Source organism: Anolis carolinensis, chromosome 4 (assembly GCF_035594765.1).
Source record: "Anolis carolinensis isolate JA03-04 chromosome 4, rAnoCar3.1.pri, whole genome shotgun sequence".
Classification (NCBI taxonomy): Eukaryota; Metazoa; Chordata; class Lepidosauria; order Squamata; family Dactyloidae; genus Anolis; species Anolis carolinensis.
Genome location: NC_085844.1, coordinates 216907115 through 216979203, shown reverse-complemented (window position 1 = coordinate 216979203; position 72089 = coordinate 216907115). Strand labels below are relative to the sequence as shown.

The following is a 72089-nucleotide window of genomic DNA, read 5'->3' as shown; positions in this document are numbered from 1 at the left end:
TATGTAAGATCCAGAGAATGCTTCCAGTGCAGGAAAGAAAATTGCCAACTTCTTCCTTTTCTGCGCTGTTGTCTTTGTTGGTGAGGATGTAGTTTTTCTCTAACCTGGGGGCTCTGCAAAAAATAGCCAGATCATTTTTACGTTCCTCCATGGAACACATCTTATGAGTGGAGTTACATTCATGGCTATATGGATCTAAGCCACAGTACTTGCCACTGATATTATGTTATTCCTCAGTCTTCTCAGTTCGTTCCTGAAACTTTCAAAATCAAATTAACAGTGATACAAACATGGATAATGATTACAGTGATTCTATATCAATCCCGGTGAATTATGCTGTGCTGTGATAGTTCAGAGAACTGAATGTAATTTGCAGTGGAAAGCAATGACATTACTGGTAGAGCACCAGCATATTTGTAAGAAGCACCAGACCCTTTCATGAGCAATGGTGCCAGAAGAGTCTTCATTTGAAAGGTACAAGGGGTATCCTTATAGGCTTTTTGCTTGCAGTTCTCAAGACTGCACATGTAGCCTGTTTGAAAATGAAATGGTCATGGTGCCATCATTCAGTGGACTGGAACAACAACTGGAATGAGAGAGAACCAGTTTTGCTTCCTGTGATTTGTTGTTGGGGTTTTCTCCAATTTCCACCTGTTTTCCTCCTCCACTGGAGACAAGTGTTTATATATTCACTCACTCACTTTTCTCTGCCCCTGTCCATCAATTTTCTTGGACGATGGGGGGAAACTAGACTTAGCTGAATTTATTTTGCAAGTGCCCTGCAATATCAATTTGTCATGCCATCTGTCTGAGCCAAATCTCTTGGAGCTTTCCAAGATGTCTAAAGCAGTGCTCAGCAAAGTAGAGAACAAGCCAGGCATAGTAGCGGTAGTTAAAAAGGAAGTTATTTTCTTAGAAGCTAAATGTGTCTCTTTGTATCTAGAGATATATCAAAATGGTTGATAAAAGCTCAACCGTGATAAAAAAAAAATGGCCCAGTAGGTACAATCAGGCTGATTTAATGGAAATATTTTGATTTAGTCTTGTACTGAGAGCCCAGAAGACTAACACTAGCTATTTATGTATAGGTCCAGAATACACAGTGGTTCACAATGGTGTTTGTGTTTCCCTGGTAACCAGCCACTAAGCTTCTGAAATAATAGCCACACCTATCATCAGCTATCAGTTGGTGAAGGTGTTTTATGATACACATTAAGTATTTTGGTGCTGTGTGATGTAATAATCAACACAGGGGTGGAAAAGTAGACAGTGATGGGGAGACTGTGATATTTTTTGATACACATATTATTTTAAAATATATCTATGAGGCATGGGTTGTTGGCCAATGGTTGGGTCCTACATGCTTTTATTGTTACCAAAGGACTTGGACTATTGTTTGTTGTTTTTAAAAATATGATCAGCTTGTATTATCATATGCTCTTAAAACTCACACTCATATTGTATATAGTCTTCTCCTTTCCCCTCTTTTCCTCCTCTATCTTTGTGATCACACATTAAAAAGTCAAATGAAAGAAAAAGTGTGGGAAATGTCACCCTGGCGTGTTGTGCACAAGTTGTGGCAGAAAAATACTACAGTGTACTTTTTCGTCATTAAACTCAGTGGTATTCAAGGTTGGTGCATGCTTTCCAGTTCATTGGAAGACTGTTCCTTTGACCTATGTCTGCTGTCTTTCCCAGGTGCCTTTGGTGAGAGTCATTATAAGAAGAGTGTATGTTTTTTCTCTCTCTAAGGCACTCTGAGGGGCACATGGACAACAAAAAATGTAAAACAAAGTTGGGATGTCTTCTTATTTTTTTTAAAATGTGAAATAATACAGTTTTCCTCCTCTCACCTTATAGCAACCTGTCTAAACTGTGACTTGTACCATCTTCCTTTCTTTGGCCATAGAAAGGCTGTGTCTTGATTCTGGAGTGCTCCAAATCCACCCAAAAAGTTTAAGTGGCCTCACACAGCCGCTATTCCTAGTCTGCAAAATCACTATTACCTGCATCAGGGATTGAAAGCTGTAAGATGCTGGAAGACTATAGCACCCTAGAAGACCACATACCACAATAATTGTTCCCATCACCGTGTAGGAGGTATGGAAGACAGATGTGGAAGATGTTGAAACCTTACCTGGATCACTTTCTAAAGCATCGAGTTACGGTAGGCCTTTTTTAGTCTTTCAGTATAGAGAGCAGTCTTATGGACATTGGTTGGTGTTAGAAAAATAGCAATTTCATATTTGAAGTATCTATCTAGAAGTATCTATCTGGATCCAGTCATTTTTCTTGCTTTTTGTTTGTTTGTCAGAAAGATTGCTTGACTTCACAGATTTCCTTTTCTTGAACTCTCCCTTTGTTTCTTAGATACCTTTTCCAAAAATGTTTTGGTCTGGTACAATAGCTGTTTCGGTACTGCTGTTTGCTTGGTTCCTCTAGAATCATCTTATTCCCATTTAGTATTCCTGGAAGTCCCTTGTTATCCAACAGCCATATCTCTAGCCTTTTGACTACAGTGAGTGTGTTTTTAATGTGTTTTTATTCATCTCAGTGTCAAATTCTGAAATAATCATTCATGGTCTTTCCCATTTCTTGTGTGAAAATGTGTGCTTCTTTTTATTCTCTTTGTTTGGCCAAGACTTTGCTTTCTGGGGTAGGTCCTCATTTCTCTAATATTTTCCTTGACATTGCTCATTGATCAAGCTGGTGACATTCAACACCTGGAGATACCTTTACTGACCTTTGCTGTACATATTGGATGAGCTTCTATTACTCTGGTTTTGAATAACCTCCAGGCAGTCTTGAGAGATTTGATCCTCTTGACTTTCCCTTTCAGCATGCTTTTTAACATTCCCTTCAGTTTTGGAAAGGGTTTTCTTTGAAAGTCAAAAGCAAATTGGTTAGACTTTCTTATAAACCTGTGGGTTTTTTCTTTGTAAGAGTTATTCAAGAAGCCTAAATAGAAAATGAAGAAAAACTGAAATGGTGCAACCTCCAGCTTTTGCAAAAAAGAATAAAATAAAATCCCATCCTACTGGTAAGAGACTAAAGGCAAATTTTATATGCATGTAAGGGAGGAATCTGGGATGGAAAAAGCATTCCCTAGTTGTACAAACTTTATAAGAGCTGACACAAATGTGTATCTGAGTTAGAGAGATGTCAGTCTGGCTTTAAATATTGTCACAGCTGCTATATCCTGGGCTGGACAGGCTGAGGTTTTCTTCCAGATGAATGGGCTGGCATGCACATCTTGATGAGTTAACTGTTGGTAGGGTCCTTGTCAGCAGAAAAAAATCCAATGAAAATGTCATCAAGGAAGCTTGTGGCAAGTTATCCGATCTGACAGGGAACAAGAAAACCATCTTCACAGCAGGATTGTGTTCGGATATGGGCAACACAAAGAATATGGCTGGCAAAACATAAAAACCACACACTTCCATTGTAGTATTGTTGTTCTTGTCAACATTTATTTACTTTATTCACTTTATTTTTATCCCGCCTTTTTCCAAATGTGGGGACTCAAGGCAGGAAAAAACATAATTATTACCACCACCACAAAGGCATTACCCATCCATAAATCAGTTCATTTTGTTTTCACCTACATTCACATTTTGAAATTTCAAATTGTTTATTTCCTGGATAGGAATGTGAGAGCAAATCTGGGTGAATCCTTATCAAAATAAACTGAGCTGAAATGTTTAGCATCCCTAACTGGTCACTGAAATGGAAGGACAGGGGGAGAGTATAACAGCTGCAAGCAGCAGAGCTGGGAAAAGTATTTGCCAGAAAGACTGGACAACTGAAATCTGTCAGTCATGTTTGCAAACAATGGGCTGGATTGACACATGAGTCCTTAGAAACCATAATCATAACTATGCATATGCTGTACTTTAAAAAGAAAGATGTTAAATTATGCAAATGAATCAAGTTTATTTGCATAATTTATTCTACTATTGCTGTTATTCACAAGAAGCCAAGTCCTTGTTTTTGGGACACCTATCCATCATTTATCTTTGTATCCATTCTAAAACACATTTCAAGAACGTGAGACCTAGGAAAATGCTTTCAAACACGCACACAAAAAACAAGGAGTCTTAGAAAGCTGAATTTGCCCATACATTTTTCTGTTTTTCTGATCTTTTTCAGAATAACAACATACATATAAATCTATGTTTGTAATTAAAGCTGTCAGCACTGAAAAATACCTCTTAAAATATTTCCCAACCAGAACTGCATTATATTGTCATTGTTATTTTTTTAACATTTATTTTCTTTCATTCTCTTCCTATATTAGTTCATGGGCACCTGTGTTTAGCTAATAAATACTAATGGTATCCATCCTCAAGAGAAATAAAAGAAATGAAGAGAGGGAACAAGGGACTGTGGAAGCTAGGAAGATAATATAAATACTTATGCGGAGGAACTTTTTACTTCAAAGTGCTGCAAGTATAGCTTATTTTAGAACATATTCCCTCAAGGGTTTTTGGACTTTCTACTCTGGCAATCAGCTGAAGAAGTGGATGCCAAATGTGAATTAAACACTTTATCTGCACTTTGTTGAGATTGCCTTAAGTAAAATTCCCCACACTACCCCACCAGTTTTCTCAGGCTGCTCAATGTTTGATAGAACAAGAAAACCAAATCAAACCAAACAGAAGTTTTGAATCAAACATGAAAATGTGGTTGTCTAACATTTGTTACTATAGCAATAGTAATCCAGTGAATATTGAAAAAACTCAGTATATGAGCACATTTCAGTATATGAACATAGGAAACAGAAAGGAAGAGTGCTGCCTCATCCAATTATGGTTGTGCATCTTAACTTTCTTTAGGAAAAAAAACCCCTTTGATTACAAATTAACTATGGCAGTACATGAAAACAGGAAGAATGAACAAGAATGGAAATAATAATAATAATAATAATAATAATAATAATAATAATAATAACAATAATAAATCTGCCTAGAAGATCTGGTGGCAGAGGACTCTTGCAAGTAAAACAAGCAGTCAAAGAAGAAGAACATGCCCTGGCAGAATATTTAAAGCAAAGTGAAGAACCTGCTTTGATTGAAGTCAAAAATCTGAAAATCTGAAACTCCTCAAAGCACAGCATACAAAAAAATCAGTACAAGAAAACCGCACTACAAACTAGAGCTGACAGCATTGCATGGAAAGTTCCTTGACAAAATTGAAGGGAAAGCTGATAAGGAGAAAACCTGGCTATGGCTCACCAATGGGACACTGAAGGAGGAGACAGAAGGCCACACGCGTGTTGCTAGCAGTTGGTTCTGCACATATGTTCCCAATCTCTTTTACCCTAGTCTAATCCATTGTGTTCTCCCCATCCTCGTCACTCCCAGACCCATAATCCCCAGAGAAACCCATAAACGATTAATTATCTGTGGGAGCAGCAAATATATCCCGGATGTTGCCATACCAGGTGACAGTCGAATTGATGAAAAACAACAGGAAAAATAAAATAGGGGGAATTCTGTATTACTTTCCTAGATTTTGCTATTTTGCAAGAATCATATAACTTGTCAACATTGCAGAAGTGACTGTGACCAGGCTCTTTTGCAGTACAGTATTGATCTCAGGCCCATCTATATTGCCATATAATGCAGTTTGAAAATGCATTATTTGGTCAGTGTACTCATATAATGCAATTTAACTGCATCAGACTGTATTATATGGAACCTAGTGCCTTGAAATGGAATTTGTATGCAGATCCAAGGTGGGTACACGAATGCAAATATTTTTGGTTTAGGTTTTGAGCAGTGGGTCACTTTTAGGATTTTGCCTAGAAATATATTTTCATATTGTGACCTAGATGAATTTGTATAATGAATCATTATTATAGATGATATACTACTACCTTATTCCCAGTTAAAATATGTATCTTGGTCTCTTTCTCCCTAAGAGGTAAAGTAGTCTATCACAAAGGTAGATGTAGTGTTGGAACACTGTATTTTAAGGCTAGAAACATTCTACCATCTCAGCCTTAGACTTCATAAGACTTCATGATATTATATGCTAGCACTTTTACTCTTCACTGCTTTTGCCTGCAAATATTTTTGTACTTTCCTTTTGCTCCAGCGGGGAGTTTTATTTTTTTCTGATTCACTGAAAATGCAATCAGCATCTTAGAAATGAAATCTCTTGGCACTGCCAATGGTTCATTTTCTTTGCATCCAAACATAGACTATATAGAAAGATGCTCCTCAGCGCTTGCAGTTGGTAATTTCTTCCAAGGAAATTGTAGTGGCTGAGTAAATGGAATGAAGAAAATGAGTGGAGAGGGCCTTACATTCCAAGTTTTTATAAGCATTCCCAATAACATCATATGCCTGTTTCCCACTAAGGCTGTGGACCATTTGATCTATTTGATAGTATAGTGTTTTTTTCTGAAACTTGATTTCCTTTTAAAACACCAGTATAACGAAAGCATACCTTCCCTTCCTGGTTTATAAGTTGTCCCCTACTTGGTGCTGCTGCATTCAAATTTCTCTTGTCCAAAAAAGCGTTTACAAGAAGGGCTGCTCTGCATGAAGAATAGGATATATCTGTGATGAACATTCAGTGGCAGCCAGATGCTTTCTAATGTAGTATTGCAGGCATGTCGCACCACATACTGCTGGTAATACATTTTCTGTACCCTACACAAAAGGAATGCAGACAGATACTTTCATTTGGCAGTGAATGGCCAAAACCCCCATGAATAGAAATTCACCATTATGATATTGCAACATTTGGGTTTTCTTCCCTTTATTCTTTCACAGACTGTGATAAATTCAAAGGATTGAATATCTCGAGCACTAAAAAAGAAGTACATAAAGCCAGCTTGGCTGAAAGCATAAAATATACTTCTCTTACCTTCTGCAAATCTGTGCATTGCATTGTATATTCAGTTCAAAAGGTGCACATGTTGGTCTATAGTAGGCTATGGAGGAAAGGCAATAAACCATGAGAAACTGCCTCATTTCTCTTTCAATACATCCAATGTGAGCAGGTTTTCTTTGAGCCAATGCATGCAGCACAGTTCTCCTGTGGCTGTACCATTTCAGAATGCAGGATGGAGGTTGCGTGTTCAAATGTTCTACAGCTAACACACAGTCACCCACAGTTCCCTGGGCCCAGAAGCCTTACATGGGAAAGAGAAAATAGGCTACAACCTTTCCTCAATGTACTGTATATGTTTTTCTGCTAGTGCTGGGAGAAAGAGAATGAGTTGATATAGGGAATATTTTAGTTATGTAGTCTCCCACTTGCACAATGTGGTATAATCACAGAAGCATACCATGCAAGAATAAACAATCAAAGCAATCCCAACAGATGGCTATCCAACCTAAATCATCTTCTAGAACCCCCAGAGGATCTTGTGTGGTTCTGAAGGATATCTTAATCACTGTCCACTTGGAATCAGAGAGTTGGAAGAGATCTCGTGGGCCATCCAATCCAACCCCCTGCCAAGAAGCAGGAAAATTGCATTCAAAGCATCCCCGACAGATGGCCATCCAGTCTCTGCTTAAAAGTCTCCAAAGAAGGAGCCTCCGCCACACTCTTCTTCCTCATGTTCAGGTGTAATTTCTTTTCCTGTAATTTGAAGCCATTGTTCTGCACCCTAGTCTCCAGTACAGCAGAAAACAAGCTTTCTCTCTCCTCCCTATGACTTCTCCTCACATATTTTAACATGGCCATCATGTCGCCTCTCAGTCTTCTCTTCTGTAGGCTAAACATGCCCAGCTCTTTAAGCCACTCCTCATAGGGCTTGTTCTCCAGACTCTCTCTTTGCCCATAACGATGGTAGTTGCTGCTCATCTATGTTTGACTCTTTGCCAGCCACTAAATGGACATAGGACTCCATAGGGAAAAAAGCAGATTTTCAAGAATTTGGGTTGCTTTTGAGGGAAATAGAGAATTCTGACCTCTGTAATAATAATAGAAAAGACAGACATAGGCATACATTGAACTCAATGTGCATGCCAATTACACATGTCACAAACAGGTTGTTAGAGTTGCAGAAGCTGGTCTTGCCTTGGCATAACATATTAGAATTTAAGATCTTTGGAAGCCTTGCAACAGATGCAGGGAGGAATGAGGGGAAACAAGTAGTTAGGGCCCCTGTCCACCATTTCTTATTACCTATTTCTTAATGTTCTCCATGAATTCACTTTTTTCTGTTGGTGAGCCACTGATATTCCTCTGTCTTTTCTAGTTTAATATGGGCTGCTTCCAAATAAGCATGATCAGGGTTGCAGTATTAATTGCTTGCAATGCAAATCTGTTATTTTTTAAACAAATTAGTGTTGCTTATTAATCCATAGAAAAGACCGTACAAAGCTCTCAGTCTTGAAACAGTTAAATGTTGCTCATAATTGCTAAAGGAACTGTAAATTAGCCTTCCATGGGCCATCTTGACAGTTTCCTTGCATTATATTTCCTTTATCCCTTTCACTGATTACCAGTCTGATTAGCCAAGATAATGTCAGCTTGGATACACAATAACAGGTCTTGGGTATGCAAGCCATATAGACTCCCGTTTGCTCTCAGCTTCTTTTTTTACTGAGAATTTGAACCCCCAATTCTGCTTAGATTACTTCAACAGTAAAGGTTCTATGTGGTGGGTTTTGAGGGGAATTGGCCTGGACATTTGGAAGTAGTAGGCACTGGTATTTTTAGTTTACCTGCAATAAATGAGCACTTCAAACCCCACCGATGATGGACCATGACCAAACTTCACACACAGAGCCCCCATAACCAACAGAACATATTGGACATGTTTGAGGGAAAGGGAGTTATAGTTCACCTGCATCCAGAGAAACAGTGGCTGTCCCAGGCCACAGGTTTATTTATGATTTAAAACAATAAAACAAATTAATTGTGCCTATCACAACACAAGGTTAGTTCACCACAATCCATGGTAATATTTTTCCCTACCAAGAAATTGGAAAAAATAGCCTGGTTCACATTTTGATATTTTGTTTTTTAATACACACACACACACACACACACTTGGAGTGGAAAGCTCACTTTAGAGTCAGTGTGTCATGACTGTGTTGTAGATATAAGAAATATACTCTAGCAAGGTGATTTACTATAACATATAGATTTTCCCAATCAATACACTATAGACCAAATACTGAAGTGGATGCGATGTGCTGTTAGAAATCCACACTTTTATTAGTTATTATTATTATTATTATTATTATTATTATTATTATTATTTTGTTTATTTATATTCCGCTCTTTCTCTCCATGAGGAGATTCAAAGCAGCCAGCACCTTTATTTGTTTTGTGAAAGTTATAAAGAGTACATTTGGCTTCATGTACATATTTAAAAATATCCACAATGAAAACCCACCACCTCCACAATTCCAATCTGTGAGCAAAGGCTATTGTTGGTATTTTGTCAATGATATCCTATATTGATTGGTAATCATTGACCATGCAACTGTTAGGCAGGAAAAAATGAAAACATTTTTGGTATATCTGAGCAAAGGAAACACAGGATAAACATGGAGTTTCCAAACGTAGAAAGCTTTTGAAATGGAGTTCTGACATCTGTCTATCCCTGCTCTTTGCTAGTCCTTTCTGTTTCATTATACAGGCAGTCCCCAAGTTGTGAACAAGATAGGTTCTTAAGTTGAATTTGTTTGTAAGTCAGAACAGGTACATTTTAAGTATAACTCCAGCTTTGGATAGCATAAGGAAGGGTTAACACCCCTATAGTGTTTGTTTTGCTGTTTGTGCCCCTGTTCAGAAGATTTCACCTCACTTTCTGTTTCTGAGATAATTGGTAGTGTTGTGCTTTTGTATGGAATTGCTGTTCTTTTTATGTAGTTTCATTCATGTCATCTTGTTTTTGTATTTGGTTACCGCTAACGAAAATGGGTCGCCAAATGGATTGCCAAATTTTCATCTGGCTAAACATGAAAATCTTCATACCATTGATGGCAATGGGAGGGCTTCTGAGGCTCATCCCCCCCCCCTCAGTTTTTGGGCTAGAGGGGTGAAAATCACCACACACAGAGGGCATTTTGATCCCTTTTTGTCCACCAACTTTTAAAACGTTTGGATCTTCTCCAGAGTACTATTGTTATTATTATTTTATTATGACACAGCAAACAAGATAGATATGCTGGATTTCATATCACAAAATCTCAAGTCGAACACTTCCCAAGTGTCTAGGACTGTGTGATGTATTTTCGGATGATGCGCGCAGATCCCATAGGGTGGCCTTTTGCAGCTGGTTATTATTATTATTATTATTATTATTATTATTATTATTATTATTATTATTAACACCCATTTATACACACGTCAGATGTAATGCGGAGGCTTTCCTCTCCCAGGCTCAGTGTTAGATTCCCAGAGTAGCTAGCTAGCGTTCTCTCTCTCTCTCTCTCTCTCTCTCTCTCTCTCTCCCTCTCTCTCTCTCTCTATATATATTATTATATTAACACCCATTTCCACACACATAGATATAATGCAGAGGCTTTCCTCTCCCAGGCTCAGCATTAGATTCCCAGAGTAACTAGCTAGCATTTGCAGATACCCATGATGCTCAGGAATTTTTCAAAGCCACAAAGATCATCTACAGACCAAGAACCCATGGCATACACCCTCTACACTCATCAGATGGAACCAAACTTCTGAAGGACAAAAGATAAATTGCACTACGTTGGAAAGAGCACTACCAGAACCTTCTGAATCACAACTCCATTGTGGCTGAAGAGGCCCTCTTACAAATCCCACAACAACAAACCAGGGATAAGCTTGCAGCACTGCCTAGTTTGGAAGAAGTCAGCAATGCCATCAGCCAACAAAAAAATAACAAATCCAGCGGACCTGATGGGCTTAAAGCCAGCCTTAAAATCTGTGGCATAGACACTGAGAACTGGGAAGCCCTGGCCCTTGAGCGCACCAACTGGTGGTCAGCTGTGACCAGCAGTGCTGCAGAGTTCAAAGAGGCATAAACGGAGGGCTTAAGGGAGAAAAGTGCCAAAAAGAAGGCGTGTCAAGCCAACCCTGACTGGAGCCACCTTCCACCTGGAAACCAATGTCCTCACTGCGGGAGAACATGCTGATCAAGAATAGGTCTCTTCAACCACCTATAGACACATATCCAAGACACCAGAATGGGAGGACCATCATCCTCAGCCTAAGGAAGGAGCTAGCATTCTACACACACACACACACATCATCCATTGGTACACATCAGCTATAATAGGAAAGCAGCCCTTTCTCAGTACCTGCTCATTGTTACATGGCAGAAACGAAAGAAAAACGAAAGCAAGCACAATGACTGTGCGGCTTTCATTTTCATGTCACCTCTCATTTCCTACAAAAATGTCATCATTCGTTTTGTGTAGCCCAAAGGAAACAAAGGAAAACTTTTCACGCACAACCCCAATAATTGGATTTTGAAAAAAATGGCTCGTTGTGGAAATAAGGATTGGTGAGAAAGCTTCGGTTGAGACACCTTTTCCCATGATAACTCTTTCAGGAATGAATTTTCCTTCCTAAGGATAGATTTCTCTCACCCTCATTCTGAACTGTGAATAATTTGTAAGTCAGATTTTTGTAACTTGGGGACTGCCTGTAAGTGTATTATTATTATTATTATTATTATTATTATTATTATTATTATTATTATTATTATTATTTACTTCATTTCTATCTCGCTCTTCTTATCCCGCAGGGATTTAGGCAAAAATTCAATGCCTCATTATACAAACCAAATAAAACATAACATAAAATCAATAGAAACAATCAACATATAATTACAATTTAAAATCATTAACATTAAGATATTAAAACATAAAAACAGCACCTAGATACACCCTACTAGCCCCCCCCCCCAAAAAAGAAACAATAGACTCATTAAAGAGTAATGTACTACTCCATGTGCCAACAACCATCCATCATGTTCCCAGTAAGTCACCAGGAAAATATCAGTTTATATAAAAACTTTCTGAACAACAAACTTACCAAGATGCCTAACCAAGAAGGAAAATGGAAAGACCATCTGTACCAGAAGGAAATTCTCTGTCAACATTGTGCCAAGGCAATAATTGAATTCTAACACTTGTACAGTAAAGATAAGTGCTTATTATATTTAGACTAAGATTCCCCAAGGTGTTAGTTATCTTGGGTACTGGGACCTTCTACAAGACACCTGTGAATCTTGTGTGGAAAAATGCCACTGTTCTCACTCAGTTTATCTCCACACATTGATTATGAGATTCAAAAAAGGAAAACTACTTTAGAGAGATGCTGGTCTTAACAACAGGTGTAGACATTTGTGTAGCCCTTTGTGTGAGCCTCTGATCACCTCAGTCCTTCCTCCTTCCTATAACCTTGGAAGCAATCTGCTAAAAGCCCCTAAAAACAATTATTTCTTGCATGCTGTAATGGTTTTTCTGAATTTGTCCCTGAAATTCAGCAAAGCAATTTGATGTGCACTTTCTTCTCTGTTTTAACTGAATTTTCATTAGGGCATTGCAACCATAAAGAGCCTACCCCCGGAATATGTGACAATGACTGGAATATCACCCTCAGTTACAGGACTCAGATGAAATATAAATCATTTTGGGGGCTTGGAGTGGGCTAATGGGTGATAATTATTTGCAGGAGGGTGTTGGTAAGAGACAAACATTATGTGGAATTTTAAAGGGGCTTTGAGGGGCTCAAAACAGGTCTCTGGAGCTCCACACAACCAATGGGCTACACTTAATACTCATATATGAAGCAAGGCACAGAAACTTAACTGGCAGGATAGCCTTGCACATGAGTTATACAGTTTGTTTAGTAATGCACGCTTCATTGAAAGTCTACCAGTCATGGGCCATGCTCTGTATTATTCAAAACTATTTCATAGCTTTCAAATGCTGTGGCTGTTCAAGCCAGATCCCAAGAAAAGGGAAACCAAAATTACCTTATGTACCAGGAGGCAAGGTGAGATCAGTGTGAAAGGTTGACTGGTGACAGAAAGGAAAGTTTTGGAAATGCCCAGAAAAGGACGAAGTATGGAATTTGAAGATTTTGGCAAAGACCTTTCTGAAATGTTTATGTGTGAAAAGAAACAACCTTAAGATGAACTCTCTAAAGTTGTGCTTTTGCTATGGGAGACCAGAGCACCATTAGGATTCACTGCCCATGTGAGTATCTGCTTGCTTCTCATCTATTCATTCTTAATATTTCTAAAGAAACAAATGTTGCAAAAGCCCATAAAACCACTAGCACTATATAGCTGTTTCATGAGAGCATTCCACTATTTGTGGAAATGCTTATGGAAGTAAAAGGTAAAAAGCACTTTGAAGACTTACAATTGGATTCCCGATTTTTCAGAGTTCCCCTAAAGTCTAGTCTAAGCAGGAAATGCAAATCTTGTGGGCCATATGTGTCAAGAGTCAGACGCCAGTTACAAAACAGAGTTTATTCCGAAGATAAGCCAAAAAATAACATAAACACAGGAAATATCCTTGAAACACTTCACTTATCAGTGTTTCGAGAGTAGATTGGACAATAGTAACTCAAAAACGAGCCACGCTAATTTCCCATGCTGGCATTCAATAAAAAACTAAATAACGCTTCAATTCAGCTTTGGAAAACAAATAGAGTTAATTGCTGGAAAATAAACAAACTAGAAAAGCAGTAAAACTGCTTCCACGGTGCAGCTAAGCCGAGAGCCTCAAAGGGATGATGAATAGCCGTCGTCAGAAGAATCCAAGGTCAGGTCAGGAGGCAGCAGAAATTCCGAAAGACAAACCAGTAGTCAGAAGCCGGGAGAAGTAGTCAGTCAGAGGGCGAAGACAGAAGCCAGGTCAAATACCAATTCAGAGTCCGAAGAGGGTGCAGTCATCCAAACCAGGTCCACGAAAAGGCACAAAGATGGTATCAGCAGATCCGAATCACAGTCCAAGTCCAGTCTTCACGAAAGCACAGAGATCCCAATGGCGCCTCAGCAACACCTTGCCACACGCAAAGTGCAGTGGCCAAACATTCCCATTTTATTCCCCTTCCTCCTGGGTGACCAAACACTCACACCCAAACACCAGGTGTCCCAAATCTACTCAGAGTCTGAACTCCACACAGCTAGAGCTCGTGGATCTGGAGTACCTAGCAATTCGTCGGAGTCCCAATCATCCTGCCCACACTTAGCCCCATGAACACTTAAAGAACCATCCTCCCTTCTCCAAGCATCCCAATTGGGATCAGCTCCTGCAGAAACCCCAGGTTCAGAAGTATCCATAGACCCCAAATCCCCAGACATCTCCGGTGGCTGTGCCCATTCAGTGCCCGCTTCCCCAGCCACCACCTGTTCCTCAGCATCCATCTCCCCATCTGAATCTTCCTCAGAAGATCCCCCATATAGCTCTCTAAGTCGCTTCCTGCGCAACTCCTCCAGTGAACCCTCATCACGAGGGTTTTTTCTTCCTCTTCGAATTCCATCACCATCAACCATAATCCCCGAAGGCGCAGTCACAACACTATCCCTCCCCGCAAAGGCCCCACCCACTGGAATTAATGTGGGATCCGAGACCTCTGTAATTACTGAGGGCCTGTTACATGATGCGTCCAGTTTCAGTAAAGACCGGTGAAACACCGGATGAACCTTCAGCGTGGAAGGCAATTGCAATCGAAACGCCACAGGAGAGACCTTAGTAACAATGGGGAAAGGACCTAAGTACCGAGCCCCAAATTTCCCCGCATGCGTCCTGATATGCTTAGCAGACAACCACACCATGTCCCCTTCTTTCAATTCCACTCCAGGCTGACGATGTTTGTCAGCTTGTGACTTTTGTGTTGCTTTAGCTTCCACTAGAAGCTTCCTCGCAACGTCTTGCAAGGCCTTGAGTTCACTGGAACGATACACTGGATCCGGCGACACAGTATTTTGCGCAGGCGCTACTACTCCACGTGGATAGCAACCATACATGATTTCAAAAGGCGAGTATTGGCTAGCGCTATGTGTCGCCGCGTTATACGCAAACTCTGCCACCTGTACCCATTGAACCCAATCCCCAGCTTGCTGCAAACAAAAACAGCGCAGATACTGTTCTAACAGACCGTTCACCCGTTCAGACTGCCCATCAGTCTGCGGATGGAACGCAGTAGAGACGTTCAGTTTAGTTCCAAGCTGCGCATGGAACTGTTTCCAAAATTGTGAAACAAACTGCGGCGCTCTGTCCGAAACAATAACCTCTGGAGCCCCGTGCAGACGGAAAATATGGCGCACAAATAATTTGGCCAACGTTGTTGCCGCCGGTACTTTAGAGCATGGGATAAAATGAGCCATCTTGGAAAACAAATCAACCACCACCCAAATACAAGTGTAGCCACCCACCCTAGGCAAATCAGTAATGAAGTCCATGGAAATAATCTGCCAGGGCTTTTCAGGGACTGGCAGAGGCGACAATAGACCACAGGGCCTACCTACTGGATGTTTACACTGTTGACAAATAGCACAGCTATCGCAGTATTTTAAAATATCCTGCCTCATCTTGGGCCACCAATAATGATGAGTAATGGCTTGCACAGTCTTAAACCTGCCAAAATGTCCCGCAGTTGGCTCATCATGATATGCTTGTATGATTTCCAAGCGTAGTTTACCAGGCGGCACGAAAATCTGCCCATTACGTGATAACACCCCGTCCACATCCTGTAAATTAGGCAGTATAGTTCTCATATCCTGAGAGAGCAATATCAACTGCTCTTGTGTCCACCTATCCTCTTTTTGAGAAGACAACACCCGTTCATGAAGATCCTGCCTGTCCTGTACCACATTTAACACTGAAACAGGTAAAATGGTTTGTTCAGGAGGGATTTCAGCAGTTTTGAACTCAGGCTTCCTAGATAAAGCATCAGCCCTCAAGTTCTGCTTCCCCTCTACAAATTGTACCCTGAAGTCGAACCTGGAAAAGAACAATGCCCACCTAATTTGTCTCTGATTCAGTTTCCTTGCAGTTTGCAAATGTTCCAAGTTTTTATGGTCAGATAGGACCACTATCTGATGTTTTGCCCCCTCCAACCAATGCCTCCAAACTTCGAAGGCCACCTTGATCGCTAGCAACTCTTTCTCCCAAAACGTATAATTTTATTCAAACGCAGTGAGTTGTCTAGAATAGAAACCACAAGGTCTTAATCTACCAGACGGGTCCTTCTGCGAGAGTACTGCTCCCAGAGCATAATTAGAAGCATCTGCCTCAACAATGAATGGTTGGTTCACATTTGGATGTACTAAAATGTTCCCATTCTGAAAACTACATTTCAGTTGTTCAAAAGCCTTCTTGGCCTCCATAGTCCACTCGAACGGACGCTTCTTTTGCAGGAGTTGGGTTAACGGCACTGTCAATTGTGCAAAGTGCGGAATAAACTCCCTATAGTAGTTGGCAAAACCCAAAAACCTTTGTACATCCTTCTTGGATGTTAATTCTTGCCAGGTATTGACAGCGTCCACTTTTCTCGGGTCCATTTTCAGTTCCCTCCCAGATATAACATGTCCCAAAAACTCCACCTCAGACACATGGAAAACACACTTGGAGGCCTTAGCAAATAACCCATTTGCCCTGAGCCTGGACAACACTTGACGCACATGTTCCCCATGTTCGCGAGCGTCTTTCGAAAAAATCAATATATCATCCAAGTAAATCACCACAAATTTGTCTAATAAATGTCATTAATAAATCTTTGAAATACCGCTGGGGCATTACAGAGCCCAAACGGCATTACTAAATTTTCGTAAGTGCCGAAACAGGTGTTAAACGCTGTCTTCCATTCGTCCCCTTCCTTTATACGCACCAAATTATAAGCCCCACGCAGATCTAACTTCGTAAAGATGGAAGCTCCCTGAACCCGAGACAACAACTCAGGGATTAGAGGCAAAGGGTACCTGTCCCCAACAGTGTACTTGTTTAGCACACGGTAGTCGCACACCAGTCTCAAGTCGCCTGTCTTTTTTGCCACAAAAAAGACTGGCGCGGCCATAGGCGAATTAGAAGGTCTAATGAAACCCTTCTGCAAGTTCTCATCTAAGTATTCTCTTAAAGCCTGTCTTTCAGGTACAGTAAGCGCATACAACCTGCCTGCAGGCAACTTAGCACCTTCCACCAATTTGATCGCACAATCATAAGGCCTATGTGGTGGTAATTTATCCGCTTCCTTTTGGCAGAACACATCCCAGAAGTCCTGATAACAAGATGGAACTCCCTCCATATCCCCACCAACTTCATTTAGTGTTAAACACACCGGCGGGTCTAAACTGATAGTTCTGCGTACCCAATCTACCCGAGGATTGACCTGCGCCAACCAGTCCATGCCTAAAATGACATCATATCTAGGTAGTGCAGTGACATCAAAAGTTAACATCCCCTTCTGCCCTTGCACTTGCCAGGTTACACCCGCTGTTTCTTGATCCACCATCCCGGAATGTAACAACCTTCCATCAGCACCCTCCACCCAAGCTGTGACTTTCTTCTTCACAATTGGAATTTTATTCTTCTCCGCAAAGCTTTGGTCTACGTACGAAACTGTAGCCCCTTAATCCAAAAATGCCTGGGTACTAACTGGTCTCTGACCCATTACACACAATTGTATGGCCACAAACACATGCTTACTCCCCCTAGGCAATTGCATCATAGGCCCTAATGCGCTGGATTCATGGCGCATTAGGGCTGCCCTTTTCCCGGCAGCTGAGATGGTTTTAGAGTGCAACCATGAGCAAAATGCCCCCCATTTCCACAGTACAAACACAGCCTTAATCGTCTACGTCTGTCTTTCTCCTCTTGGGACAATTTGCGTTGCATCCCAAGCTGCATGGGTTCTTCCCCAGAGTTCACAGAGGCACTAGCATGATACTCCACTACTGGAGTCCCACGAGTTTTCTTTCTGAACTCCATTCGAGCCTCTATCCTACAAACTTTGGTTACCAGCTCATCCCAATTTTGAGCTGGTTCCACACGAGACAGCTCATCCTGTAAACATTCATTCAACCCAGCAGTAAAAACCAACATAAAAGCATGTTCTCCCCAGTCCAGTTGATGCTTAAACAAATTAAACTTATTCGAATAGTCAATTAAAGACCCTTTACCCTGCTTTAACCGATATAAAGCCCAACCTGCATTTTCCTTTTGTAAAGGATCTCCAAACGTCTCATTAAGAGCTGCCTTAAAGTCCACCAAATTATTCTTAATTGGGCTATTGCCCCTAATTACATTGACTGCCCAACGCCCCGCTGGCCCAGTTAATAAACTTAAAATAAATGCAACTTTGTTAGTGTCTGTAGGAAACGAAAGATCAGATATTTGCAAAAAATATAAGTCCACTTGAGCCAAAAAAGTTGGTAGTTTTTCTCTGGTCCCGTCAAAACGTTCAGGCACAATGACCTGTCCTTTAATCTGCTGTGCCCTCTTTAAGGCTACCAATTCCAATTCCAAAGCGGCCAGCCTGTCGTCCAGCCCAGCCATGTTGACTTGGCTCTCTCTGTTGTTGTTGTTTAGGCGTGTGGCAATCTGTCAAGAGTCAGACGCCAGTTACAAAACAGAGTTTATTCTGAAGATAAGCCAAAAAATAACATAAACACAGGAAATATCCTTGAAACACTTCACTTATCAGTGTTTCGAGAGTAAATTGGACAATAGTAACTCAAAAACGAGCCACGCTAATTTCCCATGCTGGCATTCAATAAAACTGCTTCCACGGTGCAGCTAAGCCGAGAGCCTCAAAGGGATGATGAATAGCCGTCGTCAGAAGAATCCAAGGTCAGGTCAGGAGGCAGCAGAAATTCCGAAAGACAAACCAGTAGTCAGAAGCCGGGAGAAGTAGTCAGTCAGAGGGCGAAGACAGAAGCCAGGTCAAATACCAATCCAGAGTCCGAAGAGGGTGCAGTCATCCAAACCAGGTCCACGAAAAGGCACAAAGATGGTATCAGCAGATCCGAATCACAGTCCAAGTCCAGTCTTCACGAAAGCACAGAGATCCCAATGGCGCCTCAGCAACACCTTGCCACACGCAAAGTGCAGTGGCCAAACATTCCCATTTTATTCCCCTTCCTCCTGGGTGACCAAACACTCACACCCAAACACCAGGTGTCCCAAATCTACTCAGAGTCTGAACTCCACACAGCTAGAGCTCGTGGATCTGGAGTACCTAGCAATTCGTCGGAGTCCCAATCATCCTGCCCACACTTAGCCCCATGAACACTTAAAGAACCATCCTCCCTTCTCCAAGCATCCCAATTGGGATCAGCTCCTGCAGAAATCCCAGGTTCAGAAGTATCCATAGACCCCAAATCCCCAGACATCTCCGGTGGCTGTGCCCATTCAGTGCCCGCTTCCCCAGCCACCACCTGTTCCTCAGCATCCATCTCCCCATCTGAATCTTCCTCAGAAGATCCCCCATATAGCTCTCTAAGTCGCTTCCTGCGCAACTCCTCCAGTGAACCCTCATCACGAGGGTTTTTTCTTCCTCTTCGAATTCCATCACCATCAACCATAATCCCCGAAGGCGCAGTCGCAACAATATGTGCACCCATTCATTGAGATGCGGGGAGCACTGTTGTAGATTTTGTGACTGAGACAATGAGAAGAATGACATATTTCTTTAAAGGAAAGTGTGCACCTTATTTTTTTGTATTTCCAGACACCTCTATTAAGTGCAATTTAGCTTAACAGAAGATTGAATTTCCCTACATAGTTTATTTTATAGAGGAATTGCTGACTAAATTCATATGCTGTGGCAAATTCAACAGCACAGGGTTGAGGTAGATCCAAACACCAGTTTATTCCAAGGGGCAATAAGCCTGTGACCTTCAGAGATTGTCCCAGTTCTGATCAGAGCTGATATCTTCTGCAGGCATAAATTTTGCTTCACATGTGAAATGACCTTTTCAGACAATGAAGAATGGACTCGTATGTAACTGACGGTGGTGAGAGCAGAGTTCTGCCTGCAGAACAGCTGCAGATGTGCAATAACAGACCTAGAGAATCTTCCATTGCGCATTTTATACTGCCTCTGTGCACTGTGCAAAGAGGTGACCGTCATACATTCACTATTTCTCATTTATTGCACCGTTATACATCTCTCATGTGTGATGGTGGCATTCACCACAGGGTCTATACTTACTCTACTGACACATAACCCAGCTTGTGGATATTTATGTTACACTGAGATGATAAAGAGTCTTGGCCTTCATCTACTAATTTGGCCAAAGGGAAGACTATCATACATAATCTTTCCTAACATCAGCTAATGAAAATCAACTCACCATGTTCTAAATGCTATATGCTACACTATATGCAATAACTCCCAATAACTCAGACTATCTAATCAAGCAACACAAAACCTGCATATGCAAAGACTGGCTAATTGGAATGTTTTTCACATAAAAACATTGCAAGCAATCCATCTGTCCAGGTGTTGGCACATGATGTGAATTTGAAAGACAAAAGAAGAACAATCCAGCACTTAGAAAGCAGATCCTTGTCTGGTTGTTTTACAAGGGACTCAGAAATAAAAACTAAAACAACTTACTGATAATTAGCTCTAAAGGCACACCAGCAATTGTGTTTTATCGCATTACAGGCACTTTGATAATGGGCCAAAGCTTGTGCCACGAATTGCTAATTAATTCTTCCTTAGTCAAATGTGTTGCTTAATTAAAGGGTGCGCTGATTTATAAGTAAACGTCCCTAAATATTATTCATCCTGCATCTGGTGGGGGAGAAGACCAGATTGCTGCTGGGTTGCAACATTTCTCTTCAAATTATTTCATTACATCCTGCCACGCTCCTTCAGCACTGATTGTGACAGATTTGGGAATTATGAAGTCATAAATACAGAGAGAATAGCTGGCAAAATGCAGCTAATGGGAAATGTTCTTGCAATGTGAGGGGAAAAGTATTTCTGATTATGGCAAAAGGAAGAAAGGAGTAAGGGAACAAACCATAAAGCAATTGATTTATATGCCATCTATAAGGAAATATAGTGAATACTAGCAGTCATCATGGATTTGTTGAGAACAAGGCAGGTCAGACCAACCTAAATCCTTTATTTGATGGTTTAATGGTTTAGTAGATAAGGGGGATGCACTAGTTATATTTTGCTGTATACAAGGTTATTCATACAAATCTATATAATGTTATTGCCAAGTACGTGAAATATGGACTAAAAGGTGCTATAACCTTGGAAGTTTGCATACAAAAGAGTACTGCTTAATGAATCCATGTCAGGCTGGGAGAAGATAATAAGTGATTTTGTACCAAGGCGTATCCTAATTTTTCAGTGGTGCCAGTGCACTGCTAGGAATAAAGGAACAAGATTATTACCACAACTATAGGTGGTAAAATATTGCAATACACTCGTGAAGACAAGATTGCAATTAAAAACTAGAGCAATAATTTGTAAACTATATATAATGAATTTCAACAGACAAAAGTAATGTATTATCCAGTAGAAGGAAAGAAGAAATATAATGCACATATGTGCTGAGATTAATGAAAGGAAACTAGGTTCACTCTAGAATGTGGAGGAATCACACACAGTTTAAATATGAAAGAAACATTTCATCATATCAACAAAGACTATATTTCTTCATGCAATACCTAACTTATGGAATTCATTACACAAAATGTGGCAATTGCCACTAGCTAAGAAGGCTGTGGAAAGAAACCATAGCTCAGTGTCAAAGTAATGTTTTAGCTGTGTAAAATTATAGCTTGAATCCTTGGCATCTTGTTAAATGGAACTGCTGAGCTAAGAAAAGCTAGAAAAGACCTCTACCTGCAAGATCGTAGAGATCTCTGCCAATGTAAATAAGTAACACAATGTAGGAGATAATTTATCACAAAGGTAGTTTATTTGTCTATCTATCACTAAAACAGTTATTTATGTCTGTAAATTAATACAGTAGACCCACTTTTATAGCAATTGGGGGCAAAGGGTCCTCCGAAGTAGGAAGTATCATGAATAAAAAACCAATCGCTATTCTTATTTCCTATGAGCATATCCCTTTAGGACTCTGTAGGTCCTCTAGGGTTATGTCCATCATAAATTGATCATAGAATCATGCCAGAGGATCTAGAGATTCCTAAAAAGGCTTCTCTTAAGAAACTTCTAGATTCTCCAGCATGACTGTATTGACAGCTTTTGGTGGAAGTTGGCCATAAAAGTGCCCTGGATATAGTTCTGTCATTGGGAGTAGAAAAATAACTTTTAATGCCCAGGGGTGGAAAGGATGCAGAGCTGCACTATGTCCCACCTACACTGTATAGGATAATGGCAAATGTGTGCTTGAATTAGGGATGTATGCCCTCTGTTTTTCTAGCATGCAAAATGATCCTCCTTATCTGTGGGTATTTTGAAAAGGTTTTCACATTTGAAAGAATGATTATTTCACCATTTGCACCAATTTCACAAAATAAATGGCTAAACTACAACATCTACTGCTTTGTTGCCTAGACTTTTAGCAATAAGCATCCAATTGATACTTTCAGTCTGTTGGTCAGTCCTTTAGCATTTGCTGAGTGGGTGTGCTTTGCTTAACACACAGAAAAGAGAGTATTTTTGTACAAATTGTCTCTCAATATGTGGTACCAGAGAAGTGGGAGGGGGAGCTAATGCAAGATTTTTTATATTGTTTGGGACTTGGGCCAGGAGGCTAATAAGAGGAGGGCTGACCTGAGAAAATCTAGAAAGTAAAATGGAAGTAATAAAATTCATCTTCTCAAATATATTAATGAGATTAAGGAATGTAAAGTACTTTGTACATTGAAATAGTCTAGAAATCTTTAAGAATCAATCAGATAGAAATGCATTTGTATGAACTAAATGGTTAAAACTGTAGCCAGGCTCCTTCATTATGCAATGTCTTGTAAAGTTCCACATGGACAGGACTATAATATGTCTCCTTCTCACCCACCAAGCCCCATGCCTTTTACCTATCACGGTCTCTTCAACATGCTAATTTACTAGCTCCGTTTCCTGCCTGGGAAGGCCAAGGAGGAGTCCTCCTTCGCCCTTCCCAGTGGGGACAGCTCTCTCTTCTCTTTCGCCAAGGAAGACAAAGGAGGGGAGGGAAAGGCGCGCACCTTTCCTTCCTCTCCTTCATGCGGCAGGCACCTTCCTTGGAGGAAGAGGAGAGAGCAAAATAAGACATCCCCCGAAAGTAAGACCTAACATGTCTTTAGGAGCTAAAAATAATTTAAGACACTGTCTTATTTTCGGGGAAACACGGTATAATAATAATGAATTTATTGGGGTTGTTGTATGTTTTCCGGGCTGTATGGCCATGTTCCAGAAGCATTCTCTCCTGACGTTTTGCCCACATCTATGGCAGGCATCCTCAGAAGTTGTGAGGTATGGAGAAACTAAGCAAGGAAGGTTTATATATCTGTAGAAGTTCCTGGGTGGGGGAAGAATTCTTATCTGTTGGAGGCCAATGTGAATGTTGTAATTAATCACTTTTGTTAGCATTAAATGGCCTTCCCAGCCTTACATCCTGGTCTGGAGGAATCCTTTGTTCAGAGTTGTTAGGGGCCTCTGATTGATTCCTGTCTGGAATTCTTCTGTTTTCAGAGTGCTGCTCCTTATTTAGTGTTCTGATTTTGGAGTTTTTTTAATACTGGTATTCAGATTTTGTTCATTTTCATGGTTTCCTCCTTTCTGTTGAAATTGTCCACATGCTTGTGGATTTCAATGGCTTCTCTGTGTAGTCTGACATGATGGAGTGGTCGAGCATTTCTGAGTTCTCAAATAATATACTGTGTCCAGGTTGGTTCATCAAGTGCTCTGCTATGGCTGATTTCTCTGGATGAGTCAGTCTGCAGTGCCTTTCATGTTCTTTGACTCGTGTTTGGGCGCTGCGTTTGGTGGTCCCTATGTAGATTGGTCCACAGCTGCATCAAATACGGTAGACTCCTGCAGAGGTGAGAGGATCCCTCTTGTCCTTCGCTGAATGTAGCATTTGTTGGATTTTCTTGGTGGGTCTGTAGATAGTTTGTAGGTTGTGTTTCTTCATCAGTTTGCCTATGAGGTCTGTGGTTCCCTTGATGTATGGTAAGAACACCTTTCCTCCGGGTGGATCTTCGAATTTATTACCTATCTCTCCCTGTGCCTTGAGGCGGGATACAACATCGCTGAAATGAGATAAAACACATGCAACAAGACATACAAGTTAAAATCCACTGATTAAGATGCAGATTAAAATTCACAACTTAAAACTGAGCAGATTGACCTGCCAGAAGAGAGTGATGTCAATCTGCTGTGACAAACCACAGGAATTGTGTACTACACTGTTCCTCCACCCCCATTCTACACTGGCTGTATTAAAAGAGGATTGCAACACCTCAGATCTAAGTTTGGGGAAAAGAATTTTGTCATTACCCATTCAGTAGAGGGTTCAGACCTCTGTAGTTACCCAAAAAGGTGAGTAACATGAATGCAAGGTGGATCTACATACCTATAATTCACCAACAGGACACCAGATGAGATGTCTCATTGAGCTATTTGTCGGGATGGGGAACATACATAGGGCACAGTTTTAGCAAAGAAAAATTGGAACCTTGTAATCCAATAGTTTTTACACCTAATTGTTCTAACATGGTTCCTGTGACCCGTTCTGCATTTTGATCCTTTCACCCTAAATGAGGGACTTTGTGTGTACATCTTTTCCACAGTCTGTCCTCTGATTTAGATGACAAAACTCATAAAATGGAGAAGATAAGGAAAGGAAGTTTGGATAAATTAGCGCCACAACCTAATTAAACAAGAATGCTCAAAGCAACGATAGTAGCGTGGACCATCATAAGCAAAAGTGCACTGAATTTCAGCATTAGTAGTTATTCAATAGCTTCTGGAGTGGATTGTGCCTCTTATATAGTGTTGCCCTGACACTCTCTCACTGTGTAGAAGGAGAGAGAAAAACTTGATTCATCTGATCTTCCTGGTATTGATATGCATATTGAAGCAAAGCAGTATGAAAAGATAGCAGAAATTGTACTTAGTACTTGGTGTGCAATTGGTCATACAAGCTCTTTTATTTTTGTAGCAATCCAAACTGAAGATTCGGAAGAAATTGAGTCCTTGATTGTACTCTTTTCAGACAGGACTTTTCCTGGCAGCATACACCGATTGAGCTCTAGATGATCCACAGAGCCCACCAGCTCCCATCTAATGCATCAGAGGAACTTCTGGCAGGGCTCCATGGGTCATCTATAGTGGAGCCAGTGTAAGCTGCTGTGGCAACAACATGACAGGCTTCCCATGTTGCACAGGAAGCAATGGGGGGAAGCCACATTGTCAATGCTTCCCCCTGTGGGATCAGCTTCCTTTTGAGCCAGGCAATGCAAGGTCAGGAGTGATGGGTTTCCCACGTCCTCCAACCATGGGCAACAGATTTGCCATGACATGAGGTGATTCTGGCAGCCCATGTGACAAGGTAGTTAGATTTCCAAGCAAAGGTGAGCCTCACCTGGTCTTGGATCTAAATGTGACTTTTATGTGTTGAGGGGTTGCCTCATGAGTTACAATCCTTCCACTCTCATGAAGATGATCAGCTAGTAGAGAGTCTTCTCTGTCTCCAGAATCAGTTTCCTTATTTGATGGCTAAGGTGCTACCTCAGGATTGTACAACATGAATATCCATGTCTACTCACGATTTCATCAGGGACAAGTATTAACTTGTGCAGAGGCACTGCATATATAGCTATTAGGGATGTGTGATCCATAAAAAATAGTTCAAAAGTCATTACAAAACTGTGCGGGGTTGGCATTTCATTTCTAAAGTGTTTCTAAAGTAGAGGTAATGAAAAACTCATTACTATAATGAGAGTAACAAAATTTATTTACTAATTTGTTACAGTAATTGCGCATAAATTATTATAACTGGGGAAACTTCAGGGGCTCTTTTCTCCCTCATTTTTTAATGCTATTGGGGTAAAACCTGTTACAATGGTAGAACACATTTACCACTGTTAACCCACCAAATTTCAGAACGTTTCACGTATCTATGGATTTTTGGCGAATAAACAACATTTTTTTAAAAACTGCAAGAGCTATCTCCTTGAATTTGAGGCAAATGAAAAAAATGCACACCTCTAATAGCTAGGTTTTTGTGACCTTAAACTGACTATAGACATTGTGCATCTGACAAAAAAATCCAATTGTTTCTGCCTTTGCATGTGTAAAACACCAACATGGTTCCAACCAATTTATCTAGATCATTGCCCACATGCTGCATTGGTGTGCCTTTCCTGTTCAAGCTCTGTGTCCAGCTGTGTCCAGTCCTGAGTGCCACAATTCAAGAAGAATATTGACAAGCTAGGATGTGTCCAGAGAAGGGAATCAAAATTTTAAAAGGTCTGGAAGCCAAGCCCTATGATGAGTGGCTTAGGGAGCTGGATATGTTTAGATTGAAGAAGATAATATTGAGAGGGGAATATGATAGTCATGCTTAAATATTTGAAAGGATTTGATATTGGGGAGGCAGCAAGTTTGATTTCGGCTCCTCTAGAGACTACGTTCCTTGGGAAATTCCAGATCTGAATTCAAGACTTTACTGGATCATTAGATATATTAATTCTATTTATGTCCTGAGCATTAACTGAAAACAGAAATCAGGCTAAGGACAAGGCCATCTCTTCTTGTTGAAACATCTCCTATGTAATTAACTCTCTAACCAGTCAAGTAGTCATTGCCTATAATGATGAAGGATAGGACGTTCCCCACAGTATCCAAGGGAATATAACCTTGCATTACAGATACAGAATAAAATATATGGTTTTGCTAAGATGAAAGGTATTCAGTTGTTTTATGTTGCTTTCACTCAGTATCCTAAATTAGATATTGGGTCTGCATATCCTTAAAATGTATGAAAACCTCCACTGCTTTGAACTGGCATGAGATATTTGGGCTCTCTGATGCTCAACATAAACAGTACATAATGATGAGCATATAAAAAGATCTGCCATGTACTTGGCATTCACTTCGTTCAGCACTATAAGGAGTGAATCAATAGAAAGTTGTTCTTGGAGGCTGAAACTGTACTATGTGCAGTTCAACAAGATTAAACTGAAATATATTTCTCAGGCAATAACACAACTTATTATTGCAATCATATTTAAGAGTTGTACATGTGTGTTTGAGAGAGAAAATGTGGATTTGTGTCCATGTTTCGATTTGTTTGGAATTTTCCTTGTCAAAAATATATTGAAAGTAATATGACACTGAATTCTTGTCAGCTTCAGTTTTTAATGAGAAGGTTGCTTTTTGTTGGCCTGTGTTCATAGAGTAGCCTTACCTGCAACTCTTTTGTGTGTTTTATACCTCTTTTTGTACACTTAAATTTTCTAGATCTCATGCTGCCTCTAGATCTTCCTTGCTTCCCTCCCATTTCAAGTATAGAGTCAACAGGTTTATTTGAATTTCAATCTGAATCAGAAAAGAATATGGACCTTCTAATACTCATCTTGTAATAGAGGTGAATATTATAAGTTTACTCAAGAATTCTGAACCAAGAAGCTGATCATTTTTAATGGAGAGGGCTAGTGAAATGCACCATATTTGGGGTCTTGGGACAATTTCTCATCCTATTGATTTCTTAGTTACAGCTATAAGGTTTAGAAACACAGGCCCCATCTATATTGCCCTATAATGCAATTTGAAACTACATTATATGGTCAGTGTAATAACAACAACAACAACAACAACAACAATAATAATCTTTATTTATATCCTGCCCTATCTCGCTGATGGGGAATTAGGCAGCTAACAGCATATAATGGCAATATTCAATGCCAAATAATGCAACCAGCAAATAAACAACATAACATAAATTTTAAAATGACACAGAAAACCTTAACATAAGCAATAATAAAAAAGACATCACCACCACATTTAATGACTTTCAAGGACTTTCCACATTTAAAATTACAATGTTACTCAACTAATATAAGAAGACTAGAAAGTTTTAAAATTAGTAAAAAATTTAAAAACATTAAATTTTTTAAAGGATATAAATCCAAACTAGCAGCCATTTTCATGTTCCAAGCCGATTTATAATGCTTTATATTTCATTTGTATTTCTCATCATATGCTTGTGAGCCTAGAAAGGTTTTAATCAGGGGGGTTTTAATGAGAGAAGGGAAAGCTCTGTTTTAATTTCCTTAGGGAAGGACTTCCAGAAATGGGGGAGAACCGCAGAGAAAGTCCTTTATCTCGTTCCCACCAACCATACCTGGGACAGGGGTGGGACAGAGAGCAGGAGCTCTTCCGCAGATTGCAGTGCCCAAGCAGGCTTATATACAGATATGCGGTTGGCTAAGTAGTCTGTACCTGAACCATTTAGGGCTTTAAAGTTAATAACCCGCACTTTGTATTTTGTCCAGAAACAAACTAGTAGACAGTAGAGCTGTAGTGATATGGGAGTAGCTTTCTCCATGTACGGAGCCCCAGCTAGTAATCTGGCCACTGATCTTTGGACCAGCTGAAGTTCCCAAATGTCTTTCAAAGGCAGCCCCACATAGAGCATGTTGCAGTAATCTAATTGGGATGTAACTAGGGTATGGAGTACCGTGACCATGTCTGGTGCTGTAAAACAGTACAACAGTGCCTCCTAGTCCCATCGCGGAAAGACTGACCAGAAGGATACCATGGTCAATGGTATTGAAAGCCACTGAGGGGTCCAGGAGAACTAACAGGGATACACTCTATCTAGTTCTCTTCGTAGATAATCTACCAAGTTGATTAATGCCATCTCTGTTTCATAGCTAGGCCTGAAACCAGATTGAAATAGATCTAGATAATCAGTTTCTTCCAAAAAACCTTGGAGCTGAGAGGCCACCACCTTCTCCAAAACCTTGCCCAAAAAGGGGAAATTTGATACTGATGCCAGCTTCTTTAATAAAGGTCTTACTACAGCCTCCTTAAGGTTAATTGGCATTAAGCCTTGTGCCAAGGAGGCATTCACCAGCACCTTCACCCACTCTGCCAGTCCCCCTCTGGCCTGTTTAATTAATCAGGAAGGGCAAGGGTCCAATATTGCACATTCCAAACATTTGTCTTAGGCATATATAGCTCCGGCATAGAGCTATTTACTCCATGGGCATTTGCTTTTAAATAACCTAGGTGACACACCTTACCCTCCCACCACCTCCCTCACAACATCCCTCCCCCTCTCTTTTACACCCTCCCTGGCCAGCCAGGCTCCAAAACTATTTGGAAAAAAATGTCAAAAATGTACTTTGAGTATTGAGAAACTCAAGTGAGAGAAACCTATACTGATAACAATCTTTGTAGTTCAGAATGTATTCTGCACAGAATTTGCATGCAGTTATTTTACTCAGTAAACAGTATTTAGTCATAAACTCGGCCACAATCTTAGGTTTCAACACACAATAGGAAGATAAGCCAAAGTCAATGGTCTGCTAAAAGAGAATCCTAAATTCTTGAGTCCTTGAAAGTCCAGCCAAAATAAAAGAGGTACACACTGTAAACAGAAAGGACTTGCCTATGCCAAGTTCCAAAGTTCAATTAGGTGAAGTCAAGCTGGAGAAACAACAGAGTCAAGTCAGAAACAAATGAAATCCAATCACAATCCAGGCCAAAAATGCTAGTAGACCAAAAAGCAGCAGAGTTAGATTCCAAGCCAAGTAGCAACAACATGGTTGGCTACAACAAAACCCCACACTGAGAGCCATTTTATCATATGATCTCAGCTGTTGCTTGTTTTCCTGCTTATCTCAAAGACCTGTGATACTTTTCATACTCTCTCCTACACTTCAAAGGTGAGTGTATGTTTAACCTCTTGCTAGCCTTTTGAAGCATTTTCTTCAGCTTGCTCATATTGTTGTGGGGTGATTGCTACTGCTGATGAGCATTTTCAGCAGTGACTGAGGTAGGGCAGACTGCTGGGAGGTACTGACCTCTATCTCCTATGTTGCCCATTCTAGCAATTCCTCGTCCCCACTATCGAAGCTGGAGACATTTCTATGTAGAAATATTACTTTTCTGCACAAAAATATCTCAATAAAGTAGTATTATTTTATATACAAAATTTTATTTTCTGTATAAAAATCCCCAGGTGCAAAGAGGATTAAAGCTGTGCTTTTCAAGGGCTTTTTTCATAGTGGGAAAATTTGTTAAACTTTCTTAATGCTTCCTTTAAAAAGAAAGGTATTTAAGAATTACATCCCTACTCTGGATTGAAAACAAACCACTGGTTTCTAGTTTCACCAACAAAAACAATCTAGGCCTATCTCCCAGATCCACAAGATAGCAGAAAGACAAATGACACAAGCTGACATTAATCTATAGGCCTCACAAACAATATCTAATTTCAGAAAGTAAGGTCTGAATTAGATCTGCAGCAAATTTAGTTGGGTCAACAAAATATCACTACTAGCTCTAGCTGGCGCAGCATTATTAACTGATCCAATTAACTACCCAACTTTGCTTTTATGGTTTTAATGAGATAATTGGAACTCAGCTGAAATCCATAACTTTAGTATAGGCCTTTTGCATAAGAATTTTTATTAGCAGTTATTATTTCCCCCAGGTCTTCTTGGTCTTCTGTAGGGAACATTTCCTAGTTTTGTTTATTATTTATAACTATGATATTGATACCATCAATTGTGTGCAAAAACTTCAATATATTGTGCATTCTTTGTTCTTTGTGGCACATACCTGAATTTCATACCTGAAATTCATACCAGTAATCATTTGTGTGTACTTTTTTAAAGCTGATGTTACAATACAGAAGAGCTTTCTCTAAAAACTATTTATTGTTTGTTTATCATTATCACATGTCATTATCACACATTAACCATTCATGGAAACTTAAATAGCTGAGAAATAGATTCATAGACTAAATATTTCTGTGAGGATATATTTATCTGGAGAAGCAAAGGATAGAGTGAACTGCAAAACATGCCTGTGTAATTACACTTTTTAAATGAGGAGTATATTTAAGCCCTGTTCAAAACAAACTATCTCATGTACTGCTGAGCTGTTTTGCTGAGCAACAAAACAGAAATTGCTCCGTTCTGCAGCACATTATCAAATTTAACATCATTATATTTCTTATGTTTAAACCTGGCATAAGCTGCATTCAGACACCATTTTTTCCAAAGCGGCTTTCCACAACTTGGGTTGTTCTAGATTAGGGGACTAAAGTTCCTTTTCTTCTGAACAGATTGGTATAGATGGGAGGTGTTTCCAAATTATCTGGATCAATTTAGGGAAATAGCTTGATGACCTTGGGGGACCTTGCCTTGTTGATCAAAACAGAGTAAGTACGTGCTAGATGTGTTACATTCCCTCTTAGGATTTAAGTTTGCAACTTGGATGTACTCCTGGTTTCAGTCTTGAACACAAATTTTCAGGTTTTGGAAAGGGCCAGGATAGCATGGGCACAATACAAACTAGTGTGCCAGTTGCACTCACTCCTAGAAATTTGACTACAATTACACACTGCTTGGATTGCTGTAATACACTCTGTAATAGGCTGCTTTTGAAGACTTTTTGGAAGCTACATCTGGTCCAAAATGCTGCAGATAGACTATTTGTCATAGTAGTTTGCAGGAAACATATGATTCTCAATTCAAAGTGTTGGTTATAACTGAGGATCAGGCTCTGTGGCAATATCCTCTTTTGGACTTTGAGATATGCAGAACAGGATCTTCTGTTGATGCCATCCCCTTCAGAGAAATCTTTCTGAAACATCTTATGAGGCTCACAAAGGTCATTCTTGATGGCTGCTCCCTAATTATGGAACTCGACTTCCCCTGGGTAACCTGTTGCCCTGGGCAACATCACTTCATAAAACAATGGGCAGATAAGACTATGTCATGACTAGAGACTAGTGTGACGCAGGGGTTGAGGAGGGATGGTAAGGGTGGTGCCAGGTGGTGCCAAATTTGTTCGAAGGTGGAGAATCCACCTCCACAACAGCTGGGGGAATGGTTGTGTGGTCCATATCTGGAGGTAATCTGGTGTAGGACATGCTTGCTCAGTCCTGAAGTTTTGATCAGTGTAGATCCAGCCCTTTTCACAGTCAGGGGTTTTAAATAGATGTGGTTGATTTTTTTTCATATTTAAATTCTTGTTTATTAATGTGGAGTTTGTAACCATTTTAATTCATGTTCTTATTGTTTAATTAACTTACAATTCAGTTTAATACAATATGTACAGTATTCACTCATTCATTATTTCCTGCCTTTTCCCCAAAGTTGGGATTCAAGAATTCATAATAAAACATGGTGAATTATAGACACTGCATGAAACTATTAAATTTTAATTAAGATAGAAACCTCATTGCTCTCCAGACCTGAGCATAGACATCAAACAAAGAAAATATTTTTGAAAAGCTGTCCTTTAATGATACCCTAATATTTGTTGTGTGAAGCTGCTGTTCTCATCCTGGTTACTGGGTGCATGCTAGCATATTTCCCTCTTTATCATTTTTTTGAGCTTACCTATCATGTGGTGGTTTTTTATCCCAGTAGGGGTTTTATCTTCAAACACATAAACAAACTGTTAGATTTTAATTTTAATTTGGTAGATGTAAGAAAATCAGGTGTGTGAAGTCACATCAATAACCATGAGTGCCTTAAGAGGAAAGAATATTGCTAGGTACTTAGCCATATATTCATCTATTTTTCTCTAGTTATTGCTTTGGCCAAGTGTAATTTGTTGTGGGAGAACAGGGAAAACAGTGATTCAGTAAGTCACATTGATTATCATCAAATAAACAGCTAAACCTACATCACATTGAAATCAATGAGGATAAATTATTTTTCATTTTGTGCTGAATTGTGGGTCTTCTTTTTAAAATTGTCCTGTATGCCTATTTCTCAACAGTGATCCTCAGTCCAAAGCAGAGGTCCACCTAGGGTGACCACACACTGCTCAGACAATAGGCTACTAACATCAATTATTGTTGTTCTTCTTGTTCAGTGCCACCATGTTGGATTTGAATTATGACAAATGTATGAATGAGAGCCTATTAAGACACCCTGTTAACAGTCTTATTAGGGTATTGCAATATTAGGTTCGTGTCTTCCTTGACTGAATCTATTTGTAAGGCATTATTCTCCTTTTACTGCCGCTTTCAACTTTACTAAGCCTTATCCTATTTTTATATTTTCTCATGATGTGTTCAGTTTGTTAAAAGTTTAAAAGCAATGCTTTTGGTTTGGAAAGATTAGCAGTTTACAAGAAACGTTGCCCAGGGGACGCCCGACTGGATTCACTCAGTCTTCGAGGAGGCTCTTTCTATGTCCCCCATCCAGGGGCAAACCAAGAATGGGCAACTTGGAAGTCCCTAAACAGACTCAGAAGTGGAGTGGGCAGATCAAAAGACAACTTGGCGAGGTGGCACTACCTGGAGGAATCCTCCATCTGTGTGACTGTGGAGCAGAACAAACAACTCCGCATATGTATGCTTGCCCGCAATGTCCTGCCTCATGCACGGAAGAGGAGTTGTTTAAAGCTACGGACAATGCGGTCGCTGTTGCCCGCTTTTGGTCTAAAACTATTTAGCTGTTTCCTTTATTTCATCACTTTTTAATATTTATTTATTATGCAATGCTTTTGACATCAAATAAATAAATAAATAAATGATGTGTTCAAAGTGCAATAGCCTCAGTTTAGACTTTTTTGCTCTTAAAACCTCATCACACTTACCTAAACTAGCATCCTAGGACATTTCCACCCTGTCTTCTGGATGGAGCCCCATGATGGCCATCACACAATGTCGTGAGATTTCTGGCAGAAGCCCCACTCCCAGCTGGGGTGGAAGTGTCATTGAATACTTCCCCCACAACAAGGGAGGCTTCCTGCGCTGTGCTGGAGTGGATAATACTGTGAAAACAGCTAGGATTGAATGAAAAGTGAATACTGGTATTAGAACTGTGTAGATGATCCCCAGGCAAGGTCCTATTTGCTGGTGGAGCAAAGAACAGGGGAGAAGGAAGTGCTGGTGTGGTGACAGGGGAAAAATTGTAAACAAAAATGTAGCTGTTCAGGAGACAATAGGAAAGATTAATGGGCTGAATTGATGTTTTTTCATTGCTGCCCTTCAGTTACCACTATGTCCTGCTCAAAATAGTGACTTACTTTTCCATAATTGACCCTTATGTCAGTGTAAGTCACCAACAGAATCCCAAACTTTGCAGAGTGTTTTTCAGAGGCACAAAGGAAAATATATGTAAAATGTCAATGTGTTTAGCTTTTCCCCTTTAAAAACAAATGAATCAAATGTTTATTGATAGGTGCTCACCCAGACTAGATAAAAGTTGTCTGATGCTACTCGTATTCAAGAAGCTATGTGATACTAACAAGCATATCTTTAAAATATATGTATGTAGATGCTTAATATTCACAGACCACTTATACACTAGGTCTAGATTCTTTTGCCATCAGTTATAACTTTATGAGTGGCTTGATTGAGGTAATTATTTAAAGCAGGGCTGCAAGCTTTACATGCTAGATTTATCTATTAATTTTTTTTACTCATAAATTAGTGATGCTGAAAAGGAAAGGTACAGATGAAGGAGAGTGTTCTTTCAGTTCATCTGTGCTTTATGCTTTTCTTCAAATGAGATTTTTAAAAAATGGAATGGATATATGGTGAGAGCTACTATTTTCTGCCCTTCGGAATGCTGCCAGATGTAGGGATGATGTGTGTATTGCTATACTGACCAAGCAAAACTGATCGCTCCATCTATTCACACTCAGGGCATTTCAGTAGTTAATTCTGAAAAGTCCAGATATCAGTCCATCTGCTTTACTGAATTAGTGATTTTCATTTCCAGCCCTGAAATGTTAGTATCTATAACACCTTTACCACAGAGGTGTCAATGTGTCAAGTTTAGGAGTCTACTTTATACAAATGCATAGACTGCCAAAATACCAATTGTGTCATTTTAATTTCTGCACAAAAATACTTATTTCAAATAAAAAGGGGGATGCTATGAACTTGGAAAAACTTAGTGGATGCTATTGAATTCTCTCTCTTTTGACCAGAAAAAAACCCAGATTGGATATCCTGTAGGGTTTGAGGGCCACAGAAGGGTGAGGGCTCACAATCTGTTCTAGGACCGCATTTGCTGACCCCTGGTGTGTTTGACAGCCTTATATAAACTGGCATTCTTCTGGCTGGAAATAACTGTATTTATTGAGTCTAACAAATGCAAATAGGCAAGGATTGCACGACAGATAAGGTTTTAAAAATGGATCACATTTCTTCATATCCAAGATGGAAATAATTTGGGATCTCAAAAAATCAACTATAGGAGAAAAGAAAAAGGAGAAGATTGTTCCTCCAGGTTCCTGCATGGTAGGCAGCTGGACTGGACGGCCCTTGTAGTTTCTTCCAACTTTACATTATTTAAAATGTAAAATAATCAAAACATTCTTGCATCAAAAAGGAATTTTCTTATCCATCTTTCAAAAATATGAGCATGAATTTTGTACTGTAAAGACCAATTCTTCTTTTTGGTTTGGAAAGTAATACAATTGGATCACAGGCAGTTTAATTTTATGTAGTGTTACCGTAGGTAACACTACTGCGTTCCATGCAGTCATGCTGGCCACATGACCTTGGAGGTGTCTACAGACAACGCCAACTTTTCGGCTTAGAAATGGAGATGAGCACCAACCCCCAGAGTCGGACACGACTGGACTTAACGTCACTTTACCTTTTACCTACCATAGGTTTAAGGGTGCATGATCTTTTTATTTAAACTGGAATCTAAAACATATTAGTTATATTTTGTGGGTAATTTTCAGGAAGATTCCAGATATATTTATTTGTTTATCATACTTATACCCCTGCAAAGGAGGTGGGACTGAGGGAAGGGCCTCCCCAGATGATCTTAAACTCCTAGATGGCCTGCACGGTACTACTATCTGGTTGTTTCAGCAACGCCTTGTGAAACATGTCTGCTCTCACCAGTCAGAAAGCAGCTGGAGGCCTTTTACACTACAGAACATTAAACTTCAGTTTAATTGCTATGGTTACATCCTATAGAATCTTGGATTCTCTAGTTTGATGAGGCATGGGAGCTCTCCGTTTAAAATACCTTTTCCTTATCTGAAAATCCTAGGGACACATGAGATGGAAACTTGGATGCCATGGAATCATGGCAATTAAAGTGGGATCCTAACGCTGTGGTGAATCTCATTATGGCTCCAGTGGGTCTTAATCTTCATGAGGATCTCTCCAGGGGAGACAGGGTAGGAGAGAATCAGCACGCGAACCCCGCCCCCACCCAAAAGTGCTTTTTAATAGCAGAATGCTATCCCTTAATACAGACCATTCTTAGTGTTTGGAAGAATGACTATTTTGTACCTGTTGAACTAAAATGAACAGTAGTTAGATTAATGCTCTGAGACACAGAATATCACTCGAGCACTTCAGAATGTCACCATATTCTTCTTTCTGAAAATTAACTTTCCAAGTTCAGTTGTTTTAATATGTATGCATATCTTGTATTTCACTCAAGTCTGACTCCTTAAACTGTGTGCCACAGTTAAAATAGATCAAAATATAAGATATACAGATATATCATTATTTGTTGATAAGCTATTTTTTGTTGGATAACTCTATGGAAAAAATATAACGACTTTCAAAAGGAGGTCCCAAACTTGTTATATGCCTGCGAAACGTGGACTAGTGTTTACACAATCAACTCCTGGAATGATTCCATCAGCGTTGCCTCCAAAAAAAATCCTGCAAATCTCTTGGGAAGACAGGGAGACAAATGTCAGCATGCTGGAAGAAGCAAAATCCACTAGCATTGAAGCAATGCTCCTACTCCATCAACTCTGCTGGACTGACCACATTGTCCGAATGCTCAATCGCCATCTCCCAAAGCAATTACTACTATACTCCCAACTGAAGAATGGAAAATGGAATGTTGGTGGACAGAAAAAGAAATTTGAAGATGGGCTTAAAGTTAACCTTAACAATTGTGGCAAAGACACTGAGAACTGGGAAGCCCTGGCCCTTGAGCCCTCTAGCTGGAGGTCAGCTGTGACCAGCAGTGCTGTGGAATTTGAAGAAGCACGAATGGAGAATAAAAAGGGGAAACATGCCAAAAGGAAGGCACATCAAATCAACCCTGACTGGGACAGCCTTCCACCTGGAAACAGATGTCCTCACTGTGGAAGAGCATGCGGGTCAAGAACTGGGCTATACAGTCACCTACGTACCCACTGCCAGGACACTACACTTGGAAGGCCATCATACTTGGACAATGAGGGACCATTAATAAGTAAAGTTAGTAAATATTTGTTAATAAGCTACTTTTTCATTGGATAACTCTATGGTAAAAATATAATGACTTTCAAAAGGAGGTGTATAATTGAACTATGGATTTCACTTCTCCAGGATGCATTTGGCTAACTTTTGTCACAATGAATATGATTCTTTCTGTCTTGTGCCATTTTCAAAATGGTGATTATTGAATTACATTGTTCTGATTTTATTCCATAAGTAGCACTCTTAAAGAAAATGAAAAAGCTGGCTAGATGAGAATGCTGAATATTGCCAAGTTCTTTCACACATAATATAAAAAATGTTTCTGATATAACTTTACTGATGACAACTAAGACATGTTTAGTGCTACACTGCAGTACTGCATAATAGGAATCGTAAGCGATGCAAGTGATGCTGTATATCATAAAAGGTTGTATTTAAAAGAAAGTGTACATTTTTCATAAATCTCTTCAGTTACTAAAAACTGTGTTTTAAATCCTATGTCTAGCAGAAAATTTATTCCAAATTAGATACTGAGAAATGTGTTTGATATTTCAAATCAGGCATGGGACGAATATATAAAATAAGTACACCTCATGTATAAATTAAGGAAAGGTTTTGGGGTTAAAATTATGGATTTTGCTTTAACCCTTGTATACGTAGAGGATGATACTTAGGCGCATATAAAAACAATTTTTTCTCTCCTTTTAAAAAATGTATAGGGTGGAACATACTTAGGAAGAGCTAAAGAGGAGGAGAGGACCTATTTATTTGAGGGGCTACAATGATGTGTGTGTGTGTGAAATTGCATTGATGATTCTAAAATATCAATATCTATACAAATGCAGTTAGGAAAAGGAATATAAATGAAGGAAAAGAATCAGATTGCAGCATGAAAAAATGGGGGGGGGGGGGAGGAAAGCAGCCTGCCTTTGTTAAGGATTCAATGCCAAGGCAGTGACAAAAGGCACAGACCAAAAAGAGCTGGCATTTCATTACCCCTCCTCTGTCCAAACTGGAGAAAGGAAGACACCCTCCCTTCTTACTTCTTTCCTCCCTCAACTTTTTTGGCTTGAGAAGCAATCTTCACCAATATGGAGAACTTGAAAAATGTCTGCCATTTTGGGCTGTGAATTGATGGCAGTTTTCTACTCTTGTTTTAAAATTGTATTATTATGATTTTATGCTATATGTGTTGATAGGGGTGGTTGTTATAATTTTATGTGATTTGTTTTATAATTTTGTAACATTTTATATGTGCACCCTGGAGTCCCTTGTAAGCTTCCTCGAGTCTCTTCAGGGAGATGGAAGCCAGATATAAAAAATGTTTATTACTACTTATCATTATGATGGAGTTGTGGTGGCCATTTTTAATAAGTACTAACTGAAAAAGTGATAAATAGCTTTCTCTTGTTCTGGTTTTAAAGCAATTCATGTTGAATCATAATGAGACCAGGCACAGAAAGACAGCTTAAAAAGTGTCACTTTATTTGACCCATATTTAATTTGCATTAATGCTTGGAAAGGATCAAGAGTGGGGAACAACTACTGCAATGTCAACCCTTGGCAACCTCTACAGCCTTTTATAGAATCATAGAATAATGTTTGAAGAGACCACATGGGCCATCTAGTCCAACCCCCTGCCATGCAGGATGTGTATATGCCCATCCTTGAATGAAACATTGAGGTAAAATAATGAGGTAAAATTGCAATGAGTTATTTCAATAATCCTGGAGATATTTCCCCATTGATGTCCAAAACAGAAATGGCAGACGCTTCCATCATGAAAAGTCTGTGGTCATGAGACTCTGTCCACAAATGACAAGTCACATTGTTGCTGATGGGACACATACAGATATTCCTATCATATACAAAAACCACCTCAGCAATGGAAGAATCCATAGTATTTAAAAAAACACTATTAAAATTCAATCTGCAAATAATCCATTTCTGCAACGCTTTGCAGACAGCTTCTGATGGAATACTGACAGGATGGTTCAAATATCATGTGATGGGACCCATTTGAAATCATTCTAAAACAGTCCCAGAAACTATTTACTAATGTGATAAGGTCCCTGATCAATGCTTGATTCAATACTACCCCAGGCTGCCCCAAATATGTAGGCATCAGGATTCAGCCCATTCCAAAGCATCTTCTCAGCCTCTCTTTCTTCCTGTTCTCCACCTTCTTCTGTGTGTATGTGCGTATGATCTAATCACAAAGTGAAGATTCAAAGAGGGTACATGAAGGAGTGGCCAGGCCTTAAATAGGCTCTGGCTCTGACACTATAATATGCAGCGCCTTGGCACACAGTGTCACATGTAATAATCTCTCATCTCTATCTGTAGGGGCCACCAAACATTCATCTTCTACCACAATACCATTTTCTGTGCAGGTACATGCATACATTTTATTTGTCAAGTCCCAGTAGACTTTTGGACACCAAGGGTGAAGTCAGAATATTCACTCATTTCTTTCCCTTCTCTCTTCCCCATTCTTCCTACACTTCTTCTATTTGAACCAAGTCAAAGTTGCATAACTGAGGTGGTAGAAACCTTACAGGGAAATTGTATCACTGTGTATTTCTGATGAGCAGATGTTTGTTCAAAAGTCAGATAAAAATCAGCCCAGGTCAAAAATTCTACAACAGAAAGAATATTTTATTTTATTTTCTCCTTTGGTATGGTAATTTTTTCCAAGTTGGTGTATTTTTGCCATGGGGAGGTGATGTGGTCTCCAGATCTTTGCAACTGTGAAAAATTAAATACATGTTAGGAAAGCTTGAGGTCTTCTCTCACCTGTGTAAAGGTTGTCCTTTGAGGGTATGCTTACTTTGGTCCTATCCATCTTTTCACGAAAGTTTCATCTCTGAAGTACTGGAATGGCTCTGAGAGGAGAAAAAAAACCAAAGAAGAGAGAATAAAATCTACCAGGGGAATGGTGGAGGAAAGAACATCTTCTGATCCTTGAGCCATCAAATGATTTTGATGCTTCCTTAGATTTTGGGCTGCTTTCCTGTACTGATGAGAATACCCGAGGCTCTGGCAAAGCAATGAGCAACTAGTATCTCACATGCCATTTTCTTTTAATTATTTCCATTATTACTAACATGCCAGCAGACTTCTGGCATTCCTCCAAGATTGCCTATAGAAAAAAAGCAAGAAAATCATGTAACAAAGCACAACCACTACTTGTGTTTATATGATCTTTCCCCCTATGTTCATATTTTAGGGGTCTAATTCTGCACTAATTTTCTTCTAAAAGGAAGCAAGGAGTAACATTATCAATTCCTTTCTCATTGTGAGAGCATTTGAGAAAGGTTTTGGATATTATCCACAACACAGGACTTATTTTACACAAAATTTTCATCTGGTTGTTTTTGTGGAGAAAACAGCATTTTCTACTTAAAAAAACTGCAAAACCACATAGAAATGTTCTGCAGAGTAAGTCCACAACAAAAACACTTTTTGAGGAAGTAACATATTCTGTACAAGAAGCAATATTTCTACAAAAAGAAAATCCCACACAGTGCAATCATATGTATATTTTGCATAAAATCAGTTCTGAACTGTGAAGATTCCCATTACCCAATAAACATGTTCCCTGAATATTTGTTTAAGATTCAGTCCACAATTACTTATTTTCCCCTCACTTATACAACAATTACTAACTCTTCCTTCTTATCACATGGTCTCCTATATTGATATTAATATTACCTGAGTACCTCTATCTTTTGTGTGTCTGTTGAAATCTTTTGTATCCATCACAATCCGAGAGCATATCATAGAACCTTTCTTTGTTGCATAGTTAAAAGTTGTTGATCCCATACTGTTGTACTATTAGTATTCTGGCAATGCATCATTCCTGTTTTCCCCCATTTATCATTTAACTGGTGCCAAAGGGTTATTTTCATCAAACATAAAAAATGGACACTTATAAAAATGCATAGGTTTTAAATTGCTCGGCAGTTGGAGTAGCAATAAGAACTAGCCCAGGGAATAAACGTCTGCTTCTAACATTAAGCACGTACCCTATTTTCATACAGGTTGAAGCCAAATAGAATTCATGTTTCTCTTTCATGGGATTGTTTTTTCTCCCCCTATTTTCAAATTTCAATGTCTATTCTAATGTTTTATCATCACTATTAAAGTGTAATGCATTGACATGTACCCCTATCTGGAATCAATCTGATATGTTACACTTAAGTACCAACTGGCTATGGCTTACTGACATTAATCTTCACTTTCTTGCTCAGTTTAAACTGGAACATTGAACAGAAAATATTGGTTTCTTCAGTAATCCTCACAGAACCCCTAAACATATGCTAGCATTTCCAATTCACATTTGTACCAACTGTTGTTTTAGTCTACAAGGAATCGGAATTCTTCAATCATTAAGAAAGTCAGCTGCCTAACAATTTACACTCCTCAGTTTTGAAAAGGAAACCCTAAGAAGATTTCAGAGTTTAGTCCTCTTTCTTGACAGTAAAAGAGATTCTAGATTAAAGATTCTAGTAAGTCATGAGTAGGGAACATTATTATTGGGAAGGACAGGGGTAAATCTCTAAGATTTGCCTTTTCCAGCTGCTCCAAATTCTGGGTCTATTGTATAAAACTAAATTTGGCATCCAAAATAATTCCAAGCTAGATTTTATGCATTAAACATCCATTTAACTGCAGTATTGGAAAACACCAGATGACCAAGACCCAAATATAACAGCAATAAACTTGGGAGGCTCCTGTGTATTTGTATTTTGTGTTGCAAATTCATAATTTTGGAAACAGAAAGGGAGAAAACTATTAGCCATTGACTAACTCAGTGTGTTCTTTATTGGCTTACAAAAGCCAGCAGATGGGAAACACATGCATGTAAGATTAAAAGATAATTAGAACATCTAACAAATTATGGTAGGGTATGGCCATGGAATAATAATGCTTAGCACAAAAGCCATATTAAAGCGTTCAACATAATTCCTATCCATTGTCTCGGTTGTCCACATATAGCAGCCTCCTAAATTTGGTTCATATGGGTTTCAGATTTGAGTGTAGATACTTAGGTATCTACTGTAGTTAGAACGATATTTACACTGTGAATATTAGTTTGTCAATTCTTTCCATGCCTGAAGATGTTAAGACATTTGAGGTTCAATGCCACCTATATGCCATGCCATTTACCTGTACTTTCCATCTACATATAAGGAGGGTCTTATAGTAATAGACCACTCTGATGTCTAGTGTCTGGTGTTAGCAATGAGATAAGAATGACCAAACTTAATCTTAATCCATATACAAAAAGATGGATCTGGTCAGTCAAAATACTGATCATGAAATGGTGCCTCGATATATGCTGGATAGGGTTGCGCCTCTTCTGAAAGTTTGGTCTGGGATTCAGCTTGTTGTCTGGATGTCTAGATTTTGGCAATGGCTGGGAGTTCGGTTGTACAAGTACTGTAATCATTTTACATTGATAAACCACCATGAATCCCAATCATGGGGAATCTACAGGATGATGATGATGGAACCACTGGTACCTGTTCCTGAAGATTTCAGATCTGGCCACAATGACACATGTCTTAGTTACATCCCAATTTGATTATTGTTACATGGACCATCGTAAAGTGTTTGCAAAATTCGTTTGACCCAAAGAATAACAGTCAGACAGTTGACCGGGACTTGTTATAGCAAGCTCACAAGCAGCCAGCTCTATTGGGTACTGTTTTCTTTGTAGGCACAATTCAAAGTGCTAGTTTTGAACAATAAATCTCTATAGAGCTGAGTGGTAAACTGTTTTATGAACCAAATTCTGACATGTGATTTTTGTGTAGATCTTGCAGTCTTCAGGAAAGGTCACTCTTTTAATAATGTCACTTAAATATCTTGAGGGAATATGAGAGGGGGCCTTCTCAGTTTACATCTACATTGTAGAATTAATATAGTTTGACACCACTTTCACTGGAATTAGTAGTTTGGTGAGATACCTGCACTCTTTTGCAGAGAAGATTAGAGAGCTTGTAAAACTACAGCTCCCATGATTCCATTGCATAGAGCCATGGCAGTTAAAATGGTGTCAAACCACATTAAGTGTATAGTGTAGATCAGGGGTCTTCAAACTTTTAAAGCAGAGGGCCAGTCCACAATCCTTTAGACTGTTGAGGGGCCGGGTTATCATTTGAGGAAAAAACCCGAACAAATTCCTATGCACATTGCACATGTCTTATTTGTAGTGCAAAACAACAACAGTAACAATGAAAGAACAATACAATATTTAAAAATGAAAACAATAAACCTATCAGACTTTCAATAGGAAGTGTGTGCCTTCTTCTGGCCAATGAGATAGTCAGGTTAATTAGGATTCTTGTTGTTGTCTGTCTTCAAGTCATTTCAGATTCTGGGCGAGCCTAAGTCTAAAATTATTTATTTATTCATTTACTACATTTATATCTCACCCCAAAGGGAACTCAGAGCAGCTGTATGTACATACAATATATTGTATTATTAGCATAGCACAATATTAGCATTATATATTACTATATTGAACTATACCACTATACTGTAATATTATATGTAATATATAACATATAATTAATATTATTATATGATATTATAATTATTATTGTATTGTATAAAATGATAATATTATTATCAATATCATAAGTATATACAATATATTTCATTATTAAAACAGATATAAAAAATTTATATTATACATCAGTGTGGGGGCCAGGTAAATGACCTTGGAGGGCCGCATCTGGCCCCCGGGCCTTAGTTTGGGGACCCCTGGTGTAGATGAACCCTCAGTGGCTCCGCTTAGTTCTGGAACTATCTCACTATGGAAGCTACAATGGCCCCATCCTTACTATCCTCCCACCATCAAGCACAGCTCTTTAGCCACTGACTTTTTAAAAGAGAAAAATACTTTAACAGGGTGTTTAAAACTGCTTTAAATGGCAAAATTTAAATTGTTTTTAAAAATGTGATAGTATGTTTTCACAACATCTTTTATACATTTTAAAAATCTGTATTTGTCTCCTCTAGAAAACCATCTTAATTCCTGGTTCTGGGGAACATACCATAACAATCCCATAATCTTTCAAAGACCTTGTTCGGGAGTGATGGGAATTGCAATCCAACACATGTGGAGGGCACCATATGGAGAAAACCTGATCTGAGGTATTGTTTTTCCCACTTTCAGGAATTGTGACTGCAGCCGAGAATTGTGTGTGAGCAAATAGCTTACCTAACTAATGGATTCATTAATGAATTTATAGGACCTGAACCAGGGACATCCCAGCTTTCAGTCGAAGCCACAATTATGCCATCTGTCTCTAATGTCTGATTACTAGAGGTAATAATGAATAATCCTCCAGTTTAAATATTAAATTGTATGAAAGGAGTGCACAATTTTTGGAAGTGACTTACTCATGTGTCATCTGTATGCATAACTGTTACTCTCACCACTGTTCCATAGACTTATAAAAACTAGTAATATTTTTGAAGCCACAAAGAAATTGAGGGGAAATCTTATTCTTAAGTCTACCATAAAAATGATGGACCTGGGATGTATAACAGTGTGGATTATAAAAGCAGAGATGAAGTATATACAACGATAAAAGAGAGAGAAAGATGCTAGAAAAAGCTATACAGTAAAAAGTGTCTGCAAAAATAACTTCATAGCAAGAAATGATTGCCAGTCCTTATGTGCATCTGATATTGTGGTTACAACAACTTCTCTCAGACACATAGCTCACAGGGAAGAAAGATAACTCCTTGGGGTCTCTAGAGCATGAAAGATTTTCAAGGCAAGGACCATTTTCCACATGACTGAGGAAATTGGCTGGGGGTTTCAGACATGTTTTGAATAGACTCAATTGTTTTTATGTACCTATCCTCATCAGGTTCAAAGAAAAATAAAGTCAAATAATTCTACTGTGACTGACTGAGTAGGCTGCAATAAAGCAGAGTCTTGAGGCATGTCAACTCAGACTATCATGGCAGCAGTTCCTCTTATTTCACTGAGTGAATGTTATGATCATCTTAGACAAAATAATTCTCACTAACAAGTAGGTATTAACACAACCAGTAATAGGATAACCAAGAACAGCAACATTGACATCCAGCAATTATGATCAATCTATGCTCTCTCATGAAATCATTCTGCTTTTCTTTTGGAATTTAGGAAGTTATCTTCTACTTAGCAAGGCTATTGGACTATCTAACTCAGGCCACATCTACACTGGTTGGTGCAGTGTAAATCTGTTCTGGACTGGCCCCAATCTAGCACATAGGTAAAGGTAAAGGTTTTCCCCTGACGTTAAGTCCAGTCATGACCAACGCTGGGGGTTGGTGCTCATCTCCATTTCTAAGCAGAAGAGCCGGCTGCATGGAGTGCCGTTACCTTCCCGCTGGAGCGGTACCTATTGATCTACTCACATTTGCATGTTATCGAACTGCTAGGTTGGCAGGAGCTGGGGCTAACAGCGGGCGCTCAGTCCGTTCCCGGGATTTGAACCTGGCACCTTTTGGTCCGCAAGTTCAGCAGCTCAGCGCTTTAACACACTGTGCCACCAGGGGCCCCCTTGTACTAAATCTGGAACAGGGATCCAGATGTGCTGCAACTGCATCAGCCCTCCCTGGCAGCCATGAAGTTCTATGTGAGCACTCTGCAATGTCCCCTGACTTCGCCTACAATGATGCAACACAGGGATGAATCAAGAAACTTCTGGAAATAGCTGTGTGTCATGGAGACAGTTGTGGTACCAACAGAAGACTTATTGAATGTTGAGAAGAATAATAACCCAAGCCAGAATGTGTGTGTCATGGAAACAGTTGTGAAGTTTTGGTGATCTTGGAATTTCTGGTCAGTGTAGACATGCCCTCAGTTGCCTGAACTCTCTAGGTTTTTAAAGCAACTTTTAAAATGTACCTTTGTCTTTCTTCCTTTCCCACTTTTCTCTTTGTTTTCATCTTATGTCAATTGCTGCATACTGAGCTCAGAGTGCCCAATTAGCTTGTACTCAACTAACTCATGAGGGATAAGGAGAGCAGTAGGCAGAATTTTGCCTTTACTAGTTTGTTGTTGTTTATTCGTTCAGTCGCTTCCGACTCTTTGTGACCTCATGGACCAGCCCACACCAGAGCTCCCTGTCGGCCTTTACCGCCCCCATCTTCTTCAAGGACAAGCCAGTCACTTTGATATTATCCATCCATCTTGCCTTTATTAGTAGCCTCAGGCAAACCCAAGCTGCTGCAGCCTCTCCTAGCTTGTTCATTAATAACTTTTGCCATTTTGACCACAACCTCATATTGTTTGAACAAATGTGTGCTGGAAATATTGGAAGACATGGCTAAGGTATTGTGATAATTTTATTTCAATTCATTCTTTATAAGAATATAACAAAATTTGCAAATGCCTCCATGTTCAGTCTAGAAAGAATGTGAGCTTCATTTAAAATTGATTTTGAAAGAAAATAAAATGGATGGATTAATACATCTAAATCCAAGACCTTGAGTACTACAATGTGTGACGTTAAATTCTTGTGTATTCCATCATATTAATGTTAAAATCATAGCTGTCTGAGGCCCCATCTACACTGCCAAATAATCCAGTTTCTGAATCCAGATTATCTGCTTTAAATTTGATTATATGGCAGTGTAGACTCAGATGGTCTCATCACATTGGGGGTTTTTGACTCCTTTTTCCTCTTCTGGACAGGGCCTGCTGAACACCATTAGATGACGCTGGATTGACTGAGCCCTGATTTCTTCCAAAGTGGAGGGGAAGCGTTGCAAGATATTTCCTATGTTATGACTGAGAAGTGAGTGTATTTTGCCCTTTCACTGATCTGATGGGGACAGGGACTGGGCATCAATGTTCCATTCCTACCATGTGATGTGGGAAGGAGGGAGGGCACAGAGTGCCACAAGGTGAAATGGCACAGCTCGAGGGGCTGTGTGAAGAGATCCATATAGCCCAATTAAAAGCAGATAATTCAGAAAATGGATTACATGGCAGTGTGGATCCAGTCTGAGAGATTCACCACATTTAATACATGTATGACAGTAGCTGGTGTTGGAAAATGTGAGAGAAACTAGTAGATCTTTCAAGCAGAGGAATCAATTCTCAAAGCAAAAGCCAAAAAAAAAAAAAACTGGTCCCTTACTCACCCCCATACAAATAAAGTCTGGCAGAGAAAGAAACAAGTTTAGTTTTATTTATTAACCATATTAAAGTAGTTTTACTTGGATACACTTGTACAAATTCACATGCTTTGTCTTATGAGGACAGAGAAGGACGAATACAATGGTTGCTGTTGACTAATACAAGTTGAGAATAAGAATAGAAAAGCAAACAAACAGTCCACAAACATGCAAACTAGCAATAAGTAAATATAGGCATGCATAGATGGCTATATTTGTATTTTGGTTATTGTCTTGATCAGTTCTTCATTTTTCATTTTGCACAAATAATATGGATATTAATACTCCAGTCAGAAGAAAACTATTAAGAAGAAAATTTGCTTCTGTGGATCTCAGAACCTGAAAGTGTTCACATAAAATTAATGGCATTGTTCACATTTAGTAATCCTACCAAATACATCTAAGAAATTACACCATCCTTAGACTGTTTAAATGGGGCATGCTGTTTTTAAAAATCATTCTTTAAATTCCATAAAGTTCTTGCTAATATCTCATCATTGTAATGCACAGGGTCAATTCTTTTACATAATATCAACTAGACAGTTACATTTACCCAGTTCTAAATCTTTCAAATACTGGCATAAAAAAGTACCCTACAAGAATTAATGAGCCTGGAACCAGTCCTAATTAGCTGCTTTGACATCATTTGAATTAATAATTATAAATATACATTAGATTCACTCACAACATTATGAATATTTATCATGATCTGTAATCATACTGAAGCCAAAAAGGCAAAAATTTAGTGCAAGAGCATATGATGGCAGCCATATCTCTCTCCCGCAATTCATTTATTGTAATTAGCCCTTCAAGTCACATCTCAGAGGATTTATTCCTATCCCCAAGCTTAGCATAGGAATAGCTAGTATGTGCAGCCTAACCTTCTTTCTACATTTTAAAAAATTATATACTTAATTGATTTTAGTGAATAAACAGATATTGACAAAATCAACTGGAAGAGGCATTTCAAAGCAAAACCCTGGTAGAAGCTGTCGAAAAATGCCTCTGGTCTGATGCAGCAATCACTGTGAACAGGTGCGATCACTGCTTTACACATCCAGAGCACCAGAATGAAGTAAACCTAAGTAGGCAAAAGGGATTTAAAACAGCATGGAGTAATTATTAATTTGGGGCCCATGGGTGAACATCCTCCTCTATGTTGTGGTCTCTTCCAACTCTATGATTCTATGATTGTAGGCATAAGAATAATCTGCACTAATGCTGTGGTCACTATGTAGTGTGTATGTGTTTGTGTGCATGTATATGTGCCTTCAAGTTGCTTGTTGACTTATGGCAAACCCATGAATTTCATAGGCAAGGAATCACATTTAAGGATGGTTCTGCAGATGATTCTTATGCACAGAATCGTAGTGTTGGAAGAGATCAAATAGGACCTGGTACCTTTAGGATATTTGAGTCTAATAGAATATTCCAGTAATGGGAGTAACTAGTGCAACAGTATTGGAAAGAGGTGCCCGCCCCCTTCATATCTGCATATCTTTCCATTCTTCTCTTTCTCCACCCCAGATCCCGCATCACCCAGTATCCTGCTCTGGAGAATTTTCACAGCTTCTATAAACAGGTTCATTCACAAGTTCAATATTGGATTCAGGTCCCATTGTAGCAACAAAAATTGACCTATAACATATATGAGCGTTTTTGTTTTTATTTTTTTAGGATTGCAACTACCTGACTTCAGGTATAGCTCTTCACCAAACGCTTCTAAGCTATTTTTCTAACAGGGCTGAATCCTGAACCATTAGCTCTGTGTGTTTTGATATTGATGAGAGTAGCTCTTTGGGATTTCCAGCCCTATCTGGAAATGCAAGGGCTGAACTTGGGACCTTTGTCATCTGAAGTATGTGTGTCAGTCCTTCCCCTTCATTTGCAATAGAATTATTTCTGGGGTACCTTTGAATTTGTGCCAGAAATTTCAGAAGCAAAACATTCATATAAAATGTAGTTTCCCCCTTTGAAATTGTCTTTGTTTTTGAATGGAGCTAGAGGTTGGAAATAGTTTTTGTTGACTGAAAAACCTTTTTAAAAACCCCACTTCCTGTATATGCTTGTTCATTAGACTACCTGAAAAAGAAGCCAAGATATGGACCTAAATAAAACAGAAAGGAAAAAACACATTTGATAACAAACATACTCAAACACATGAAATCCAGCCATTATTTGAACTGTGTGTCTTCTCTCCATTTTGACCTCTGGCTTCTTTTTTTACTACTTCACTTCAGATGAAGCCTGGAGCCTGATTTCTTGTATCCTGTGATGAAATTGCTACCAGCAGGAAGTTAGCTTAGTTAAGGACTAAAGCTTCAGGGAAAGGTCCCTCAGGTCTCTGTGTCTTCTGTTCTCTTCCACTTGCTCAGGAAATGATCACAATCTCTTCCTTTCAGTTAACAAGGCTTCCTTTCACTTAACAGGAATGGTGAAACTAGTAAAATAAACTTTGAAAATCAAGCTGTTGCTGTGTTTGTGCACTAACCGGCAGATGTTGTTCTTACCCAAAGAGAAGTTGCTTGAATTATTAATGGTTTCCAACAGCTCAGCTTGAAATAATTTAGCATTTGAAAGAGAAAAGTCATTCTCATTATTCAAAGTGCAAAAACATTTTGGTTATTAAAAGTATTCTGCCTCTTGAAAAAAAATTGGGACAATTTATCTCTTTCTCTCCAGATACCAGCAGGAGAATGAGAGTAGGCGAAACCTGAGCACTTGCTGGAGGTTAATTGATAACACACAATGGAAGGAATAAGTCCACAGATTGCTTTGAAGCCAGAGACCTGCTCATTTGTTCCTATGGTGTCTTTACAAGATGTTTAATATTTGCAATAGGAGATGGCTTAATTTGCCCTGAGGTTTGAGGCGAGAACCGGTCACATTTTTCACAGTGAATGAATTTTTAGATAAATGTACCACACCAGTGTGGTTTGGATTGCATTTTCTCAAGAATGGCTGGATCACTGGGGAAGTGCTGTTGGGGTGAGTGAATATAATTACTTCTCAGGTTCACATGGCTGTGATTGCAGAAGTGGCATAACTTTTGGCTAAAATTTAGCTGCTAAATGGTGAGGTGAGGGGGAAGGGAGAATAAGAGTATAAAAAAACCCCTCATTCTCTAAAGATGTTTTGCTTCTCAAATCTGGCTGTTTTAGTATGACAAGACAGCACTGAGAGCATTTGTCAACTGCCTCAAGAGGCTCATTTTCACTGAGAGATGTTGTTACTTGCTGTGAAGGATATAATTCTTCACTAATTTTCTTTTCAAAGGAAGCAATGAGTAATTTTGGCAATTGCCTTTCTGTTGCAAGAAAGTTTTGGGAACTTCAGTGTTCAAAGAGTATTCACAATTCAGGCTGTATTCTGCACACATTGTTCTGTGTCAAAAATGCTGTCTCCCAACATCACTGTTTCCCCACATCAATCTTGAACAGAATAATTATGGACTGAAAAGATTCACACTCAAAAACATTTCTACTCGGCATCAAGTCAACTTCAATGTATGGCAACCCTATGAATAAGAGATCAGCAGGATCCTGGATCACCAACCATTCTACTAAGGTCTTGTAAACAGGGATGTGGTTTCCTTAACTGAATTGGTCATTCAATCCATCAGTAATGTGGTCTTTCTCTTTCCCTACAATTTCCCAATTTTCACAGCAGTATTGTCTTTGTCCAATAAGCCATGCTATCTCAGGATATGTTCAAAGCATGATCACAATGATCACATTTTTCAAAGTTGTTCTTTTGTTGAATACCTTCCAGTTGACTCCAACATATAATGATCTATCCTAGCTTTTCTTTGGCAAGAGTAATTCAAATGAGGTTTTCCATTGTCTTACTTTGAGACTACACTTTAGAATTAATGCAGCTTGACACTACTTTAGCTTCCATGGCTTAATTTTATGGAATAAAGGGAGCTTTAGTTTTACAAGATCTTTTGCCTTTTTGCCAAATAGTGCTGGTGCTTCAAACATGAATATATGGTAGTTATAGTGCTGTAATGGTTGTTATAGTGGTGTCGAACTGCATTAATTCTATAGTATAGAATATGCACCCTAAGAATGGCCTGTGGGAAGTTGAATCTGACTCTTCTTAAGTACTAGTCCAACATCTAAATCATTGAGCCACACTTCAATGTTATGTATTGTACTAACCACACAAACACCAATCCACAAAATGTTTAAATAAAGAGGGTGCTGAAAATGTCTGTGTTTGATATTGGGACATTTTTCTTGCACATCATGTGATGATGAATCTAAACAAGATTTCTCATCTTTGGAAAAAATATTACTCTATTGGTAGACACAGAAATTCTATTCCTTTAAATTAAAGGTATGTACAAACCAGAATATTTTATTAAAGTTACAAAACAGAATATTTTATTCACTCCAGAATATGAAGGGTAAATACCTATAGGCATCTAGACATTTTTCAACAGAGAAATCAGAGGAACTAAGTCAAACTGAGTTTTTGAGATTTTTTGTTTAAAGATATTTTAAAGATGTTTTTAAATTGTTAGATTTTAGCCTTTCTTTTAAGCCGCCCCGAGCCCTAGGGGAGTGGTGGCATATAAGTTTAAATAATAAATAAATAAATAAAATAGTGGTAACAAACAAGTGCCTCACAAACTCTGAGGATGCCTGCCGTAGATGTGGGCGAAACATCAGGAGAGAATACTTCTGGAACATGGCCACACAGCCCGAAAGACATACAACAACCCTGTGATCCCGGCCATGAAAGCCTTCGACAAAACAAAATGGAGATTGCTCTCCTTTAAAAAAAAATCGAATATAACTTTTTAAAAAAGAATACTGACAATATTTTCACCTTTTACTTTTCACTCATCATCTATATTGCACTTGTATTTTAATAATGTTACATACACTACCCTGGAATCTCTTTTTGATTAAGTGTCTTCCAGAAAATCAGAAACATCGGAGGCAAATTTCAGGCAAAAATGGGCATGATCAAAAACAAAGATGGCAAGGACCTAACAGAAGCTGAAGAAATCAAGAAAAGGTGGTGGGAATATACAGAAGATCTGTATAGGAGGGATAAAAATATAGAAGATAGCTTTGACGATGTGGTGAGTGAACCAGACGTCCTGCGGAGTGAGGTTGAATGGGCCTTAAGAAGCACTGCTAACAACAAGGCAGCAGGAGACGATGGGATCCCAGCTGAACTGTTTAAAATCTTGAAAGATGATGCTGTCAAGATGATGCATGCCATATGCCAGCAAATATGGAAAACACAAGAATGGCCATCAGATTGGAAAAAATCAATTTACATCCCCATACCAAAAAAGGGAAATGCTAGAGAATGTTCAAACTTCTGTTCAGTGGCACTTATTTCACATGCCAGTAAGGTAATGCTCAAGATCCTGCAAGGCAGACTTCAGCAATACATGGCACGAGAGCTGCCAGATGTCCAAGCTTGGTTTAGAAAAGGCAGAGGAACAAGAGACCAAATTGTCAATATCTGTTGGATAATAGAGGAAGCCAGGGAGTTTCAGAAAAACATCTACTTCTGCTTTATTGACTATTCTAAAGCCTTCAACTGTGTGAATCATAACAAACTGTGGCATGTGCTTGGTGGTATGGGGACACCAAGTCACCTTGTCTGTCTCCTGAGAAATCTGTATAAAGACCAAATAGCCACAGTAAGAACAGACCACGGAACAACAGACTGGTTCAAGATTGGGAAAGGGGTACGGCAGGGCTGTATACTATTGCCCTACCTATTCAACTTGTACGCAGAACACATCATGCGACGTGTGGGGCTTGATGAATCCAAGGCTGGAGTTAAAATTTCTGGAAAAAACATTATCAACCTTAGGTATGCAGATGATACCACTCTGATGGCTGAAAGTGAGGAAGAGCTGAGGAGCCTTATCACCAAGGTGAAAGAAGAAAGTGCAAAAGCTGGGCTGCAGTTAAATATCAAGAAAACCAAGATCATGGCAACCAGACCGATTGACAATTGGCAAATAGAGGGAGAAATCATGGAGGCAGTGACAACTTTATATTTCTAGGTGCGAAGATCACTGCAGATGGAGACTGCAGCCAGGAAATCAGAAGACGTCTACTTCTTGGGAGGAAAGCAATGGCCAACCTCGATAAAATAGTGAAGAGCAGAGACATCACACTGGCAACGATAGTCAAAGCAATGGTATTCCCCATAGTAACCTATGGATGCAAGAGCTGGACCATAAGGAAGGCTGAGTGAAGGAAGATAGATGCTTTTGAACTCTGGTGCTGGAGGAAAATCCTGAGAGTGCCTTGGACCACAAGAAGATCCAACCAGTCCATCTTCCAGGAAATAATGCCCGACTGCTCACTGGAGGGAAGGATATTGGAGGCAAAGTATTTTGGCCACATCATGAGAAGACAGGAAAGCTTGGGGAAAATGGAAGGAAAAAGGAAGAGAGGCTGACCAAGGGCAAGATGGATGGACGGTATCCTTGAAGTGACTGGCTTGACCTTGAAGGAACTGGGGGAAGCGACGGCCGACAGGGACCTCTGGCATGGACTGGTCCATGAGGTCATGAAGAGTCTAAAACGACTGAACGAGTGTTAGAAGATAAATTTGATAAATGAATTATAACCCCTATTCTCATATATAACAGATCAGAAAGTCAATATATAGTTAGATTAAAGCAAATCACAATGGTTTATAGTCATTTACTTAAGGTGTACTGCTGTGGAACCAAAGCCAAATTCTGGCAAAAAAGGATAGTTTTGAAGGTAAAGGTGATAAAATGGAACTCTGTAACCATGCATAGTCAAATACATGTCTATATTTCTTTAAAAATGTAAAGACTGGCTTTCTCATTTTGATTCATTTACCAATGCCAACTCTTTTTGCTGCTGTCATTAGAAAAGACAAAGCTGGACCTCAATCTAAATCAGAGCATCCTTGCTTTCTTAATACATTCAAGAATACCATCCTTCTGGATCAGAGACTATATTTTAAATTCTGTAACATGATTGCAGCCCCTTGCACATTGATTAGATATTTCTTTCTTTGACTCTTTCATGATACTTACTCAGAATATAATTTAGAATTTTTCACAGGAAATCCATAGAAGATTTGCTTCTACCAAATGGATGTGTCCATTTCTTGCTTTTTCCAATGAACAGAGTAACCAATGATTTTCTTTACATATTACAAATCTGTATTGTTATTTGTACAATGTTCGGGTCAATTATTTTGCTTGATGAATAACTAAATGGTGATTCTACCACCCTGAATTAGAAAGCTCGTTGCTACTCTGTTAAATAATTGTAAGCTGGCATTCTTATAACTTTATCATTTCATGGGCTCCTCCTTCACTATCAAAATTGGCATCTGGTTTGACTTTATAATGAGAATTCTTTGACATTTATGTGCAGGAACTTCTTTTGCATAACAGAGCATTCAAACATGTAGTTATGCTCTTGTTCTTTGAAGTTGTATTTTCCAGCAGGAGTTATATCACCTTAGAGTCTTCTGATCACGTATCCATGCACTAACATGTCCCAAATCATCTTTACTGGATAGTTTTCCACTAGATGTGTGATTTTTTTTGTTTGCCTTGTAGTTTGGATCAAATTAATTAAATTTTGTACTTACAAGGCAATATTTTACACGTGGGTGTGGCCCGTGCCAAACATTTAAGAATAGAAACTTGCCCCATACTTTTTCATTTTAGTTCTGTAAATCTTAGAAGGCTCCCAAAGTCAGTTTCCTTTTCAGTACAAGGAAGAAAAGAAAAGCCAAAAAGGCTGCCTTAGTGCCTTTTCTTGCCTTTTCTTTAAATTAATGGAGTCTCAGCATTAGGAACGGGGGGGGGGGGGAGTGAGCAGGGTTTGCTGGAAACAGCACAGAACTTTGGGAAATGTAGAATTCAAAAGGCCCTGCCCTAAACTACATTTCCCAGAATGCAACAGCATTGGAAAGCAACAATCAGAGTAGCGGGGAGAGAGATTTGTCCTTCCCTACCAGCAGCCAGTGAGAGTTCCAATGAATGGTTGAATCTGCAAAGAGGAGGACTGATGAATACTTCTAGTAAGTAAATCTCTGTGCTGACCTGGGAAGACATCCCTCAATTGATTGCCCCCATACTATAGGGAAAGCATATTAATTAGTTTAGAAGCTGGATGGCTATCTGTCAGTAGAAGTTTGATGATGCACTTCTGCCAGGAAGAAGGATGTTGGGCTAGATGGCTCTTTGGGGATCCCCTCTGGGATTCTATGAAAATGTAGAATTGCTTAATATTAATTTCTATTTATTAATATGAAAGACATTGAATGAGATAACTGTTGTGGCCTTTAAAAAAATGTCAAAACCTTTTTTAAATTTTTTTATTAGTTTTCTTAAAATACATCCATACATCAATACCTTCAATATTCTTATATTTCACCCTTAATTCACTGCATCAACTATATAAATATATTTATCTTGTATTCTGATTCTTTTCACCTCTGTGCCCCCCTGAGCCATTTCGATTTACATTCTCTTTCCAAAATACCATTTCTTCTTGTCAAAACTTTTTAAAAATCCCTAAAATCGGTAAATGTATGAATATTTTTGAAAGTTGGAGGAATGATCCCGTGTTATCTCCTCTCATTGTATAGAAAATAGCTCTTAAAGTTTTTTAAATGATGTTTATACAAACTTCGAAAATTTCCCAAACATCCGTGGATAAGTGAAACGTTCTGAATTTTTGTGGGCTAACAGTGATAAATATGTTTTACTATTGTTGCAAATTTCACCCCAAAAGCAATAAAAATGAGAGAGATGGGAGCCCCTGAATTTTCTCCAATTATAGTAATTTATGTGCAATTATGAAATAGTAACAAAATGCAAAATAGTAAGAAAATTTCATTACTCTCATTAAAGTAATGAAGTTTTCACTAACTATACTGTAGAACACTTTAGAAATGTACTGACAGCGCCCCACAGTTTTGTAATGACTTTAAAATCATTTTAATGGATCACGCATCCCTATCTTCCACTCTTGCCTAGTATGCCATAAGCATTAAATTAAGAAATTCATTTAATATTGCTAGTTTGCATTTATGGTGAAATTTGTAGGTGAGCCACCATTTAGCAGAATTTTTTTTCTAGCTCTGCTTCACTCTTGTTTCTCCTATTCCTGTTCATTGTTCCTGTTTTGAGAAATGCTGCCATCGTATGACCTTCAGAACCTCTTTAGTTCATCCATTCACTTCTACTGGTGGTGTTTTTCATATAAAATTCTACCACTACATCAGAAATGAGGGGGATAAAATATTTATTATTGTTATTATCAGTGACTAGAAACAGCAATGTGCCTCTGTCCTTGACTTGCTTATCAATGTTTTGCTATCAAGAACAATCTCTAAGGACCAGCGTGTTGCACATTCTCTAAACAAGCTACAAAACAACAAAAGAAAAACAAGGAATGAGGAAAATCTATGTCTCTCTTCAGCAGTTGCTGGTAGAATTTGGGACTTGGAAAGGCCAATTCAGTTTCCAAAGGGAACATCAATCCTCTACTCCAATTAACCCTCAGCAGTTCCCTTTTCAGTGTAGAATGTTACAATAATGTCAACAAAGAGCAGAATCCACTGGGAATGTAAAATGGCCAAAAATTACCCTACTTAATTTTTACTACCTATATGTGTTTATTTATTTTCTTTATTCACTTTATAACAGGAGTGGAAATTATGCAGCCCTCCAAAAGTTGTTGGCCTGTAGCTCAAGCCACCATAGCCAATGATGGGGATGAATGGGAGCTACAGTCCAAAAACATCTATAAGGTCACAAAATTATGATTTCTACTTTGTACTATGCTCTAGAGATGTTCGAAGTAAAATCATACTGAAACTGAAGTTTTTAAAAAAAACAATAAGAGGAATGAGGAAGCTTGTTCTTGTTGTCTGTCTGAAAGTTGTTTCTGATTTATGGCATCCATAAAGCTTTTCACAAGGTTTTCTTTTCCATGTTAATTTGTTTGGGTCTTTCCTCTTCTTCCTTCTCCCCATGTTGTTAGAATCACAAAAGGGAGCAGGTGGAACCATATTAAGGTAGCTCGACCTGCTTTAGCTGTTAAGCTCCTTCTTCCTGGCTGCATCATCTTCCATGCAGTGGAAATATAAATTCTGCAGCAAGAAATCCACTTTCCTTTTGTAGCCTCCCAGAAGAAAAGAATTTGTAAAGAGTTTGGAAACGCTCAAGGAATGGGAAAAACCTGCACAAGCCAAATAGGATTCCCACTGTAGATATTTAATTTCCAAGCCACGAAGCACAGGAGAAATTACCATAGGGTCATCATATTTGATCCCTGCTAGTATTCCCATAATTTTAAGCCTTAACAGTTCTCAGAGCAGGGTGAGGTACTATAAAACGCCAGCAAGCAAGATGGTGTTACTTGTTTTCCCTCACTTTCCAATCCTCAACTTCCAGTGTTAGCTATCTTCTCCCATAGTGCCTTTTGCCTCTCTGCTGGAGGTGGATACAGGGAATATGGAACCAAAGTCTTTGGTTCCTCCAAACTCTCTCTCCCTGACTTCACCAGTTTTGAGAGGATATGGCTACACTGAAAGTCAGGGTTTGGAAGGTATGGACTTCATTAGATTATGCTGGGAAGTGTTCAGAAGAAGAGAGTTCAGTCTAACTCCATTTCTTAATAAAATGGAGTTTTTCCCCACCTTTTATCACACTGTTTAGTGCACTCAGTTGTTTTGCGTATTTTTCAATGAGGTTTCCACACTGCAGACATTTGGCCCCGGTCACCATCCCTCTCGGTGCTTTTTGGTACTTCAACTCCCACAATTCCCAAGAGCAGGGAGAGCGAGAGAGAAAAGGGATGGGAGAGAAACCCATTTGGAATGGCATCAGCACTGGCCCTCCCAACACAGGCCACAGACAAATCATGCAAGGAAGGAATAAAGGTACCCTAAAAGGCAATTTTATTTTTTTGCAAAGTAGAAGCATTATGAGGTAGCTTACAACCAAACCTTCCTACTTAGGGAGCAAAAGGAAATTGCCCCAAAAAAGTTTATTTTGACTCTTCCCCCAATTTGTCCTCCCATAAATTGGGTGATCCTAACCTGAGAGCAATGAGTGCTACTTTATTAGAAATTTGGCATCCAAAGTTTTGAGGAAAATCAATTTCCTCACCTGTTCCTGATATGTTGGAAAAAATGCTGCCCTCAATGTTTAAAAGACTCAAAAACTGCACTTTAACCAAAACGAATGTAGTGAACCCATTGGGATACCATATTTTAAGTCTAGAACTCAGTGGAATTTAAATTATGTGATGAAATGGTAAGAGAGGACAGGTATCATTTTTAACATGCTTAATGAAATTTTATGGTACCTCATATGGCTCTGAGAACTTACAAGATTTCAAGCTGCAAGACTTGAGCCAATCTGGAAAATGAGGGTGAAAAGAAGAGGTAGGGCCAGAAAGAAAAATGTTTGTGTCCCCCAGGTATTTTTTTTTACTAGCAATGTAATAACATTTATTAAACATATCCTCGCAAATGTTCTTATCTTCACTGGGTTTCAACCCATTAAGACATCTCTTTGTAAAAACTTTCAATTGCTGAAAGATGGTTCACATTTTGAGAGTTGAGTTTTGCACAAAAATCTTGTTAGTTCAAAGTTTGTTTTTTTCTAAACCAAAATGTAATTTTATATATGTGTGTATTATATGCACAAAACGCTCATAGTTTTTCCCAGCATGGGGAAAACCTTTGAAATGATTTACTCTTGTGTGTGAAAATGAAACAAGCAATTGTTTATATGCTTATGCTTACTTCTCAGACATGCAATTCTAATTGTAAGGGTCGTCAAGGTTGGTTCAATTATTAAGCAGAGAGAGGAAGCTATAACTAGCATATGATTTTGTCTGTCATAACAAGGCAGCAATTTGTAAATTACTGAATTCATTCTTTACCCATTTTATTGTCATCTATGAGAAGTGGTGCTTCATTTATTTCTGTCCCATGTGCCAAACTAATTGAGGTGCCTTTGGTACTATACATTTGAGTGGTATGCTATATATTTCATAAAACAACATGTTTGATCTTCTTCCTTGAACAGCAAGGTATGTCAAGCTGGACTTGGATGGCAAAAGCGTGAATGTGGGGGGGGGGGGGAGCATATCCAAGACATATGTCTTCCGATAATTTTAGATAATTGTGAGAAACGTAGCTGTGACAGTGTGTTAAAGGATAAAATGACACTTGTGAAATCATCAAAAAGATTTGCATATTTGTTACTTTTTTAGTGAAGACACTGCACATTTTGTTGTTTTAAAATTTTTGAGAGTGCCATATGTTTGTGTGTACATATGTGTTTAGTTTTAAGTTTCTGCAAATACCAGTTTGTCACATGTCATTCTTCCCTTTTTATGATCTTGTTTGTGGGAAATTAAAGTTTTTTGTTCTAAGTTTTCATAAGCAGGGTGGCATCTTACACCTGTGGCTTCAAGTATATAAATATATATGTAATGACTCTCTTTTTGTTTCCATTTGGACTATTAAAAGATTCTATCTGTGTGTGAGAAAGAGGGAGTCCTCCATAGCTCCAAGACTATAAAGCAGTCTCTTGAAAATTAGCATGGGAACTCTGTGTGTGCACCTCAGAGATATTCAGTTTCTAATATTGCATTAACTAATTTGAATCTATTTAGATGTGCCTGAAACATGTAGTATTACTTTCAGTCACTACAGTGGACCCCTGGTATCTGCTTGGATTTAGTTCCAGGACACCCGTGAATATCAAAATTTGTAGAAGCTTGTCCAATTATATTAGGTACTCTTTTCTTAATAAGCATATTATTCTTGTTCATCTGTGTGGTGTTTGGGTGAAAAAGGGACTGAGTAGGCAGCTGGGCTGCAACAATGGGAATGAACCTAGAAAAAAAAAAGAATTCTCCAACAAGGGTTCTGTATAAGCACACATTTTTGTGTCCATTTGACACAAAAATCAGTGCCTCCATTTGTGAACAGTGCCTGCCTTTGTTTTTTTGGCTCTTCGAACCCTAATAGCAGCTCAAAAAGCAACCAACACCTGTTGCCTTTATATCATAATTAAGGTCTTAACAAGACATTCTGATGTCTGAGCCAGAGCAGTAAATGGCATCAGTCTCCTATTGAAGTCAGGTGCACAGTATCAAAAGTCAGCCAAGTTGTCTTGGCACCCAAGTCACAAAAGACCATGAAAACCTCTTCCTAGTCTCACCAGTAAGAACACAAGGATAACAAAATAAATAATGAACAATTTGCTACCAAAATATGGCACCCATAATCTGCTGCCTGTGGTGAACAATCCTGATCACAGCCAGGCTATCAGCCCCTGGATTAGATATACACTAGGGTTTGAATAAAGAATTGGTGATGGAGGAGAAAGGAGCTGAATTTAGTTTCTCTATTTGTCCTCATTACATCTTCTGAAGGCTTTTCTGTTTCCATTATTCCTCCTGATTTTGCTTTAATTTGATTGGTGAGATGTCACAAAAGTTTTACATTCTCATTTAAAAAAGTGTGGAACTGTCCGAAAAACAAAAACAAATGCTACTTGTTACTTGCTCACAGAAGGATAATCACCAAAACATTGTGATTTTGAATAAGACCAAATACAACCAAGAATTGGAATTTTCAAGAACCTTCAACATGAGGTCTGGTCCTGATTTTTATACTGGAGGAAAAAATAAATGGTTATATATGATTCTCTGAACAAGAGCTTAAAACCACAGGACCGTTCTTTAGTACTGATGCTGGGAGAATGTTCTACAATACATCACTATTTATTAATTAAAATATGTATATTTCACTTTGTGTCATGTGATCCCAGGGTATCATTCAATAAAATCAAAAATGAGAATTTATGAGAATAAATGCAAAAGTTTTGGTGAAAATTTCATAAAATATTTTAATGCAAAAAATAACCTTTGAAACATTCATTTGACCACCATCACCCTTAAAATGTATAAACAATAGTTTTTCAACCTCTTTCCAAATTTAGTGTAAAGTCCACTGAAAATAAAACAAAAAGTTCAATTTTTTTTGCTTTTGTTTAAGAATGAAAAATCTTCTGGCAATTACCAGGAAGAGGCAGGTTAGGGGTGTGCCAGCTGAGACAATGTTTCTAGTGAAAGATAAGAAAATATGTGAATATTTTTATATCTCTTTTATATCACTGGAATGAAATCACCCAAAACACTCTTCTTTTTTGTTTTGTTTGTTGTTGTAGTAGTAGTTTACATGCTGGAATGAGAGAAATAGCATTTTATGGAGTGTAAGAGCTTTGAAATACAGTGTTGGGATAGGCAAGGGTTTCTTTGCTGCTTCAGATTGATTGTGAAGAATTATATGCACTTACCTAAATGATCACCTCCTCATTCCTGATGGTTCCTCATCTTGAGTGCAGATGGTGATCTGTGCAAGAGCGGATTGTGGCCATCAACTTTGATGACTTTAAAAGCTGATTAAAGTAATTCATAGAAGAGATGCCAATTAATGTCTACTAATCATGGTACTAATCATGCATTTGAATTTACATTCACGTCCTATTTGTGGTCTTCGATAGGAATAACACTGGGCAATAGAAACTTGCTATCATGCCCAGCCATGTGAGAAAGATGAAAGATAAACCAGATGGAGAAATCACAGCAGATGTATCACGACCAGCCAAGTCCTCTTTTGACTCTGCAAGTCAGATCAGATTCAAGGCAAGAAGAGGAGCTGAAGGAAAGTATCTCTAACCCTAGAGAAAGTTGGAGGCTCAGACATCTGGCTTAAACCATTAATCACAGATGGAGTCAGAGGCTGCAGTCAAGGCACTGGGAAAAATACAGCTGTAGAACACTCTTCTTAAATACTTCCTAGGATCTGGATGCTGGCTGAATGTATTGCCAATAAATAGTACTTATGAACTTCAGCTACCTTGCTAAGAATGAATTCAGCCTTTTTCTGAGTTATCCGATTAGGAAAGTCCTTCTGATGTATTTAGGATCCCTGGATCATTTAACAAACTATCTGCATCTGGAATACGGAATCTAATTTATAGCTACTTTTTTTTTTTAAACCATGGATTGATACTGGATATCTCTTGTTCTTTGATGTTTACTGTCTCTTGGCATCTGAGTGACAATGGTTTACAGGTTCTGAACCTTTGGATCTCATTTGTAGTTAGGAACAGGACACTAACCACTTTATCACATTGAGAAATTTCCCAGTCGTAGGACACTTCTGCCTCTTTTCAAGCATGGAGAGGCACTGAACTAATCAAATGAGTTGAACTACTTCCGGCTGTCATGCATAGCCTAGCCTTCCGTGGTTACAAGAAGCAGAAGTGTCCTGAAAAGAAGGAACTTTGGCAATCTGACCTCATCACATTGAGAAATTTTCCCCTCGTAGGACACTTCAGCTTTTTTTCAAGCATGAAGAGACATGGAGCTCATCACATGTTCCAGGGTTGAAAAGAGCCAGAAATGTCCTGAAAGGAGGGAACTCTGAACATGGGCCAGCAATCATGTTTAGAGCTCCTACCTCTTATCGCACTTTATTCCATCTTTATAACTGAGAAACAGGTGGGATGAGAACCCATTCTGTTTCATTGCCCAACCATCAGCAGTCTCTTGTATCACATGGGGTTTGGTGCAGAACAGTAGGATCCCATGGAAAACAATGGTTTTAACCTGGAGCATTGGCTCTTTTATCCTATGAGGTTTAATGCAGAACAATAGGATCCCATGGAAAGAAGTGGTTTTAAACTGGTGTCAGTCTCCTTTAATATAAGGGGCTTTGGGTGAGGCAAGGGATCTCTTGGTTTTTGATATTGTTGTTTTTCTGATTTAAATAAAAGTAATACTGACCTTGTGATTAATGTAAAAGATGAATATATTGCCAACTCTTAAGTTTCCACATGGTAATCTGATGGTGAGGCAGAACTTGAAAGGGGATTGCTGAAGATATAAGAGGGGCAATTCTCTACTCTTAAAAATACGGTCACCTATGCTTTTCCCTCTCAATATTATGAGGTAGTAAATTACTGAATTAGATGCATCTTTGGTGTGATCCAACAGGTCTCTTCTTATATTCTGATTTTCTTAGGTGAACTAGTCCATCTGTGGTCCCTATGGGTCTCAAATTGGGGGACTCTATGCAGCCCTCAGGTCACATTTTATCCACCCTGCCATACATGAAAGAATTCACCCACATCTTTTGCTATTAGGACCCAAAATTTGACAACATTCAAACTTGTGGGGAAAGATGTTTGAAATTCCTGACCTATTTTATGTATTATGTTTAAACTTATCTTTTTCCCAATTATTTTGTAGATTTTCTAGGAGAAACCAAACCATTGTTTTAAATTCCATGGACCACCTTTATAAAGCCGCACTTGCTTTATAGCCCAAAAATATAACTTTTCTATGTGTGTGGTTTCAAAGCAGCTAAGGCTGCAGGAAGCTGGCCATAAGCAATAGCAAGAGAAATCATGTGGTGAATGGGAGGCATTTTCTGGCAGCCACTTTCTAGATCCAACACAAAAACAGAGCTGGCTAATGGCTGGCTAGAGGCAATCTCTGCATGATGTTCACTGTAAAACTGTGCTCCTTTGGAGATTAAATTATGAACTATTATAATTTGCAAATGGTGGACTGCACTATCCAAGGCTAAAGACTGACATAATATTCACATATGAACTGTTGTGAGAATGTGTAGTAGAGCCATTAACCCACCCATCCCCAATGCTCAAGGCCATAAAATCTTAGAATTTGTCATTTGGCAAGGTGCCAGGATTCTTTGACAAAGAAGAATAAAAAACATAAAACTAGGATTCCCATTATTCTATAGCACTGAGCCATGGCAGCTAAAGTGGTTTCACTAGTGTAGATGCACCCTGAATGGTGAAAGATGTATATCATATGTTTCAAATAGTAGTCATGCTTTTCCCCATGCTACTGAATTTATGTTTTCCTTTTAAAGTATATTCTAGTTGCACTTGAGAAATGCGTAAGTAGTTATTTTTTAAAAAAATTACTGTCAATATCTTACCCCTGCTAATTAGTAATTCATTCTATGTGATTAAGTAATGTCTCCTCAACAGACCATCTCCTAGATCACTTATAGTGATTGGTGAAGATAGTTCATTTAGTTTACATTTGGGGCATAAGGAGAATGACATTTCTAACTTCCTCTTGCCTACAGGTAATGTTGTTACAATAATTTGTGCAAGGGGTCTTCCTTCTGATTGCCATAGCACCATGCACCAGTAAAATGGGGGTGGGAATTTCATTCTCTTGTGCCCTGATCAGAACCTAAATAAACTACCTTTTCCTAATAAGGCTGCTCGCTCTTAAGGGGAGTTGAAGTGACATTTGTGTAAGCTTATACTAAGGCTATGTCTGTCCTATGCATTTTGTTGGACGAGTGGGCTTACAAACAAAAGACCCTCCGCGTAAAAGAATTGTAGTATAGTCTACCCTCAGCAGCATAACCCAGCAGCAGCCAAAAAGTGACCAAATGAACAAAAACAGAACAGTTGTGATGTCTTGGCCTAGCTTTTTCCCTCCTCTGCTTCATTTCCTTGTTTAGTTCTCCCTTTGGTGTGGGCTTTTCCATTTGTACTTAGTTTTAGGGGTGGAGCTAAAAAACCCCTAGAGGCCTTTCTACCTAAAAGTTTGCCTGAAAGGCTTTTTCCTCTTTTATTTCTGTGTCAGAGTGTTAGAGGAGAAGGCCAAAAATTGTCTGGGTTCCTTGGCAATCCAGACAGGCATCCTTGGCATGTATTTTACCAACATAGCTTAGAGTACCTTACCATATAATCATCATAGTCCAGAATTTACCATAGCAAAGTCCAGTATTTTACTACCAAAATAGTACTTTACCAAATATAGCTTAGTGTCCTTTACCATCTTAGTTCTGTATTATATCTATAGCCAAGTATTTACTAACAATATAGTCCAGTATTCTAACTTCAATAGTCGAGTATTTTACCAAGTGACTTACTACTATTATAGTCAAGTATTTTACCTCATATTATACAAATATAGTCAAGTATTTATTACCAGTGTAACTAAGTTCAACCAACAAACTTCGTCTTTGTAATATACTATTTTGATTCGCTTTTCAAGAACCCCGACTGAAGTTAACTTTGCCTTTTGTTTCCAGTAAACTTATTTGGTTAACTTTATCCTGCCTCGTGTCTTTATTTTAAAGAACTGAAGTACATCAGAGGGTATAGTCAGACATTATAGTTTTCCTTTTAACCCCGGTGTGCCATCACACCAGTCTTTCACTTCCTCTGGAGGCTTTCTTGTAACAAAAATAACATCGTTGCAGTATTTACAAAACAAAGTTCCTTTTAACACAAATAAAGTTCATCAAACTTAACTAGGCATAAATACAAAGCCTTATCTTTGCCTAATTAAGTCAAGGCTTTATCTTCTTTTTTCTATCTTATTTCATGGATGATTCCAACTACAAACAATCCATACATCACCAGCTTACACTGACCATGGCAACTTCTTCATTCTTTGCTCTTGGCTTCTCTCACCTAGCAGGCTCACACAGGAGCAAACAACTCCATAGGCACACCTGCTTATAACAACCTGCTGATTTTGCTGAAGCATTGCACCATTTTAACTCTTTCGGTGCCTGTGCATCATTTTTGTAATTAAAACTACAATGTTAATTTTTGATATCTGACACATTTTCCTAATGTTAAACAAGAAGGGCAACACAAAATCTGATTTCTTTCTTCTCAGCCTACAAGGAAAATAATTTGACTCAGTCTCTTAGTTCTTCTGAGAGTGTGAATTGCACAAGTTGTTCTATAAAATTCAGCCTCTCTTCTTCCTCCAGCCACAAGTTAACAGAGACAACTGAATCCTGGATAACAAAAAGTATTTCATAATGATGTAATGGCAGGAGGTCGACAGAAAATGATATTTTATAAGATCTATGAAGTGTAATAACAGCACAATTTAAAATGTCTGTACGATACTATTAGATAGTCCCATAATTTGAGAGATATTAATATTACCCCCAAAAAAGAGAAAATAAACTTACTGTAGTTATGTAGTTCAAGAAGTTAGCATTGTCATGTCAAGAATTAACACCTAAGATAGCTGTCAATATCATGCATTCTCAAAGAATGAGGAGGATAGTCATTTATCAAAGAAAATATAGCCTGTGTCACCCAATATGTGTCTTTATTGGACAAAAAAGTTGTTCAGCCAAATTTCTTTACCAACCAGACTGATATCCTATGACAGGGAGGGGAAAATATCTGTTTCACCACTTTCATAAGGTAAAAAAGCTAAATTTACAATAGAGAAGACCTTTTCTGCTCATGGAAATCCTCTGTTTAGAGGCAAGTTGACACCAGCTATTGTAGCAATTCTCAACATTCCTCATAATTGGCTATTAAGGTTAGGTTTACATATTTCCACCACTGATGTGTAACTTTGTGGTTTTTTATACATTATAACTGTATTCTCAATTCGCTTCTGACACAATAAATAAATAACCACTCATTAAATGTCCTGGAAGTTTAGGATTGTAAATCAATTCTCTACAAACCGAGGAAGACTCACAGCAGAAATGAGTGGTGGTTGACCAGTTCATACAGATTCGGTTCAGGCTATCAGACAAAACTTATTTCTCCATGGAAGCCTCTCTGAATCCTGAAATCCTGAATGAGACCCTTATTTCAGTCCATCCACATACCCTCCAGGGTGGAAGTGGGTATGTGAATGAGGAAAAAATAGAGCCTTCTAGCAGCTGCTTTTAGTTTCTAGAACTACTTCTATAGGAAATGAGAATGGTCTATTCTTTAATCTACAGGCAACATCATTTTGCATTCCAACAGACTTTCAAGCCAAGGGATTTTCACGGGATGGTATAATTTAATTACTGTTTATCCCTTTGAAGTGAGTATTTTAAACAATTTTAATATTGTTAACAACTTAATCCTATTTTAATATTGTCCTTTGGTATGTTTTAAATTATATTGTAATCATTTGTAAGCCACTTTGAATCTTAGTTTTGTGGAATGGAAGTGAAGTAGGTTATAATCAAAGAGGAGGGAGAAAAGAACGATGAGGATAAAACCTGTCGAGTATTAGCATACATTGATATTTTACTGCCCAGTTAGAATAAAGAGATGCTGCTGGATATGTAACTGCTTGACTTGATTTCCTGCATTGATTCCATTTCACAAACTTCAAAACATAGCATGGACCCAAAACCTTCAGGGCGAAAGAGACCTTCCAGTTTAATCCCTGCAGTAAGGCAGAGTTAGTATCTCATCTAGCCTGACACACAAGAGTAGAGTGCCTGAAGAGCAAATACGCAAATCCAAGCAAACAATGAGCAGACAAAGCCTTGCACTTTGAGAGAAGGAAAAGAAATGGAAAGAAAGATATTATGCTTGTTCAGAGGTTAAATTGTATGTGTGAACAATTGATTCACTGAGTTCCTTGGGAGGAAATGTGACAATTCCAGTTCATGCCACATAATATCTTGATCTGGCATGGCAGAATGGATCAAATCACCTCCAGTATCTCAATTTATTCCAACACTCTTTTGTTATGCACTCTCTTATATCACCTCCAATCATTTAAGAGGGATAAAGTGCCAGTTCACACATTCTGATATCATTTTTCACTACCATGCTATTTTGGTAATGTAGAAACTCTTGTGGGATTGATGTGATCATGTACAAAGAACATGAGCAAGGATCCAATGAAGTTCTTTCATGGATAGAAAGGCTTCCATCAGAACCAGGAGGGTGAGATTCTTCTTTTCCGATGTGCCCCTATCCTACTGGACTTTCAAAATCTGTTTCAAAACTCAGCTAGACTTTTGACAGTACAAATGGATGTAATAGGGAGGGATGGGAAAGAAAACCCTTCCGTGCTAGCAGAAATCCGCCAGTATGGCATAGAATTTTAGCTAATATGCATATCCAAAAACTAAGAAAATCTATACTTAACTCTTAAGCAATTCCTGTTTACCATGATCAATACACAACTACATTATATTACATTGTAGCTTATGGCAGGATATTTGGAACAATAACTTAGGTAATTACTTTTTAAACTCAGGACTACTGTGGTTCTTTCTGCATCTCCTGCCCTTACCATATGACATCCCCTGTTTTCTTGCACAGCTAATATATGGAGAACTTGCATAGATGTTTACCAGTTGTTTTCATTCATTTAGATCAGCACTCAAAATACTGAAAATGTGAAAAAAGAAGTATCCAACATTTAAGGCCCAGACTACAGAAATGCTCGGAAGGAGAAGAGAAAGACCAAGATTCTAGTTTTACCCTGTCCGTAGATCCTGAATATATATCTGTTTATCTCGGGTGCAACACTTTCTTTGTTTGGGTCTAGTGGTGTGAAATGCATTGCCTGACTTATCAGGCAAGGGGCTGTTGCAGCGTGGGGTGCCCTCCGCCCCATCATGGAACTGGCAGGAGACATCTTCTTCCTAGAAGCCCCCTGTGTGATGGGAAATCTTCCCGCCACCTGGCCTCCTGGCCAATCGGCAGCGGGTCCAGCCCCGCCTCCTGATTGGCCAGGCCTGCTGTGGGCCAGCCTGGGCAGTGCCTTTTAAGCTGCCTGGAGGGCCTGAGCAGGCACTGGGCCTGCTTTTTTCTTTTTCCATCTCACCCACCCTGCATATTTGTTTTGTTTGTTGTTTCAGTTACCTGTTTGTCACAACTCCAGCTTGGCATGTGGCATGGGCCCTGGATCTGGCTTTCTTACTCCTCCCCTCTCATTGGTAGGAGTGGGGAGTATTTAGTGGTCTCCTGGGGTGCAGAGGTAGTGTTGGCCCGTTATGGTTCTGGTAGCACCCCAGCATGGATAGCGGCATCGGACTGCCCGCACCATGATCCAGGATACATGTATGGCAGCCAATCCCTGTTCTTGTAACCAATAAACAAGTTGTGGCCCAACCTAGTGTTTGTGTCATTCTTGGTTCCCCCGATGGAGGTGTGTCACCCATACACACAATGCTTGATTATTCAATCTATTAAAATGAACTGATTTGTTGTGCACTTCCTCCACTGATGCAGGAATAAAAATACAATTATTCCTTGCTATTAACATGGTGTATATACTTTTCCCTATTCTTAGTTCAAGAAACCTATCACAGTTTGTATATGATATGTGTATTTTAAATAAAAAGTATATATAAGAGATATATTTCAGATAAAGTCCATACAAAATTCATATTTTAGTGTAAAACACATATAAGTACATTCAAAATAGTGCACAGCTTAACACTGGTTTTTGAAAAATACAGATTTATGCAGAAATTGATAGAACAGAGTTAATGAATAAAATTGACACAGGGAAGGAACAGACTAGCCTATCCATCCCTACCTATGTTTACAGTACCAGTTTACAGCCACCTCAAGGTGATGGAATCCCCTTAGAGAAGGAATAGGCTAGCATCCCAGTAGAGAAATTCTGAGCATTTGATTTATCTTACACCCCAAGTAGGTGTCAAATAGAAAGAGGCAAAAGTAGGTAATATAAAGTTCTCTTCCATAACAGGGTTGGTGGGAATAGTAATAAACGAACACTGAGTGAAGTCCAGAAACACCAAATGTTTCTATACCTGCAAATGATAATATATCGATCCTCTCTTGTAGATTTCATAAACACTATTTTGAAGGAATAACTTTGGGTTGCCTATGGATTCTTGATGACATTTTAGAATTACAATCCAATTTACACTTTCTGTAATAATCAGCACAATGGGGTAGTAAAGCTGTCTTTGCTGAGTATAGAGGATTTATATTTTATCACTGCAATTTAATCAATAAAATAAGAAACCAATACACACACACACACACACACTGCACAAGACAAAGGACTTTATATGGCAGCCTTGTCTACTCAGTGCATTTGTTGGGATGCACAGATTCTTTTCAAGGCTTTTGAGGAGGTTTATGTACACATCAGCTATCCTTATTGCTGCTATATGACACATATACCTTCCATTACAGCTGAGATATCAACCACCATGCTTTATAGTAATCAAAAAACATTTTCCTTACCAGCATTTTTATAGCCCAGGAAAAAGGACTTTGAGTAAATAAGGGAGACTTCCCCCACCCTCACTTCAAAAAGGAATAGAGATGGAAGCCTCTGGCTGTATATCATTCTACTTATTTACTTTCTTGAATGTTCCACCACTAGCTGCAAAGGTAATTTTATACGTAGCCATCATTCTCAGCTTTTCTCAAAGGAAGTGAGCATTCATGCCCCAAAAATTATGCCTCTTTGACTGGATTGGCCACAGGATTCATGAGTATAGATCAGTCAGAAGATGGGTAGCGGGCTTAAAATCTATTTTTGTTGACAAGGCCTGCAAAAAATGCAAACATTTTTGCATTGTTCTCAGGATCAGGAATGGCTCGAACTTAGTCACTGTACCAGTTTCTTTTGTGATACAGCTGATACTAAATAATGGGAGAAGAAAGAAGAAAAATGTTTTTCCAAGTCCCACTCGTAACAGACTTTTGGTTCCTTCTGTTTTAACTGCGTTTTAGGCACCCTTCAGAATGGGAGGCAGAAATTACAATCACTTCCCACATTTCTGTATGAAATTGAAAGCCAACCAGAAGGACTGTTGAAACTCACTTGAACACTAGTATCAGGATAGCATATTTCATTGCACCTGAAAACAGAAGGCATGTCATGTCACACATAAATTGATCACAGAATTGTGCTAGAAGTCCTAGAAATTCCTAAAGGAGCATGATTCACTGATTTGATTGATATACTCTCTTTGGGAATCTCTAGGTCCTCAAGCACAACACTATGGTCAACTTGTAGAAGAGATTCCTAGAGAGCCTATCAGTCAAATCAGTGAATAATCAAATTTTAAATACCAGTAGTAGACTTCCAGCCACTACTGAATTTTTGTTCTGACTTCTTCTGGGATTGTTCATCCTTCCCTCAAGAGTTTCCCAGAATGGAAAATTGGGTATAGAAAAGAGTCTAACTCATTCTAAGCCTGAGAGGCAGAAGTTGACTGTGGAATTAATTATAAAAACCTTTTGATTTTTCATTATTTTATTACATTTATTTGAGATATTTCTATAACACCCCTAGTCCACAAAAGGTTTCCAAAACAATGAACAAATAAAAGTGATTATAACAGCACAAAGATTTTAAACAGCTCAAATATATTTCAAAGAGTTCTTAAATTTTTTAAAACAGTCTAAAGAAAAAATGCTAAAGCACAATTTGGAAACATTTAAAGTAGTTTCAAACAGTGAAGGCCATATGGGACAGCAACATTTTAGACGCCTGCCAGACACTTACAATCAATAGAGCAAGCCTAACTTTGATAGGGAGTTCCATAGCTGGAAACTTTTTGACACCTGGTAATTATATGGTGTTATAGGGGTTGGGAAGAACAACAACATGAAGAGAGGAAGAACAGGAGGAGCAGCAGGAGGCGCAAAGCATCCATCCTTACTATACATAGACCTTCTCCATCCACAAGGGTATTCTGATTCCCTTCAATAAAGGATGTAAAGCCTTCCATATGTATGTACTACTGACATAAAGCTGAAAAACCTATTGCTGTCCGACTAAAACTCACTGTGCATGTA

At 38.8% G+C, this 72089-nt stretch overlaps 2 long non-coding RNA genes across 3 annotated transcripts; one reads left to right on the top strand and one right to left on the bottom strand.

The window, feature by feature from the left end:
- The first annotated feature begins 20877 nt into the window (after positions 1–20877).
- On the top strand, positions 20878–62378 carry LOC134298454 (uncharacterized). 2 transcript variants are annotated; one of them, XR_010005552.1, is made up of 5 exons: positions 20878–21031; positions 44294–44428; positions 46971–47073; positions 48983–49037; positions 62028–62378. It is a non-coding gene; the product is annotated as an uncharacterized LOC134298454 (long non-coding RNA). The 2 variants fall into 2 exon arrangements; XR_010005553.1 differs by lacking the exon at positions 48983–49037.
- LOC100566488 (uncharacterized) lies at positions 39890–66065 on the bottom strand. The gene is made up of 4 exons (XR_506303.3): positions 65960–66065; positions 61821–61922; positions 40092–40146; positions 39890–40009 (listed from the first exon to the last, which is right to left on the bottom strand). It is a non-coding gene; the product is annotated as an uncharacterized LOC100566488 (long non-coding RNA).
- Positions 66066–72089: the final 6024 nt, after the last annotated feature.